Genomic DNA, 72,089 nt, shown 5'->3' with positions numbered 1-72,089 from the left:
CTGGACAAATAAGTCTCATGAACAAACTCAATGGTCTGTGAGGCAAGGGCATATACTCCATCTCAGGGAAGACATGGCAAGGAAAGAGAGTAGAGGGGTTTGGAATAAATACTACTCCTTACCACAGCGCTCATGTATATACTAATAACACAGTGTACTTGGAGCATCTAGAAAAAGAATGGAGAAATAATTTTATTCTGCAAGTAGCTTTCGATAGCTGCAAGTAGTCTGTCGAGGCTACTGATGGCTTCTTTGTATTTTATTCCTTTTGCCTAAAGTGAACTTACTGTTTAATGTTCGCCTGAAGGGAGAATATTTTGATTCATTTTCTCACTTGAATATGTGATCTTGAATAAGCTTTTATTTTATAATTTTCATGCTTTATGCTGACACTTCAATTGTAATGTAAAAAATGTGTTTTATAAATCTTTTGGTATGATATTGAAGATTTTGAAAATGCAAATATCACTGAAATAAATGCAATAATAATTCATGTAATAGGTATTTAAAATTATGTATTTTATAGATTCTATAGAAAAGTTGATTATATTGTATTTTTCTATGTATTATTGTTCTACATAATTGTCAAAATTGTGAACAATCTCATGACATCCTCATGTAGAAAAGTGTATATAAAAAACATTACTGCCATATTTTTATTAGAGTGAAAAATGGCAGGCATATTTTTCTGTATTAAATTTTGAAAACAGGGAAATCAGAATTAAAGTCTGTTGAGAACGTTTTTTTTAAATTATGTTAGAACTTGAATAGCTTATTTGTTCTACTGGCTAGATGTATACATTCCCTCTTTCAGTGTGCTATGAAGATACTGTGCTGAATCCTCTATTGATATTATTTTAAAGGTTCACCACCAAAGCAAAGTATTAAACAAATTTTGCAGAAAAGAAAGAGACTTAGAGCTTAATTGCAAAATAAAATAGGGATTTATAAAATTCTAAGATCATTCAGTGAGATATTCTCTTTCTCTTTGAATTTAAACATAGTAACTACCACTGAAAGAAGAGTTCCATCGATTTCACCTTGATTCAGTTTTATCTATTTAGACCTACTGAAGATAACATGAAACTTAACATTTTAATTTCCAATTTCCTTGAAAAATGTATAATTCAGATATCAACAAGAGATAAAATAATTTGATATTGCCAACAAAGCACTTATTACCAATTATTACTGATGATCTACAACTAACTTCCAAGACATCACACCACATAAATTAACAAAAAGAACTATCTTAGGTGAACAGATTACCAGAACATTGTAGGAAACTAAAATTTTATGTGCATTTTAGTGGCCAAATTTTTCAATCTTGATTCTGATTTGGCAATTACTCTAAATTGAAATAGGAAATAAATTTAAGTAAACATTTATTCAATAAAGAATCTTAGAGGCTCCTGGGTGGCTCAGTTAAGCATCCAACTCTTGATTCCTCCTCAAGTAGTGATCTTGTAGTTGTGAGATCAACTGCTGCATCAGCCTCTGCACTGGGCCTAGAGCCTGCTTGAGATTTTGTCTCTCCCAATTCTTCTGTCCCTACCCTTCTTGCACTCTTGCTCTTTATCTCCAAAAAAAAATGTTAGCAGGTACAAAGAGTTCATTTTTATACAACGACAGATTTGGAATAACACAAAAATCTATAAATCTATAACTAAACTATTGTTTGAGTTAAAACTTACGTTGAAAAGTAGACTGATAGCCAAAAAAAGATAATAGGGCATAATAAGTTCATGTACATAGATGAGCTAATGGCTTTTTTATAATTATGTCTTGCAATTACATAGCACATTACAGTGAATAAAGGATATTCATATACATTATTTTGAGGGTCATTTGGTAAGACCTCAAAATATCAAGGTAACACAGATTTGGTAGGGTTATTCCCATTTGATAAATCACCCATCTGGGTTAAAAAAGTTAAATAAATTATTCAAATTAGACTATAATTAAGTGTGAGAGCCATGAATCTAAGCCAGACATCATGATGTAGGTAAAGCATTCTGTTTACTATTTTAAAGATACTAGACACATATTGGATATCTATAGTACATTGGTTTTGGTTTTGTTGTTGTTGTTGTTGTTGTTGTTGTTGTTGTTGTTGTTTTTAATCACGTAGCAATCCTACAGGACATTTATCTTTAAAAAAAATCAGAAAATGGAATTTCAGAACTTAAGTAACTTGTCAGTATTTGGTGAAAAGAATTTTAATTTGAAGCCATCTTGCTCTCTTCACTGTATCTTCCTTTGTGCCTAAGAAGATCCAGAGTTTAAAAATTATAAGAACATAAAATCTGCAAACGGCAAGGTATAATGCAAACTTTTTCTTTGTTTTTGTCCTTTTATCTTTTCCTTCTTTTCTCATTTTTCTTCAATTTACTTTTCATTTTTATTTTATATTTCTCTCTTTTCCTTCTTATATGTTCCATTTTTCTCATTTATTGGTAAAGCCATTTTAAAAATTAAATCTCCTGTAAGAACAGAATTGCTATGCTAAATAAGGAATAATCAGCGTTGACAAACCTCCCTTTCCTCCCTGAAGCAATCTCTGAGGTTTCCTTATAAACTACTGAAAATAAAAATGGTAAAAATGTCTGACAAAGAGACATGTTATATTTCAGTTGCTTCTCTATATAGCATAGCTGGGAAATACAGAAAATAAGCAAATGTCACAGACAGTAATTTGGCATACCATGTGTAGTAGATTTAGGGGCAAAGTGGGAACAAATTATTAAGAAAAGAGCATTAAAATACAATTCCTAATAATTCCAAAAAGGACTTTAACATTGTATGGTTTAATTACAATAATTTAACAGATCAGAACAAATGGTCAGAGAAGGTGCCTTGCTAAAATCATATAGTAGAAGGGGCTCACAATAACCACCTTGACCTCAGTTTCAAGCACAGGTTTTAGATAAATGTTATTTATTTTTTTCAATATTTGTTGATTTTTGAGGGGGGGCAGAGTGAAAGGGGACAGAGGATCCAGAGAGGGCTCTGTGCTGATAGCAGCGAGCCCGATGTGGGGCTCCAACTCACAAACCGAGATCATGACCTGAGCCAAAGTCAGACACTCAACCAACTGAGACACCCAGGGACCCCTATATAGATGTTATTTTTAAAAACTTCCTTATGTTGGGGTGCCTGGGTGACTCTGTTACACATCAACTCTTGATTTTGGTTCAGGTCATGAGCTTATGGTGGTTTGTGAATTCAAGCCACACGTCAGCCTCTGTGCTGACAGCAGAGCCTGCTTGATATTCTTTCTCCCTCTCTCTCTGCCCCTCCCTCACATATGCTTACTCTCATTCTAAAAACTAAACAATTAAAGAATAATAAAATAAAAAGCTTTCTTATGTCATATTATGAATATCAAAAAGTATTATATACAGATGCCACTGCAAAATTAAATGTCTATATTTAGATATTACATTGAGATTAAATGGGTATACCATCTCTAGGATCTTTTTAAAAAAATGTTTATTTATTGAGAGAGAGAGAGAGAGAGAGAGAGAGAGAGAGAGAGACAAAGAGAGAATGAGCGGGAGAGGGACACAGAGAGAGAGAGAGAGAGAGAGAGAGAGAATCCCAGGCAGGCTCCACACTCAGCGTGGAGCCCAACACTGGGCTTGATCTCATGACTGTGAGATCATGACATGAGTTGGAATCAAGAGTTGGATGCTTAATTGACTGAGCCACCCAGGTGCCTCAAGACTACATGGCTATACCATTTCTAGGATCCTGAAGTCATCTGTCAGATTCTTTTTTCTAACTATTCAGCAATCTCAGAGAAACTATGTAGGGAGTTAAATGTTTTAAGATCATTTTAAAAACTGGCCTAGAAGTTGCACCCATTATTTTTATCCATGTTTCCATGTTTTAGAACAAGTCACATGGATCCATCTGTTTGCGAGGAGCCTGGGGAGTTTATGCTTCCTGACTCCTCATAGGAAAATAAATTGATTAGTGAACACATAGAACTAAGAAGTCAAGAAAAATGAGCACCTAGCTTTGATTGAGTGCCTCGATTAGGCACTCAACAAATAACTTTTGATAAAAAGGTTGAAAATAAAGGGATAAAAAAAACTATGTACCATGCAAACACTAACAAAAGAAAAATGGAATAACTATATTAATCTAAGACAAGACACATTTCAGAACAATGAAAATTATCAGGGATGAAGAAGGGCAAAACATAATGATAAAGTGGCCAATTCTCTAAGAAGACAAAACAATCATAAATAGTTATGCATCTAACAACACAGCACCAAAATACATAAAGAAAAAAACTGATAAAACTGATGAGAGAAATAGACAAGCTCACTTTATAGTTGGAGACTTCAAAATGATTATGCCAGCAACATATACATCAAGTAAGCAGACAATTAGTAAGGTTATAGATGCCCTGAACAGCACTATCAATCCATTTGTTTTAATTGACATTTTACAAAAGACTCCTGGAAAAAAGGAGCAGAGTGCACATTGTTCTCAAGCTTCACCCAGATATACCACATTTAGAATGATGAAACACACACTAAAAATTTTTAAAGTTATAGAAATTTTACAAAGTATGCTCTCAGACTATAATAGAATTAAACATAAATTAATGATAAAGAGAAGAAATTATCAAATACTTGAAGATTAAACTTCAGATGTTTAACACATGAGCCAAAGATGTCTCAAGATATATTAAAAAATAAATTTAAACCAAAAAAATATTAAAATGCAACTTATCCAAATTTGTTGAATGCAGCTAAAGCAACACTTAGAGAAAAACTTTTTGCATTAAATGCATATATTATAAATGAATAAAGACCTAAAATCAATAACATAAGCTTCTACTTTAGGAAACTAGAAAAATAACAAATTAACTTGAAACAAACAGAAGAAAATTAAAATGAAGTAAGCAGAAAGAAAATAAATAAGAATTAGGGCACGTGGGTGGCTCAGTTGTTGAGCATCATACTTTGGTTCAGGTCATGATCTCTTGTTCATGGGTTCAAGCCCCGCATGGGGCTGACAGTTCAGAACCCAGAGCCTGCTTTGAAGTCTGTGTCTCCCTCTCTCTCTGCCCCTCCCCTACTCACATTCTGTCTGTCAAAAAATAAAATAAAATGTTCAATTTTTTTAATAAAATTAAAATTGGTTCTTTGAAAAAAATAGGTAATATTGATGAACTTCCAGATGGGCTAATTTAAACAAAAAAGGAGCAAAGACTCAAACTACCAATTTAAGAAATGAAGCAGGGTTCATCACTACTGACACCCATGAACATTGAAAGGATAATAAAGGAACAGTTCCTGTGAACTTCATAGCTTAGATGAAACATACCAATTCCTTGAAAGACAGGAACTACAAAAAATGACTCAGAGAAATCGATTACCTGAATAACTTTATGCCTACTAAAATAAAGGAATCCATAATTTCAAAATTACTAAAAAGCAAATAAAGCAAGGTTGAGGGATACAAGGTCCATATACAAAATTTAACTGCATTCCTATATATCTGCAGTGAGTGCTGATGAGGTATGAATGTCATTTTATCTGTGTAGTATTCCTCCTGAAAACATGTAATCATTAGAAAAAATATCAGACAAAACCCAATTGAGAAAAATTCTACCAAGTCCCTGACTAGTAGTCCTCAAAACTGTAAAGATCGTCAAAAGTAAAAATGTCTGAGAAATTGTCCCAAACCAAAAGAGTCTAACAGTCTAAAATTCTAAGAGCCTAGAAGTTTAGGAGTCTAAAAAGTTTGCCGAAATAAAAAGTGTGTTACTTAATGAATCTATATGTTCCTGTACTTCTTACCTAAAGGTAAAATTGCATTTTGATTTTCTGCCAGTAGCCATTCCAAGAATTGCATCCTGTTTAGTTGACTGCTCTCTTTGCAAGGAACTGTTCTGTGTCCTTAGCTCATAGCCATTGGTTGTGCTCTTATTTGATACTGACAGACTACACTAGAATTGTGATTTTACTTGTTAAATTACTAATGTATTGTTACTGCTCCTGAGGAGTCCTGCTGTGCTTGTCTAGGACATTGAAACTTCTGTTTAATGACACGGGTATGAATGGAATCTGAAGTCATTACCTTCCCTTGGGTATTCTGGCCATTACTCCTGTCCATACCCGCCTAGTGCATTTCTGGGGTACTTTCTATTCTTACCCTCTGCCTTCTCCTATTGTTGTTCTTCAGTAAAATCACCCAGATTATACCTCTGTCTCTATACATATGCATATATGTACACATATACTTACACATGTGTGTATATTTCTGTTTATAATCTTATGTCTTTAATTTTAAAGGTATTTTTGAGATTGTGATTCTAAATGTATCACAATTATTAATGTAATCTTATTTCAACACTTTCCACATTATATTCATTGAGAGGTATTCTTTGATATAAATTTTTATTTTTATTAACTTGCCCAAATCATCTATATTTCTTTACCTAAACAGTTTATGAAAGTTTTGACAGGTAAAATTTATCTTTATTGGCTGCCAACTGTCTATACTGTCACCCAGCATATTTTGAGATCTAAAGATCCAAAAAACAAACTTCTGATTGTCATGAACCTCTGCCAAAGAGAACTTTGTGAAATAAAAGAGAAAATGATGCTGGGATGTCATTCTCATGTTGAAGACTGTCTTTTCCTTGCAGTCTTTGAAAAGAGTTCTACAGTTGAAACATAGTATCTGTCACTTTTACAGGATAAGGAGAAAGCAGGGAAGAGTACATGGGTTGTATAACCATCACTTCTGCTATACAATAGATTAGAAAACCTAGACAACTTTGTTAGTCTTCTGGTTAAGAAACACTTGAGAATCTCATATATAGTACATTGACCAGAATAATAAATGTACATGAATTAAACTCTGATGTAGTTCTTTCAGAGATATATGGTTAGCTATTAACTAACAATAATATAAAAGAAATACTTTTCTTCCAGAGAGATGACACTGTATTTTACCTGATTAGCTGAAAGAATAATATTTGAGAACTGTTCTATAAGGGTTGATATGTCTCTTATACCACCAGAATTTATGAATGAGGATATGGTCTATGTAATGATTTTGAATGTATTTGGATTTGAACAAGAATATTCACAGTATATTAATTCATTCATCGAATGTTATTGATGGCTTATTATGTGTCCAGTACTTTGTTAGGCTTTAATGGGCTGCCATGTGAACAAGACAGATATGGCCTCTGCCCTCAAGTATACCACATCATATGCATTTATATGCAGTAAATATATTAAGACTAAGAAAGGAAACAAAATGTATAAATGAGATAGAATGCTGAGATAGAGAAAATCAAGATGGATGGGCTTTTCTCATTGAGGAAACTAGAGAAAGTCCATGCTATATGAAAAGTATTAAGGATGAGAATAAGATAACCATGAATAATAATAATAATAATAATAATAATAATAATAATAATAGATCATTATAGACTTACTGGCATGATTGAAAGTTGTTCATCCTTGTTTACATAGCTTCTAAGATGACCAAGTTTGAAGCAGTACTGTCCTTGAAATTCTAGTGGCTACTGACATTTATTTATTCTGCTTCCTGAAGTATATTGGTCAAAATTATGGCTAACGTTGAAGTTGTTGTGAAGATATTTTTTATTAATATTTCCTACAGAAATTATTTGCCCCATCAGAAGCACACACCGTAGAAGGAATTATTTTCTAACAAATCCTTAAATACTAGGATACTTATCACAGGCATCGGAATTCAAACTTGTAATTTTGCTGCCATTGCTTAGCGGAAAATGGCTCAGGTAAAATAACCTACCATTAGACATCAACTAAGGTTTTGTTGCTTGATCATTGTATTTTAGTTTTACTTAGTTATTAGCTTTACATCCATTTTCTTTTTGATGGGGTAAGTTTAATTCTTTGAATCCAAAAATATAGTCATAGAGAAACATCTCGTCTTCCTGTGTTTTGATTGTTGCCTGCTAATTCCACAGATAATCTAGAGCTGTATAAAGTCTGACTCTCAATAAGAATAATCAGGATACTTGTCTCCAAAGAAAAAAACAACAATGATTTCCTGTGCTGTGTCATGTCTCTCTTCTGATGATGATTAAAGTATAGGAAAAGAGTTTTCAGTATCTATCAGTAAAATCACAACTGACTGAGGAACTCACCAAAGATTTTATCAGAATGAATTACAGGAAGCTATACCAGTCTAAGTTGATGTGTACAGTCAGTAGTAACAAAGTAACAACTGAATAGTGGGTCACATCACACATGGCCTAAGTATTATTTCAATATTCTTTATTTAGTATTCTCCACCAGTGTGATGTTCCTTTTTGCTTATTTGAAATATCAGAAAAGTGTAAAGTTTTGAAGAATGTTAGAATTAGTCATTCTGAGTTTTTTTCTAAAAAATCTTTAATTTTAATGGGAATTATTTAATACATTGTACACAGTCTTTTTTTTTAAACGTTTATTTATTTTTGAGACAGAGAGAGACAGAGCATGAACAGGGGAGGGGCAGAGAGAGAGGGAGACACAGAATCTGAAACAGGCTTCAGGCTCTGAGCTGTCAGCACAGAGCCCGACACAGGGCTCGAACTCACGGACCGTGAAATCATGACCTGAGCCAAAGTCGGAGGCTTAACCGACTGAGCCACCCAGGATCCCCGATTGTACACAGATAGTCTTAACTTTAGGGCGGTCTTGTGTATAATTCTTTGTTAGACTTTTGACTAAACTTCAAGGGCAGACAATTTATTGAGATATGACAAAAGTGCAATATAAAACATCATTAATATCGGGCACCTAGGTGGCTCAGTTGATTAAGCATCTGACTCTTGATTTCCGCTCAGGGCATGATCTCACAGTGAGTTCGAGCGTTGCAATGGGCTCTGCAATCGTGGTGTGGAGCCTGCTTGGGATTGTCTCTTTCTTTCTCTCTCCCTGCCCCTCCCCATCTGCTCTCTCTAATAAGTAAATAAATTAAATTAATGAATAAAGAAAAAATGTTAAATATCATATGCACTGAATTCTGACATTTCAACTAAATCTTACAAATTTTAAAGAGTCTGGACTATTATTATTTTATTTCTATTCACATGATAGAAACCAAATGTGTTCAAATCTTTGTTTTCTGTTGAAGTACATTTTCTGATGGTTAAAGGCTGCTGTCAGTATAAATTTTAACAACTTAGGCAACTCTGTTCCAAAATGTAGTTTCTTATGTTGTATACTTTTTGAATAGCAAAAGATTTGAATAGTTTCTTATGTTGTATACTTTTTGGATAGCAAAAATTTCCAAAATCTCCCTCTCTAACACACATGCATGGACGCACACACACACACACACGTGTGTGTGTGTGTGTGTGTGTGTGTGTGTGTGTGTGTGTTAGGGAGAGAGAGTGAGAAAAGGAAGGGAGTGAGGGAGGGAGGAAGGGATAAAGAATATGAGAGAATGAGAGATTTTGAGAGAGAACCCTGTTCCCATTCTTTTCCTGGTTTGTAAAATTCTCTGCAGTGGGTTGTAGTTTCATAAGTTCTTCACTTAATGAACCTGCTGGATTTGGGGATTCATTAGACAATAGTTCTATTGTAAGTGCTCCAGAGAATTGGGACTTTCAGATACCACATCGTTTCATCAAGACTACAATATTTATTTTTCCATCTAGGTTCTCTGAAATGGATATAGTTCTAGTTGAAAATATTTTGGGAAGTTGCTAATTACAGTTTCTTGTATTTGACCATAGAGACTTCAAAGACCTCAACTGTTTCCTCCTGGACTCTGCATCATTAGATATGTCACTGCTTTGATTGGCAAACCACCATTATTTGAAGGTTGGATTATCCCAAGTCTTAAACAACTACATCATTATGAGTCTGATACTGGTTAGTAGAAGATGCTGTGTTCAAAAAAGTCATTCAGGGAACCCATGGTTCTTCAGTTAGGAGCTCTGCTAACTTCTATGACATGATCCTCTCCTACATTTAACCTAAAATGGTGGAAAGTAAGAGTCCATGTGTCTCTTGTAGGTTTCCATTAGCTAAGCCTGGAAGTGGTAGATATCATTTCCGCTGACATTTCATTTGCACAATTTGGTCATACGAGGTCACCAAACTGCAAGAATGATTGGGAAATGCACTTTGTGCATGTGTGTGTGTGTGTCCAAATACAGAAAGAAACTGAGAACGTTAAATATGTAGTAATCTCTGACTCAGAGTTGACTAACACCTCATAAACTTTACCATCTCTGAGTAACTTTAACCTTAACAAATACTGCATATAGTTAGATTCAGAGAGATTAATAGGAGACATACATCTCTTCCATGCTATATCTACAAGAGATTAATTGTAACTGCTTTTAAAGAAAGATCACGTCGAAAAAGAATAACCGTATTTATATTAAATTTCATTTTTGGAATTTTCTAGCATTTTCATGTTTCATCAGCATTCGTCTCATAAAGTTCATCGTGTTCATTTGCTTCTTCCACTTTCTGTAAAGCCTCTTCTTCCAGGTTTCACTTCATCCCTGTCCTGTGATTCAGAGTCTATCCCTTTCTTAGCCCTTTGTTTATGTTCAGGTGCCTCTTTTTATCAGTAAATGGGAGAAATTTTGCATTTTTCTACTCACATTGACGTATTATGCACAGTGATTTTGTCTTTCTAAAAGCTGTTTCTGTCTCTTCCATTTTCTTTCATTTCTTCTGCCAACAATTAATTCTTTACATTTGCATATCCATTTCAGTCATTGGTTTTGAAGCTACCAGTCTTGTCATAAAAATAAAACTGACTACTTCATGTTCATCACGAAGAGTGCATACACATACGCATGCACATACATAATTAACACACATATGTGCACAATTGAATGACATAAACATTCTGGGGTCCAATATTAGATATATTGTCTCTGAAGTTTTTATAATACTTCATAACACTAACTCAATATTTATATTTTTCTCAGCCTTGAAACTTTTGGTATATTTGGCTTTATTTTGACCATTTTTGGCATATAAAATATCAGTGAAAACATTCTTTAAGAACGCAGTAGTTATTTCTTTAAGAAAACAATATACTCAGGCTTTATCTTTCTTATGGGATATAAACCTAATAACTTCTAAGAAATATTTTCAAATGACTGTCTTTTCTAAGATACATCTGGAATTACTGCCAAATATTCCATGAAGACATTTGGGTCAGTGTTGGCAAACATATTTATTTATAGATAATTTTAAAGAAAGAAATGACTTCTCTCAAAAAATCTTTGATGTCCACAGAATTCACTTTCATAGTAATTATCCTGGAGGAGTGAAAAAGCCAACTGATATTTAGGCCTTGCAGGCTTTAAAACACAAGTTTCCCCTAGATATATATGAACCACATCTCCATACTTAATCTCCAGATTTTGAAAAAAACATCTTTTCAGAAACAGCAACATGTGTGAGTGAACCTCCTGACATCATCCACCAACTGCTTGAAGTATTCTAATAAATAATGTGACTGTTGTCTCAATTAGGGTATGAAATTGTTACTGTTCAGATAGTTGCTATTGGAAATAGTGTTGTGCTTCAGTTTCCAGCAGTTAAAACATTGGAGGGAAAGAGTTGTTCATTTCTCTTCTTGAAAAATTGTTCCAGCTGATGTAGTATATAGAAAATCTTTGTAGTTGGAGAGTCTGGGTGGCTCAGTCAGTTGAACAACTGACTATTGATTTTGGCTCAGGTCATGATCTCAGGGTCATGGGATTGAGCCCCCATCAGTCTCCTCACTGAGCATGGAGCCTGCTTAAGAATCTCTCTCTCTCTCTCTCTCTCTCTCTCTCTCTCTCTCTCTCTTTCTCTCTCTCTCTCTCTCTGCCTCTGCCCCGGGCCCTTACTTGAGCAACCTCTCTCTCTCGCTCTAAAATAAAATTTAAATTTTTTTTTAAAAAACATTCTCTCTAAAAAAACAAAAAAAGAAAATCCATGTAGTTGATGGTCTGTATCACTTTCCACTTAATGGTCAATTGATAATAAGATATTGAAATCACATGGGTGTGAAATCAAGTGTGCACACACACATAACCCTCGACTTTTAATGTGAAATATATCCTTACAAAATATGACATTGACAACATCTCAGTAACAAAAGCCCTTTCAGGGAAAATCCAAGATGTATTCATGACTGGAGGCCCCTTGTGGGGAGAAGGAAAGGAGATCCGTAGGAAAAGGAACGGAGTGGTGAAGGGAAGATAAACCACGCTCAAACTAGGACCTTGACTGTTTCAGCAGTGTATCACTGACTTGTGTGAATACAGGGAAATCATGTGGGTGAAGTTTACTGATACTGAGAGCTAGAAAATTAGGCAGCACTGATAATAAATGTGGTTACTGAAATTCAGAGAGTTTAACTGTTTTGCCCAAAGTCTTACTCATAATCAGTTGGAGAGAAGGAGTTAGAATTCAGCTCTCCTCATGTGTATTTCATTATCCTTTCCATGATATCATATTATAGGTGCTATGAAGTTTAGTTGTGTATGGGATAACACATTTCAATACATAACATTTAAAATCCATTTCAACTCTTAAGATTTTTATAATAGTATTTGACATAATTATGTTTTAATACTGCCATTGACAAGTGATTGCATGTGGTACAAAATATAGAAAAAAGGTAAGTAAATTTCACTTTTTATCATTCTGCATGGGCTATACATGAGCTATGCAATCATACTGTATGATTGTTATAGTAATTAAAAATCTAGGGGCGCCTGGGTGGCGCAGTCAGTTAAGCGTCCGACTTCAGCCAGGTCACGATCTCGCGGTCTGTGAGTTCGAGCCCTGCGTCGGGCTCTGGGCTGATGGCTCAGAGCCTGGAGCCTGTTTCCTATTCTGTGTCTCCCTCTCTCTCTGCCCCTCCCCGTTCATGCTCTGTCTCTCTCTGTCCCAAAAATAAATAAACGTTGAAAAATCTAATAAAATTATGTATTTATTCCATTAAAAAAGTACACCAGGAAAACTATTCATAAATCCAGCTTCCAGGAACCCTGTGCATATTGACTTGAATGACAAGCATCATACTGTCAGCAGAACAGAGTTACAAGAGATAGACACTGTGAAATCCTGTAAACAACTCCTGTCACGCAACTTTGAATTTTGAAACATTTTAACATTTATTCACTATGGTGGGAAATTATCAGAATGCAATCTGGCACAATTACCAGCAGGAGATAATCCAAGAATCAAAACTTTAACATTTGACCTCATATGAAAGTGCAGTGTTATGAGTTGTATTGATTATTTTAATCCCATGTCACACTAGAAATATTGTTAAAGCTCTATGATCAGTCTTTGGTTGCCATTTGCCTTGTAGCAGAGGAAAACTGCAGTTGATCTATCAATAAAACTAGACCTAGAAATATATTATACATTCAAATTTAATAAATGGAGTAATGATTTAAAAAACATCCATGATCATATTTCATGATATCATTTCCATAGCAATTGGTTTAGGTACATGCCAAGTTAGATTGTGTTTATATTTTCACATTGAAAAATTACTAGTCATGAGATCAGCAAACAGATATTAACTTATATTTTGCAATTTGGAAAAAAAAAACACAACCTAAACTTTTAATACTTGTTCAAACTGCTTTATGAAGAAACACATTGTACATAATATTGATATAGGTCAGTGATGACCCCTAGGTGGCTGAAACTTATATACTTAAAGGATAACAACACAACAAACAAAACAAAAGCAGTAAAATCCACATTTGAAATTACAAATGTGTTGTAATTGGGAAGATAAAGGAAACTCTATATTGTTTTGGATAAAACTGTGTTCCCCCAAAACTCATAGATTGCAGCTCTAACCTCCAATGTGATGGTATTTGGTGATAGGGCCTTTATGGAGATAATTAAGATTCAATTAGATGGTAAGATTGAGGCCCTAATCTGATAGGACTGGTGTCCTTATAAAAAAAAAAAAAAAAAAAAAAAGAATAGACATCACAGCTCACTGGCTTTCCACGAATGCACAAAGGAAAGACTATGTGAGGACATAGCAAGAGATAGTCATTTGCAAGTCAGGAAGAGAAATCTTACCAGAAACTTTCTAGCATCTGGATCAGAGACCTCTAGCTTCCAGAACTGTGAGAAAATAAATTTCTGTTATTTAAGCCACTCAGTGTGTGGTACTTTGTTATGGCTGCCCCAGCAGACTAATACATATGTGTATGACAAAAACTATGTTTTCAATGCTCATATTACTTATGGAACAAATAAAAATTCATTATACAAGAATTACATTAATTAGCCAAAAGCTTTGGTATACTGCATACTGTCATGTTGCATCGCTCGAGTATAACCTCAGACATATTATAATCTCATATAAGAATATTAGAAAACACTGCAGAAATTGTTGAAGAAATTACCAAACATGCAAGTAGAAAAGTAGAAAATGTATACTATTATCTCTATAAATTAGGTCAAAATGAACACATAAAAACATGTGGCTATGTAAATTATATCCATATAGGTTTCCAAAAACACATACTTAAAAGTTATATAAATATGCAGATGTTGGATCCAATGAGAAGACAAAATGACTCTTTGATTACTAAAGAACAGTTACAGTTCAAAGGCCATTCATGACAAATATGATTATAGGATGATTTCATTAAATTTTTGGTTTTGATGTCCATCTAGATTGTAAATTTTTTCCAAATACCATGTTTTAAACTTTATCAAACGTGTGGAGAAATAAATGACTTGCCATAAAATTATTTTTTTGTCTTTGTTATCAAAGTGTATTTTGAAGTTTTATAAGATAGCCAATTATAAAGCAAAACAATCTCATTGAGATAAAAACAATACTGTTATAGATTACTAGTAGTTAATATTACAGAAAGTATCATAAAGCCACAAAATTATTATTTCAAATTACATTTGAAATTAGAAAAAAATAGAACTGAATTTGGAAATTAAAATGGGATTGGGAAATTTAGGGCCAGAAGTGTCCAGATCTATCTATTTATCTATCGTCTATCTATCTATCTATCTATCTATCTAGTGTCTGTCATCTATCATGTTTCTATATTTATATATTTCTTCAAATTGTGTGCATTAAGCATAATATTGAACATAAAATTATGCATAATGTTTTTTTATTAAACTCATATGGTCATTTGGTATATTTTGTATTTGTTTTATTGGTCCAGTGTCTGGTCACATACAAACCATTTAATGAGAGTTAGATAGTTTTTTAGGTAATATTGTCCATTTATTTTTTTTAGACATTTAAAAAAATTTTTTAATGTTTTTATTTATTTTTGACAGAGAGAGAGAGAGAGAGAGAGAGAGAGAGAGAGAGAATGAGTGGGGGAGGGGCAGAGAGAGAGGGAGACACAGAGTTCGAAGCAGGCTCCAGGCTGGAGCTGTCAGCACAGAGCCCGATGCGGGGCTCGAACTCACGGAGTGCGAGATCATGACCTGAACCGAAGTCGGACGCTCAACCGACTGAGCCACCCAGGTGCCCCTGTCCATTTATTTTTAATGTATTCAGAAAGTATATTAAACTAATTCCATGTGCCAGGCAAAGTGTAACTTGGGAGATAGAGAACAAAGCACCCATGCTTTCTTCTCTCATGTAGCTTTCTCTCTAATGAGACAGACTGGCATTAATCAAGTGATCTCACACAGGCAAGTATATATTGAAAATTTAAATTAATGTTAGGAAGGAAGACTACAACTACTGAAATCTAGTCATGCAAAGTGAAATATATAGGCTATTTATTTTTCTGAAAATTTACAAAATGTTATATTTTGATTTATTTCAAGTGCAATTTCTCTTGATGATTAATAGAATTTTATTCTTTACTAACTTTACTATTCAAAAAATACTTAAGATTTTTTTTTTTGCTTTTTGTAAATAACTCCTTAAGAGCATTATCAGCCTGAAAGTATTCATCTAATTTCCAATTATGCCTAAGTTACCATTAAGGTGACTTACCTTAGTAAGTTAAAACCACTGTGTGATTTCTAATAAGTATCTTAAAATAATTGTGTTGCAAGCATATATCTGAAGCCATACAATATTGGTCTTTGATGCTAATATAAAAAATACATTAAAATTCTACTGAGGACTTTTTATTCCATTTTAATCTCTTTCAGTTGTTCATGTGGCTTCATTTTCTGTGTGTCTAGAAAGAAAAATTCTTAAGATTAATGCACCAGAAAATATGATTTGCTGTTGACACAACAGTTACTGATAAACCAATTACACAGTAAAGAAAGCATAAATTGTACTACATAATCACTTTATAGGCAGAAATTGAAGATGATATTTGTATTAAAAACCTCACACATAAGCTCAACTATATATTACTATCATTTAGATAAGTGAATCTAAGTGATATTTTTGTTGATTAATCAATATAATTTAAATAAAAGTAAATTTACTGTTATTCTCAGTTTTTCATATTAAGAAAAGTACAGGTCTACTTAAAATAGAACTGTAATAGTCCTTTTAATCTTAATGAAAATTTCATGTCATTTTCCAAAAGCTTTGATAAATTTATTCACTATTGGCTAAATTTTTCTGGTTAATAGGAATGCGAGTTAACTACAACTGCTCATTTCAACCCAGATTTCACAGTAGAAATAAGGAAAGACATTTGCCTCCTAGGTACTTACCAATTTCATTAGAAGTGATGGATTTTTTTGTAGTATAGAGATTCTTAGGCAATGAAAAATACTGATTGCTTCTTGTTTCTAATATAGCAATAGTTCATGTCTTGGAACTAGTTCCATTGTCAAAGTGAATAATATTTTAATATGTTTAGGTATGGCCTTATTCTTCCTGAAAGAAAAATGGAATGGCTCTTGACATTAAGCGAGTTTGTTATCAGTCACTTGAGTGGTATTGATGACAAACATTTCTGATGATGCGTTTGAGTTTCATGTAAGATTCTGGAAAAGAAAATTAGAGGCTAATATGTGTGCACTATATCTCTTTCTTTAGGTGGTTTGTGTAAGCAAGGAAGCCTTTATTCTAGCAAGCAGGAAGCCTTTATTCTATTCTATTCTAGCAAGCCTTTATTCCAACAAGCAGGAAGGCTTGTTGGAAAATGAGCCTTATCAGAAACTACATTTGAAATTACATTGTTTTTGCAGAGCTGCTTTGTAAATATTTGTATTAGAGCTCTAGAAATTCTTCTGATGTGATAACCAAGCTCTTGGTTCCTTAAGCCTTCATAAACTGTAACTCCTAGATAGCATCAGAATCACCAAATAGATTTTTGGCAAGTAAGTATAGCTGTACCCTTTAACAAGTTAAAACACATTGGGGTGCCTGGGTGGCGCAGTCGGTTAAGCGTCCGACTTCAGCTCAGGTCACAATCTCCCGGTCCATGAGTTCGAGCCCCGCGTCGGGCTCTGGGCTGATGGCTCAGAGCCTGGAGCCTGCTTCCGATTCTGTGTCTCCCTCTCTCTCTGCCCCTCCCCTTTCATGCTCTGTCTCTCTCTGTCTCAAAAGTAAATAAACGTGAAAAAAAAATTTAAAAAAAAAAGTTAAAACACATTGAAATCATGTTGCCATATTTATGGAGGTTATACTGTCTGCCCATACAATCATTTGTTAAATATTTAAAGAAACCACTGTGTGCTCTATACATTGGTAGATTTGGGGGATTATTGAAATACAAGGCCTTCTTGTCAGGTTGGTGACACTATAATAGGGAAGGTGAAATTAAACACAGAGTTAACATGTATAAAATTCCTAAACATTGTATGATCCAATCATATTTCCTATTTTTGGAAAAATAAACATCAAGGCAAGAACAATAGACTATTAAGAGACAAAAAGCAAGAGACAAAAGACTATTAAGTTGCAGCGTAGCCTGATGAAAGAAAGGAAAGGCTATGGATACTTAAGCAACTTGATAGCACCAAGAGACTTGTTTCTTCCTCCATACAAAATACCTCATACAAAAATTGGGGCACTTGGATGGCTCAGTAGGTTAAGTGACCAACTCTTGGTTTTGGCTCAGGTCATGATCTCATGATTCATGAGTTTGAGCCTTGCATTGGGCTCTGCATTGGCACAGCAGAGCCTGCTTGGGATTCTCTCCCTTCCTCTCTCTGCCCTTCCTCCCCCCACCTCTCAAAATAAATAATAAATAAACATTTTTAAAAAATAAACAAATTAACTCTGTGAGAACAGCATAGTTGTGCTATTGGTTCAGATGATGGAAATTATAGTAACTAGTTAATAAATGTGCTCCTATTTTTTGTTATTAAACAAGAGAAATGAACATAGAGAAATAAACACACGTCATTAATTACATGATAAACAAATGAGATGTGTCTGAGTGTACAGAAAACATTAAAGGAACGGTGATAAAAATATGCAAAACATTTGAATCAGTAAAATCAGTAATTTTAAAATAGGCAATGGAAAGTGAACTGTTCTGGGATATTAATAGAATGAATATCTAAGTCATTCTCACAGTTTACAGTTTTCAAAATATTAAAAAAATGCACATGGCAATAAAACAAAACTTGGAAGTGCATGTATGAATACTGAGTGTAACAATGCATTTAACATTCTTATCATAAAGGCTATTGGTTCAAAACTGTTAACAGTATAAAATTAAGAAAACAAATATAATTGGGTATATAAAACTTACATTTGAATAATTATCTGGGCATTCGAAATTAATATGAAGCAGTGTTCTTACCATTAAGAAAATGAATGCTCTAATCCAGGATTACAGGACTGGGGTGAAATTCAACAGTGTCAAAATAGTAGTAACGAATGTAGTCTAAAGAATAACTGCATATGTAGGATTTCTTCAGAGTTCTCCCAAATGAAAAGAAAGCTTGGGTATAAGTAACCTCCCATTGGTCAACCATTAGGTGAGGAAGCAGCTATCTTCAGATGAAAGTATTTTCAGAGACACTGCTGAGAGCAGTCAGCAGTCAGTATTCCAGAAGATGGGAGAATGAGTGAGTATTGGAAGAGGGAGATTCTGCATGGTATACTACAATATCCACTACCGTCAACCACTTGTGCCACACGGATCCACTGACTTATTAGCTTAAGTTCATCCCATGTGGGATATGCTTCTCCAGGACTTGTCAAAGAAAAAAAAATGCACGAAATGCATGCTAAAAATGGAAAGGAAGACTTTATTCAAGACTACTGCAAGAAACTTGCAATTGGTGAGATTCAGCTCAAGTCCACTGAAAGAAAAGAGGAGGAATTTTAAATGTTGGAGAGAGCCAAAGGAAAAGTACCAGAATACATCAGGGGAAGGTTGGTCACTGTAATTAGACCATCTGTGTTTGCTAATTGTCTTCAGCAAATGGTGTTGGAAAAACTGGCTGTAGACATGCAAAAGAATGAAACTGGACCACTTTCTTACACCGTACACAAAAATGAATTCAAAATGGATGAAAGACCTAAATGTGAGACAGGAGGAAGCCATCAAAATCCTAGATGAGAAAACAGACAACAACCTCTTTGACCTTGGCTGCAGCAACTTTTTACTTGACATGTCTCCAGAGGAGGTAAAACGCTTCTGCATGGTGAAGGAAACAATCAACAGAACTAAAAGGCAACGTTCAGAATGGGAGAAAATATTTGCAAATGACATATCCAATAAAGGGTTAGTGTCCAAAATCTAGAAAGAACTTATCAAAATCAACACCCCCCAAAAAACATCCAGTGAAGAAATGGGTGGAAGACATTAGTAGACACTTTTCCAAAGAAGACATCCAGATGGCTAACAGACACATGAAAAGATGCTAATTGTCCCTTTTCAAAGTTAGGTTCCTATCCACCCACAGAGACTGACTGATAACTGGAGCCCTATCTTTTCTTGATGATTACATTTCAAAGGGATGCCTCTCAGGTCTTTGAGAAAGACATTCCTGGATTGTAAAACTGACAGGAAGCTGGGAGATTTGCATCTCAAAGGGCAGAGAAATAATTTGCAATTTCAGATTTTCTAAAGTAAATACTCTAAGAAAAAGTAGGTCAGGGGCCTCTAGTCTGAAAGAAGCCTATCTAAAATTTAGTCAAGCTGGTGGGAGCGATAAGTCTGAACAGGTCAGGCTCTAGTTGTAGTTTGCTGTAGGAGGAAAACTCCAAATAGGAAATTAATGTCCCAAAACTTAAGCCCTGTTCATAATTACACTTGCTGGTCACTTAATATCAAGATTAGACAGGAGAGTTCTAAAAGATAGCCAAGTAAACCACCTGGATGCCAGACATTTTCTTCTCTCCCCGTTTTGTGTAACCCCAACCCTGTCTCCCACTGATGATAAATGCCAGTTACCTCTGCCAGGATGTGACTGTTTTCTTTGCCTAGTTGTCTGTTTACATAATAAGCTCCAAATGACTGGATGGCAGCTGTAGGTTAAAGTTGACATTGCATCCCTTTTGGGAAAAGTGTCCTCCTGCCTGGGAACCTGAATCTCTACATGTATTGTGCCTAAATTTCTGGGGCAAGAAAACATACATTTCTTAAGTTGATTCCTGAAAGTAATGGTAAAACAAATTAATTCTACACTCGGTGCTTGGTTTCTAGGCCAGTGTATTCTATTTATAGAGGGAAATAGCACTATTCTATTATTGTTAGTTTAAAGTATATAGCACGTTTGGGGAGATGATGCCATATTCTTGCAGAGTGGGCTCTGTAAAATGGCATCCTGTTAGACCTTTAAAAAGGCCTTTCCATCACTCTATTAGGCTGGTAACAGAATGAACACTAAATGATAAGCTCAGTGAATGGATCCCATGGGTATATTGTCACTACCATGTTTGCTATAGGGTGAGTACTTTGTATCAAGGCAGTTTTTTGAGGGATTCCATACTGGTGGATCATATTCTGTATACATCTTCAGATAGTGGTTTTGGCCGAAGCCTTAAGGACAGGAAAGGAACACCCATTTCGAAGATATATGCAGATCTTAAACAATGTTAATCTCTGTCCCTTCCAGCATGGGAAGGCTTCAGTGTACTCAGTTTGTCAGCAAGGTAGCAGTTTGTCACATTGGGGGATAAATCTGTACTGGAGTTCAACAATGGTCTCTGTTGCTGACAGGCTGGAATTTCAGCGATAGAAGAAAGCTAGATTGGCTTTCTGAACAAGCCTCATGGTATTGTGCCCATCTCTCACCTTCATCCATGCCATTATTGCTGCTTTTTCTTGTACCCATTGTGCCAGCAATAGAGTGGCTAACGACAGAGTCTGGGTGATATTATTTGTCCAAGTCTCTCTAGAACAATATATTGCAGTAGTTGCTCTTTTGCTTGCACTGACATACTGAGTCAATCCAACCATGAACTGAAATTGACCTTCTTTTTTCTTCGTCAGCTTGTCCCAGAGAAACCCTCATGTGACCATGGGTCTGACCTAAGTGAAATGTTGAATAATATGGAGATATGTCTTACCTGTTCATGCAGCTTTCTTGTGCCCTCTGAACCTGCTCCTGTGGAATTCCAAATATATGTATTCATTTTGCTATAGAATGCTGATAGATCTACTTGACATTGGTTTGGTGGGTCTGAAAGAGTTCAGCTTACAATGCTCTTGGTTCTGGCTATCTAGTTACCTGATATTTAATGGCCACATGCTGAATTTCCACCTGGGCTCAGAAATAGCGCTGGAGCTACTTTTTTTTAATGTTTGTTTATTTTTGAGAGAGAGAGAGACAGAGACATAGCATGAGCGAGGGAGGGGCAGAGAGAGAGAGAGAGAGAGGGAAACACAGAATCTGAAGCAGGCTCCAGCCTCTGAGCTGTTAAGCTGTCAGCACTGAGCCCGACGTGGGACTCGAACTCACCAATGGTGAGATCATGACCTGAGCTGGAGTCAGATGCTTAATGGACTGAGCCACCCAGGCACCCCTGGAGCTACCTTTTTTGAATGGCATCTCTTATAGATGGCTTGATCTTGTTTCATAACCTAGGGGGTCTATGTTGTGTTTCATCTATTTAGGATTACGTAAACTCAACTTTATACCAATATTCCCAAATATTGGTGTCATGTTCTCCCTTCAGAACCTTAAGAAAACCAGAAGTTGTAATGTGTGGCAGGAGATGAAGGGTTCTATATGTAATCATTTAATTAATCAGAATCCATCTGATTTTTATAAAGGCTAAACTAGTGAAATACATAGAAATATGAGAGGATTCTCACTCCTGCACATTTCAAATTTGTAAGGTGAATCATTGCCATTACCCTCACGCTGTGACACTGTTTATGACCAACTAGCTTGGTCAGGGAAATTTTTGCATACTTAGGTGATTTTTGAGGAGATGTTTGTGTTTCAAACACAGCAGTTAAGTTAGGAAATACATGAGAAACTGAGGATAAGTAAGCAAATACCTGATAAATAAGATACCATGTTTTTATATTTGAAGTTATAAAATATATGATTTGTTTTAGAGAAGAAAAAAATATATTTCAAATGGAAGCTCCATCCTTTGACTCATTGTGAATGCCATAGTAATTTCTTATAAATATTCAAACTTATAGAAAAAAAAATATTAAATTCCTAATGAGGAAAATTGGAAGTACCATGTTAAAAACACTTCTGTTAAAAATATAAGCATTAACATTTTAAAGCATAGAAATACAATTATTTAATCAAGTCACAAAGGCAATAATAATTGATTAGAACGGAAAACTTTCTTTGAAAACACACTATATTTGCTTTATATGGCCTATTTCTGGTTTCACATCTTTTACCTTTATCTTTTTAACCTTCTTTGCTGTTTGTCTTTGTCCAACCAATTCTAAATGGCAAAACACTTGCTTATTCCTCTGAAGTTCAAGTTATACTTGGTTTATCTTAAATGAAAATGATAGATAATTCTTCAGTTTACGAGGATCTGGAACTCCTTGCTGTTGAAAACATGATATCTCATACTGAAAACTATGTCATGAATATAAATCAGAAAAAAATACACACTCGAAGATTTAATGTGATAGATTTTGGAGATCTAATATAATTTTGAAGATCCAACACAAATTAATTTTCCAGATAGTAAGTTTTCACTAAATTTGTTGCATTGTGTTGTGTCTGTTTCCTAGGTTTTGAAATTTTTTTTAGGTTTTATTTCAATATTTAAAATAGAGAGCTTAGTAAAATGTTATGTCTTGCATTAGTGAAGAAGGGCAAATTGATTTTTGAAATTTGTATTTGATAAATTATAATGTCACCCACCCTACTTCCTCTAGATATAATGTCCAAATGTTCTTTAACTACTTAATATTAAATAAGCTGTCTTAATAGCATTACTTTAATGGTGATATTTCCTTTATATATATTGTTATTTTTACTTTACTGACTTTGCAAAGTCGTAATATATATCCCAAATGACGTTCAATGCTTTATTTTACACGAGTGAAAATAATTCTGACAGTTTATTTTCCTATGCTTTATTAAGTGGATAGATTGAAATCATAAATGATATAATTTTAGTATTCATTTTTTTAAAACCTACATTTAAAGACATTTATCTCTAGTAATTTTCTTCTAAATAATAAGGAGGTTTGATAATTATGAGGTTGCTTACACATCATCTTGTCCAGTGTACAAACATCAAAGCTATCATTCCTTTACCCACTTAGGAGAAGGCAATGTTATTATAAGTAATTCTGATTCTAAATATTGAAATAAGTGACAAAAGGAATTAAATTTTGTTATTTCTAGATATTAAGAAATCCGAATATACACTGCTTAAAAATATAGAACAGAATATGATGAATGCAAATAATTTGGAACAGGTTATTGTAAACCCAATGCATACAACATTAAAAAAATAAATAAAAAAAGATGTTTAAGTTGTTCCCATTCCTGAGTTTATTTAGAAATTCTATTTCTGAAATTGAATAATGTTCTATATGTCCTTATTTTTATTTTTAAAGTTTTGATTACAAAGAAATGAAAAAGATTGAAGTAAAGCTTAAAGGTCTAATAAACCCATAGAAAAAATAATCTTACAGTCAAAATACCACCCCCGCCCCCCCAAAAAAAGTATGTGCTCTGAGTGTCATACATTGCGGATATAAAGGTTTAAATGATTTAATTTGGGGGGGATTCTTACACTGTTGATCTTCTCACTATTTTCTATTGTCACTAGCATCACTAGCATCATTATGACTATGATCATAAGTCATAGAAGTGGTTTTCAATATACAAAATAGGCAGAAGAAATTTTCTCTATTTATTAGAATTGTGTTGGTGTATTTAATGTTTTAGGAGGAAGATGTTTGATTTTCCCAAAATTGAACATATATTCATTTTGGACATAATACAATGTTTAGCCTCATAGGTAGGTAGGTACGTAGGTAGATAGGTAGATAGATAGATAGATTGCATGAAGAAGACAGGATGAGGAGCTGAATGTAGATGTTCAGTTTCTCTACCAGATTGGATTACTTCCATATGAGGTTGGATCCCAAGGTTGAATGTCCATCTCCATATTCTAATTTGAAAATATGGTGTTCTTATAATCGTGTATATATGGATCATATATGGATGTATACATATGGATGTATACATATATACATCATACAGAACTTTCCTCATGCTTTCATTTGTTTGTTTACCTATGTAGCTTTATTCTAAATAATCTTCACTGTTTAAACAAACAAAAAGAATATACAATGAAATTGATATTTACATCTTTTTCTTCTTTCGTATTAGTCATTTTGTTTAAAATTTTTTTTCTCCACTTCTGCTAATTGTTTTCTCAGTTCATTGAAATAAGGTGGGGAATTAAATACATAAGAATAAAAGCGCTGTAGCTGATGCAGTGAGATCACTGTACAAGTACAAAAGTAAAACACTTGTGATAGCTATTGTTCCCCATGAACAGGGAAGTGCAAAGTATTTAAGCTCCAGTGTTATTAGATTTTATATCCAAATGCTAAATATTTTAAGTTTTTATAAATTTATTTTATGGGATACTGTTTTTTTTTCAATGATTTCCAGTTAATGCAACTGAATGCGATATAATGAAGGGAAACATCTGTATACTTCAAGCTTAATTTAGACAACAGTAATGTTTGGCTTGAAAGTTATATCTCTCTGTGCAAAGAATTTAACTGCTAGGACTTTTTTTAAGGCGACAGAGATCCAATAAAATATATCACGTGTAAGAACATTGGTTGTAAATCTATGTGTAATGGCACGTATTGAAAGCATTATAAATTCCAAAACTTTGGTTAAATAAATTATGATAAATTCTTTCATTGCAGTCATCAGTATTGAAGTATATGGTTTTTTACACAAATAGGTACAAAATATTATTATGCAGAATGTTCAGTCAGAATACACATTATCAGATTTTCTTCAAAAGAAAACACTCTTTCCTTTGAGTGTGACTTTATTAAATAATATGTATGTGCTCTAAAATGTTAACATATATTTTTTACATGGTACTTCAAAAATTCTTACTGAATAAAAATTTCTATAGTTTTTGACCATTTATAAGAAATTACTGTGGCATTCACAAGGAGACAAAATTATGGTGCTTCTGCTGACATATAATTTTTTTTCTTCTTTAAAGCAAACCATATATTTAACTTCACTTATAGAAATATGGTGTTATTTATTAGCCTCATCTGAATACCTAAATTTGAGAATATTCTCTATAGCATCTATTGCTATATAAATGTACAACATATTTAATAAGAATATTTTAATTTGGTATACATATTTTGAGTACTGTGGTATTAAATTCCAAGAAATAATCAATTTTTGAAGTAATTTTCTAGTAGTTTTGAGTATGCTGTAGTAGTTACAGAAAACTGTAACAGATTAACCATTAATATAGTGACTTAAAACAACACAAATTTATTATCTTATAGTTAAATAAGTTACAAATCTAACATAGGTATCACTGAGCTAAAATTAAAGTATTGGGATGCTTGGCTGGCTCAGTCGGTTAAGTGTCAGACTCTGATTTCAGCTCAGGTTGTATCATACCATAGGTTGTGAGTTCAAGCCCTGCATCGGGCTTGATGCTGACAGCACGGAGCATACTTGGGATTCTCTCTCTCCCTCCCTCTCTACCCTTATCCACCACTCTCTCTTTCTCAAAATTAAAAAAAAAAATAAACTTAAAAAAAAAAGTATCAATAGGCGGTGATCTTTCATGGAGTCCGTAGGGGAGGATCCATTTCCTTGCCTTTTCCAGTTTTTAGAAGCCCCTCACATTGTTACTTATAGGTTCTTCTATCCATTTTCCAAGCCAGCAAAACAGCATCTCTGACCTTTTTTCCATAGTCACATTTCCCTCTGACTACAGCAAGGAAATGTTCTTTACTTTTAAGAATTCACTAATTAATTTAGACCTACCTAGATAATCCATGCTTATATCCACATCTCAGAGTCCTTCTTAATCACATCTGCAGTGTCCCTTTTTCCATGTAAGATAACATATCTAGACGTTCCAGGAATTAGGACATTGAGATCCTTGGGCCTCCTTCTTCTGTAGGTCATAATTCTCATGAAAGAGATTGAAGTAGTCACTTTGCAGTTCCTTTTATTTCAGAATGTCAGAGAGATAAATGACAACAAACATAACTCATAACTGTATTGACAATAAGAATAAATATCCTAGAAGAATATTACATCCAGTATACAAAATATGCCATCTGCAATGCTATTGAATTATTCTGTAATCTTGCATATGTATCTTAACTTCCCAACACTTGTATTCCCTACAGAGAATAATATAGTAAAAGTCCATGACTGGAGTGTACGATTTTTAAAGAACATAAACCTTGATGTTTGTTCTAATGTTGAATTATAGTATTAAGATTTATTTTGCACTATACATTTATCTGTGTATCTATGAACATCAATTTTTAGAAGGTGACAGAGGAAGGAACTTTACATTTAGTTATTTTCTAGTTCCTGTTCTGTTTTGATAACTGCATATGTAATTTAGAAACTGAAGAATTAATCTATACTATTTTCTCCTTAATTGTTTTTAAGGAAAGAATTATACTATCAAAAGATCTGAAAATAGTAAAAAAAATAAAAGAATGCAGTAGCCTGGCCTTTATAAAATATTAGGCTTATATAGTTTAAATAAAAAGGAAGGAAAATGCTTTAAGGAAAATGGGATACAGATGTTACATAGTATAGTTGTATTGTACAGGATGGTGATTAAAATAGTTACAAACATCCAATGTATCAAGGTCATTCTGTGCATTCTAATTATTAAGTTCAAGCAAAGAAATATTTTTTTTAATTCATGACATTATTAACTGTTGTTTTTATAGACTTTATGAATTATGACCTTATTCCATAATTCTCTTACTTATAAAAAAATATTTTGTCAAGTCTTTATTTCAGATTACCAGGTAAGTGCTTTGTGTATGCTCTATCAGTAACTGAACCTAAGCTACCCAACTACTGATTTTGATGAGTACATAAATTCAGCATGTCTTCTAATGGTACTTGAAAATTACAAGTACTTCAGAGATCTCTTATATTCTAGAACATAATATTTAAGAAATAGAAGAAGATGGAGACAAAGTAAAGCCAATGTGGTGACTAAAAAAACCACAAATATAATTTTGATTTTAAAGGTTGGGTAATTATTGAAGGAGTTTCAACCTATAGCATTGGGAAACATCTCCACATACTTTCTGTATATTCAGTATTTATGAATATTAATTGCAACACATGTTTTAAACTTTTTGAATTTAATGGCTAAGTGGCACTGGTAGATTTTTTTCTCCAAGCTAACCTAGACCTGAAATGTTAAGTTAAACTTTGAACACAGGAATCCTCAAGATTGGAAATGACAATTAACAAGGTATTATAATTTAGTATCAGTGTTTAGATAAAATCAAACAAGAAAAATTGTAAGCTCAGCCCCATAAGGAAAAAGAAAAACTGATTATTTTTCACAGCTAAGTTCCTGAGGTAGGTTTGGTATTGATAGAAAATATTAGCATGTATTCTTAATTGAAACTTTAACTGATATTTATTGTTTCAATTTATATTTTGCATTAACTATTACACATTCAGCATGTATTTGCATTTCCTAGGTATTTTTTTTACAGTTATTTAAAATGTTATGCATAGTGTTTGCAAGGTCAAGTATCCACATGTTTGTGGAAATGGCTTTATAGCTGATACACTTTGATTTGAATATCACTACTTACTAGTTGTATGCTATAAGCAAATTATTTTACCTTCATGAGCCTCAGATATTCATCTTGAAAACTGAAGATAAAGTGTGAAAAGCCAGTCACATCTACCTACAATGTATTGAAAATGTTGCTATTTTTATAATTAAGATTTAGCACAGGCTACATAAAATCATTTTTCAAAATCCAAATAAAAATTCACATATACAAAGGGCAAATATTCAAACCATATTGAATTGTTTAACTTTTTAAAATTGAGGTATGGTTGACATATCATGGTATATTAGTTTCAGGTGTAAACATAATGATTCAAATTTTCCATGCACACAAAATGCCCAGCATGATAAGTGTAGTTATCACCTGTCACTATACAAAGTTGTTACATTATTGTTGACTATATTCCTATGCCGTACTTTTATCCCCATAACTTATTTTATAAGTGAAATTATGTACCTCTTAATTCCTTCACCTTTTGCCCACTCCCTAACCCCTCCCCCCTGGGAACCACCGGTTCTCTGTATTTGAGTCTGTTTTTGTTTTTTGTTTGTTTTGTTTTGATTCCATATAAAAGTGATATCATGTAGTATTTGTGTTTCTGTTTGACTTATTTCATTTAGCATAATATCCTTTAGGTCCATCCATGTTGTCTCAAATAACAAGATTTCATTCTTTTTTATAGCTGAAATATTCCTCTGCGTGTGTGTGTGTGCACATATGACATCTTCTTTTATATTTATCTATTGATTGACACTTAGGTTGCCTCCGTATCTTGAATATTGTAATGTTGCAGTAGACATAGAGGGGCTTATATCTTTTTGAATTAGTGTTTTCACTCTCTTTTAAGTAAATACCTCGAAATGGAATTATTGGATGGTATGGTATTTTATCATTATTATTTTTTTAATGTTTATTTATTTTTGAGAGAGACAGAGTGCCAGCCAGGGAGGGACAGAGATAGAGGTATACACAGAATCTGAAGCAGGTTCCAGGCTCTCAGCTGTCAGCACAGAGCCCGATGTGGGGTTCGAACACATGAACCTTGAGATCATGACCTGAGCCAAAGTTGGACGCTTAAGCGACTGAGCCACCCAGGTGCCCTGGATGGTATGGTATTTCTATATTTAATTGTTTTGAGAAACCTTCATACCATTCATAGTGGCTTCACCCATTTACGTTGGTTCCCTTTGCACAAGGGTTCCCTGTTTTCTACATTCTCACCAACACTTGTTATTTCTTGTCTTTTGATAATAGCCATTCTGATGTGTATAAAGTAGTATTTCCTTGTGGTTTTGATTTGCATTTTGCTAATGATTAGTGATGTTGAGCATCTTCCTATGTCTGTTTGCCATGTGTGTCTCTTCTTTCGAAAAAAAATTCCGTTCAATTCCTCTGCTCATTTTCTTAATTGGATTTTTGGTGCTGTATGAGTTTTTAAAATATATTTTGAATTAGAATAGTTTAAATTTAATTTTTAAGAAAGTATCTTCTTCAGTAGTCCTGGTAAGTCTCTCTAAATAGAACCATACTCTGAATGTAACCCAAAATTATTATGCATCTTTAAATATTTTTAACTGAGTCACCCAGGTTCCCCATATGTATCTTTAATAAAAATAAATGGGTTTTCAAATTTTCATGAGTTAAGTCAACTTACGCAATAAGTTTTGCCTCCCCCCCCCCCTTTTTTTTTCTTGGCAATATAGCTTGGAGAATGTTTCATACAGGACAGACATAAATTTAGAATTTCAAAACTTGTCTCTTCTCAAACTTCTAAGACATGCCCTCCAATTATGATTTTCAGGTGATGACTATGTTTCCTGTTTCTCTGATAAAATAGAAGCACTGAGAGGAGACTTTCCACAAAATGTTATCCCTCAACATATTATCAATGTCAGTATCACTATATTTTGTCATCTGTCCAATTACTAGTCTTTATTTAACATATTTGTTGTGCATATTCTAAGCACCAGGCATCATTCTAGACAAATGAGATTATATACAATGTCAACAACAACAAATCCTACTCAAGTAGGATTTTATATCAATGAGCATTGCATGCCCCTTTCTGAGGCCAGTACCTCTGCTTGTGCTCCATGTTATATCACTTTTCCTACTGAAAAAGTCTCCCATGTTTTTATTTTTCTCATAAAAAAATATATTTTAACCAAACTAACCATTCCTGTTACATACTGTCGTGCATATCTTTCACTTTCCTTCTACAACAGTAATCTTTGAAAAGGTAGTTTGGGGGCACCTGGGTGGCTCAGTTGGTTGGGTGTCCGACTTCGGCTCAGGTCATAATCTCAGGGCTTGAGAGTTCGAGCCCCGCCTTGCTCTGTGCTGACAGCTCAGAGCCTGGAACTTGCTTCACATTCTGTGTCTCCCTCTCTCTCTGCCCCTCACCCGCTCATTCTCTCTCTCCCTCTCTCTCTCCATCTCTTTAAACAATATATAAATGTTAAATTTTTTTAAAGGAAAAGGTAGTTTGTATTTATTGTCTTCAATCTTTTTCCTTCCATACTGTAATTGATTCCAGTTCTATCAGGTTTTCACCCAATCGCCCACCGCAACTGGTCTTCACAAATCAGCAGACATCTTTGCAATGGTAAATCTGATTGCCATACCTCCATCATATATGGCTTGACATGTCACAGTATTTGCTAAGTTGGTCATTCCTTCTTTTTTGGAAAACAACCTTTATTTGTCTTCTAGGATATTTCATGGTCCTGACTTTGTTTTTTCTCACTTCATTGGAAGCTTTAAAATGCCACTTCTTGCTTGTTTCTCCTTATGTATCTACCTCTTATATTTCATTACTTAGTCCTATTCTTTTCTCGATCTGTAGTCACTCTGGGCAAGCTCACCAATTCTCACTGCTTGAATGATCATCTGGGTCTGATTATTCCATCCCAGAACACTGTACTGAACTCCAGATTCTGATATTCAACCACATACTTTACATGGCAACATGGGTATCCAATACTCATCCCAACTTCAGAATACCCAAAATGGAATTTCTGTTTCTTCTAGCTCAACATATTTTTTAATAGTCTTCCCCGTTATGGCCACTTTATACATTCTTTTGTTTGGGTTAAAATTTTTGCAGTTATTCTTGATTCTTCTTATTCTTTACACCTTTTTCTGTGTTTTCAGCAATTCTGTTGATTGTCTTTCAGAACACATCTATGATAATCAGACATTTTTACCATTTCAACCATTACTTTCCTATCAAAGACACTGCCTATTCCTACCTAAATTGTAGTATCCAGCTAACTGTTTTTACTGCATCTGCACTACACATAATTTAACATATTCTTACTCCAGAACCCAGAGTAACTTGCTAAAAAAAGAAAATGTTTATTTATTTATTTATTTTGAGAGAGGGGTAGAGAGAGACAATCCCAAGCAGGTGCCGTGCTGTCAATGCAGAGCCGCATGAGGGGCTCAATCTCACAAACTTCAAGATCATGACCTGAACTGAAATCAACCCACTGAGGCACCCAGGTGCCCTCTGAGTAACTTCTTTTTAAATGTAGCTTAGATTGCATTGTTATTATAACTAACTGAAATACCTTTTATTCTGTCTATATAATAAATATAAAATATATCTATATATCTATATATCTATATATCTATATCTATATCTATCTATCTATCTATCTATCTATCTATCTAGATATATCTGCATCTATCTATAAAATAAATATATTTAATTTGTTCTGTATAATTGAGTAAAAGCCAAGCCTCCCAGCCACTCCTGGCAGAATACCAGATATATAAATAAGCCATCTTGGATGTGTTAGCCCTGCTAAGCCTCCCTCAGATAACTGCAGCCACAGCTTTTAGTGCATGGAACAGAAAAATCACTCAACTTAGCTAAAACACTTTACATATGTTGAGAGACAATGCAGTGGTCATTGTTTTTGGCCACTGAATTTTGGTGTGGTTTGTAATACAGCAACATAGGACCAGCATAGATTGTGGCACAGGAATTAGGTACTATGAAAGCAAAAGCCTGAAACATGTCGCACCCCCTTTGAACTGAGCAGTGAGTAGAAGGTGAAAGATACTTGAGAAGACTGTTAGTGAAAGCTTGAATGAGGAAATTGTTACTGAAATCTAGAAAAACATGCATACTGTTTTAAATAGTAGCAGAAAGTTTGGCAATAATTCCACTGTGATAACATCAAAAATAGAAAATATACCTAACTTATGAATTTGACTAAAGATTTTTTAGGCAGAACATTGAATGTGCCAACTGATTTCTTTTAGCTTCATATGATAATGCTACCAAGAAAGAGAAATTAACTAAAATAAAAGTATGTTCTTAAGAAAAATATGGAGAAAATATTTCAGATTCAGAACTTGCTAGGTGCCATAATAATACTATTTCGGGGTGCCTCCATGGCTCAGTCAGTTAAGCACCCGACTCTTGGTTTCACCTCAGGTCATGATCTCACAGTTTCATGAGTTTAAGCTCCATGTTGGGCTCTGGGCTGGCAGTGAGGAGCTTGTGTGGGATTCTCTGTCTCCTCTCTCTCTGACCTTCCCCCATTCACACTGTTTGTGTCTCTCTCAAAATAAATAAACTTAAAAAAAAAATTTTTAAATGCTATTTCTAAATTCCAGTTTATCCTATCAAAAGAATCTCAAGGTAAGGAATGTCCCCAAGGTTAAATCCAGAACACTTTCAGGGAAAGTGTTTCCGTATCACTGTCATAAGGGTAAATGGAGGTAAGCCACTTTTTATTTTATTTTAATTAATTAATTTATTAATTTACTTATTTTAATTTCAAGTTTTTATTCAAATTCCCAGTAGTTAACATACAATGTAATATTAGTTTCAGGTGTAGAGTTTAATGATTCATCACTTACATACAACATCCAGTGCTCATCACAACCGCTGCCTTCCTTAAAGTCCATCACCCATTTAGCCCTCTCTATGTAGCCCAACCCCCACCTACCTCTGCCTCCAAAAACCCTCAGTTTGTTTTCTATAGTTAAGAGCCTGTTTTATGATTTGCCTTTCTGTCCCCCCACCCTGTTCATTTGTTTTGTTTCTTAAATTACACATAGGAATGAAATCATATGGTGTTTGACTCTGATTGACTTATTTTGCTTAGCACAATACTCTTTAGCTCCCGCCATGTCATTGCAAATGGCAAGATTTCATTCTTTTTTATGGATATGCCACCTCTTCTTTATCCATTCATCAGTCCATTAATGGACAGCGTTCTTTCCATAATTTGGCTATTGATATTGCTGCTATAAACATCAGGGTGTATGTATCTCTTTGAGTCATTATTTTTCTGTCTTTTGGGTAAATACCTAGAAATGCAGTTGCTGGGTCATAGGATAGTTACATTTTTAACTTTTTGAGGACCTTCCATACCGTTCTCCAGAGTGGCTGCACCAGTTTGCATTTCCACCAACAATGCAAAAGGGTTCACAGCCTTGCCAACATCGGTAGTTTCCTGAGTTGTTAATTTTAGCCATCCTGACAGACGTGAGGTGATATTTCATTGTAGTTTTGATTTGTATTTCCCTGATGATGAGTGATATTGAGCATCTTTTCATATGTCTTTTGGCCATCTGGATGTCTTCTTCGGAAAATTATCTATTCATGTCCTCTGCCCATTTATTTCTTCACTGGATTATTTGTTTTTGGGTATTGAATTTGATACGTTCTTTCTAGATTTTGGAAACTAACCCTTTATCAGATATTTACAAATATCTTCTCCCATTCTGAAGGTTGCCTTTTAGTTTTGTTGATGGTTTCCTTTACTGAGCAGAAACTTTTTGTCCTGATGAAGTCCTAATAGTTTATTTTTGCTTTGTTTCCCTTGCCTCTGGAGATGTATATCCCTTGCCTCAAGAGATTGGTATAGCCAATGTCAAAAGCAGATACTGCCTGTGTTCTCCTCTAGGATATGGATGGTTTCTTGCCTCACATTTGGGTCTTTCATCTATTTTGAATTTATTTTCGTGTATGATGTAAGAAAGTGGTCCAGTTTCATTCTTTTGCATGTTACTGTCCAGTTTTCCCAACACTTTTTTTTGAAGACCCTGTCTTTTATCCATTGGATATTCTTTCTTGCTTTGTTGAAAGTTAGTTTACCATATAGTTGTGGGTCCATTTCTGGGTTTTCTGTTCTGTTCCATTGATCTATGTGTCTGTTTTTCTGCCAGTACCATACTGTCATGATGACTACAGCTATGTAATATAACTTGAGATCTGGAATTGTGATGCCTCCCACTTTGCTTTGCTTTTTCAAGAATTGCTTTAGCTATTCGGGGTCTTTTGTGGTTCCATACAAATTTTAGGATTATTTTTTCTAGCTCTGTAAAAAATGCTGGTGGTATTTTGATAGGGATTGCATTAAATGTGTAGATTGCTTTAGGGGCGCCTGGGTGGCGCAGTCGGTTAAGCGTCCGACTTCAGCCAGGTCATGATCTCGCGGTCCGTGAGTTTGAGCCCCGCGTCGGGCTCTGGGCTGATGGCTCAGAGCCTGGAGCCTGTTTCCGATTCTGTGTCTCCCTCTCTCTCTGCCCCTCCCCCGTTCATGCTCTGTCTCTCTCTGTCCCAAAAATAAAAATAAACGTTGAAAAAAAAATTTTAAATGTGTAGATTGCTTTGGGTAGCCTAGATATTTTAAGTCACTTAAAAAAAAGACTCTTAGAAACTTAAGAATTAACCTTTTGGACTCTCCCTAGCAGAAAAAAAAAATGTTAGATGAAATGTTTGCCTAATAGAGTGGATTATACTCATATTCACAGAAAACACAAACAAGTTTTTAGAGTAATTATATAGGCTTATACTGTACAAAATGTAGACAGTTCAAAAACAGGAACAAAAACAGAGATGCCTTGGCCTCCTGCAGGGAGGGAACAATCTTTAAAGCAACTTATCAGAAAATGAATTTTCTTCTGAAGAAGGAAGGGTGTATCAAAGAGTAAAGTCATAGCCAAGAGAGTGAGACAAGAAGTGAATACAGTAACCATGAGCAGAACAGGTCCTTAATAAAGGAATTGTTATTGTTCTCCAAGTCATTAGAAATCTTGAAATATGCTCATTTTCACAAATCTATACTGTTTTCATTTAGAGGACTTAGTTTCTAAGAGAGGAAAGCTGTCACCAAGACATTTTTAAAAATGGATGCTTAACTTGTTACCTGTACACTCGAATTTCTCATTATAGTGATCCTATTGGCAGAGATATTTATTACTGTACTGGATACAGGAAGTTATCAAGATTAAATTGGTTTATTAATATACAGTTAGGATGAAGAGAAGCATGTCTATACATAGAGATTTTGTATTACACTTCTTACCACTTCCACATCCGGTGATAAAAATTAGTGTAAAGAAAACTGCTAATGGCATAGACTTTCTAGGAATGGAAGTGTAACTTAACTAGTAATTAAAAAAAAAAAAAGGGGATTTTAGACAGGTGCCAAGAGCAAAGATAATATAGAATAGGTAGAGAAAGAAGAAAGTTATAAATGCCAGGTACGACAATGTGACCATTTACAGAAATGAAAACTTTGTAGTGATATTGTTCCATTTCAGGATATGTATTCTTCTAATACCTTTTCCCCTCTCACTCATTCCTTTATTAGCTATTATAAAATGCAAGAATACTGGTAATCTTATATCTCTGTATTTAAGTCACAAATAATTGAATGGAAGTGTGGCTCAGCTAAAGGAAGAACGAAACTCACTGATATATGGGATTTATTGCCTTTTTTTGTGCAGAAGGTTAGTGTGATTTTTGGCTACAAGAGATATTGACATCATATTAGATAGTGAGCATGCTTTTGCTATTTTATTTGGAAATTAAATATAGTTAAAGGAGGTGTGTATCAGCTAAATAGACAAAGGGTAGACAGTCATGATTTTGTAGGGGATAAATGTGATGAAACTGAAAGCATGATACTTCGAAAGTCACCCCATCACTGTGTCAAGTTAGAAATGGCCAAAAGGTAAATTTGCATCAGATGGAAGTCAGAAGTGAAGCAAAATCCATCACTCTCTGAAAGAGGTCTTGTTTACTTATGTGGCTATTGACATGCAAAGGTCCTGCCTCTTTCCCTCAGTCTCCTCTAGTAAGAGACAGAAACAAAAATGCTGGTAGGAGTCTGGGTTGTTCTTCTTGTTCACACTCTAGGTCCAGCTCTTTTTCTTGACTGCTGGTTCTAATGAGCAATAATGACCCTATTCCCACTATCAGATATAGAGTCAATAGACATCTGTTAACCTCTCCATCACTTATTTCTTGTAGTCTTACATTTGTGATTGTACATGCCTGGCTTCCTACAACATTCTCAAACTACAACTTGTTTATGTATTTATGATATTGAGTTATCCAAGAACAAGGCAAATGTTTATGTTATTCTGCATTTTCATGACGGTACTTTTTAAAAACTGTATCTCCTGAAAAATAATTTTTAACTTTATGCTCCAGCGTCTTGCCTCATTTAATACCTTTTTTAATGCAAATTATCTTACATTATATTTTCACTACTTATTTTTATATATGGATGCTAGAGATTTGTATATTAAGTTTTAATCAGTTTCTTACCATTTAGTAAATTTTCCATTGATTTGCTTGTGGTTAATAAGTTGGCATTATTTTCAGAAAAGCATCTGTTTTTTTTAAATTTCTGTAATATCCAGGGGTGCCTGGTAGCTTAGTTGGTTGGGCGGCAGACTTCGGCTCAGGTCATGATCTCAGTTTGTGAGTTCAAGTCCTGTTTCTGGCTCTGTGCTGACAGCTCAGTGCCTGGAGCCTGCTTCAGATTCTGTGTCTCCCTCGCTCTCTGCCCCACCCCCACTCATGCTCTGTCTTTGTCTCTCTCAAAAGTAAGTAAACATGAAAAAAATTAATTTAAAATTTCTGAAATATCCTTTAAAATGTTAATTAGATTGATATAAATCTAGCTAAATTGATATAAATTAGCTAAATTTTATCAATATTACTTATAAGTATGTCTAGTATCTAGTACTCTATGTGTCCTCAGCTATAAAACAGTGATAATAGTAACCCTTTCAAACCATTTTTTGAAGCTACTACTTATACAATTTTTTGAGGTTAGTCCTTATAAAATGCTTATTAACGAGTACTTAGAACATGTCTATACAAATAGATACCACTTGATACATGTTAAAACTATTATTATACCTCTTATGATCTATATCAGTGTTCTCCATTAATAAAGTTTGTTTCATTGTTAGAGTGCAGGGAAATTGTTAAAAGTCAACAAAAATTTGTCTTGGATTCCTTAATACCCAAGAAAATACCCAAGAAAAAAAAGAAAACAGGTCATACTATTTCAAAATAAGACATTCATGGGGCACCTGGGTGGCTCAGTAGGTTAAGCATCCGACTCTTGATTTTGGTTCAGGTCATGATCTCGTGGTTTGTGAATTCAAGCCCCACATCAGGCTCCACGCTGACAGTGCGGATCCTGCTTGGAATTCTCTCTCTCTGCCCTTCCTGTGCTCTTGTTCGCTCACTCTCTCTCAAAATAAATAAACTTTAAAAAAATAAAACAAGATATTCACAAACACTCACAACATGTCAGAAATCTTATTTTTTTTTACTGGTTTTTAAATCTTTAACTGGACCTGAGATAAATGTATCAGAAAACCCCAACTTAGATGATTCTTTAAAAATCTCCCTATTGTGATGCATGTCTTGACAATGTTAAGTGAGAAAATTGATAAATTAGAATTCCAAGGATTCTATAGAGGAATTATTGTTTAGTTGATTAAGGTGTAGTCCATGAATTACAACGTGGATAGTTTTTAAAAGAAGACTCAGAAATTTATAAAGATATTGTAATAAATATCAATAATTGTGTTGAGTATATATGATAAATATATCCAGCATTTACTGTAAGCTATATCTGATGAGTGTGTGTATATATGTATATGTAAATACACACACAGACATAGATCTGCAGATATATGTATATATGTGTACATATACACACACTCACATTTTTTTTTTTATTTGCAAGGTTGTTCCTAGACCTTCTTCCAACCCATATATCAGGGATCAGAAAGACACATCTAATTTTAATACCTAACTCTTATATATTTTCAAGCTTATGAATCAAAGTCCTATAATGACACAACTAAAAGTCCTGGTAAGTTTATGATGTCAGTGCTTTTCCTCATTTTATTATTAATTTTGTGAATCTAAAGATTATTTTACTGTCATTAACCTGTTTTCTATTCTAAATCCTCTTAGTTGTTCCTCAGGAAGTATACATTAGATTTGTGAAATGGAATTCATGTAGAAATTAAAAACAAAAATTCTAGGGCCTTTGAACAACTTAATAAGGTTGAAATGGTGAATTTTCAAAACAACAGTTTTTAACCCACATTTTATCTTAGTGATAAAGAAACTTTGGGGCACCTGGGTGGGTCAGTCGGGTTGAGCACACAACTTTGGTTCAGTTTGTGATTTCACAGTTTGTAAGCTCAAGCCCCACACTGGGTCTGTGCTGACAGATCAGATCCTGGAGCCTGCTTCAGATTCTGTCTCCCTCTATCTCTGCTCTTCCCCACTTGCACGCGTGAGCGTGCGCATGCGCTCTCTCGCTCGCTGTCTCTCAAAAATAAACATTAAAAAAATTAAAAAGAAACCTTAATTTCAGTAAAATTGTTTCATTCATATCAACACAATGCCATGCAAAAAAATAATTACACCATTATCTTGAAAAGAAGCAATGATATCTTAGCAATTATTTCAATAATGACTCTTAACTGTGATCTGTGATAAATCTTGAATGAACATGAGTCTGTCTAGGAAGCTTATGGATGTTAAGACTCACTTTAATTGACTAATAATGTTTTTTTGTTTTTCTCATGAGAATTATGTTTGTAGTATGGTCGCAACTGGCTTAGGTGAAGTATAAGACATTATAGAGTATAGACTTAATACTTTGGAGGAGAAGAAATATTTAATAATCTTTCTTAAAAGAAGCTACATTAATTCTCTCATTTTTTTAATCTACCTAAACTCTCTCAGCAATCAAATAATGATGCTAATATAATATTTATGGATCACTAACTGTGCTAGTGCTCTTTATTTATTATGTAATTTAATATTTATAACTTGATGATATAGGTTATTTTTATGATTACTACCTATTTTAATAATTAGAAACCTAGAAACAGAGTGGTAAATAATTTTCTCTAGATCACATAATAGCTAAGACAGGAATTTAATCCAAGTAAGGCTGAATATATAACCTGGGCCTTTCTTCACAAAGTTGTATCACCTATACTGCCAGATCATTGTCCTGGACTGTATCTTATTCTGAAGTGAACATATTCCTCTAGGAAGATTGTAATTCAAATTGCTATACATTTAACACAATTAATACTTATAGTTTTATGTTGGTAGGCACCTCTCATGCATCTCATATAATGCAGTTGTAAACTTCTTGGAATTCTAAATTTCTCTTCTTTAACACAAAAGGGCTAGGAAAGTGCTTTATTTTTGTTAACGTCTCAAAAGAATTTTGTTGGTAGCATTTAAGAGGCTTATAATAGAATACTCAAAAATTAAATTACTGTACAAGCTACATTTGACATAGAGAAGATCTCAAGTTGGTCTCCACTGACAACCGTTTGAGACAGACAACTTAAAAGACCTTAAAAAATCCTGAGTAGGACACAGTATCAAGTTATAAAAATGTGTCTTTGTGTCATCCTACAATCCATGTATGATTTACTTCGGATAAAATTCTATCCAGTGATGTCACAGTTCAGATTATTATTTGTTAGAGTTATAACATTTTATAAGATAAGTTAAATTCATAGTGGACTGTGATTGTAGATGGTACTAAAGACTTTATCAGGTTTCAGGATGTACTAAAGTCATAAATCTGTAATTAGATGTTTCTAACCCTTGCTGTTATTAGCTGTTGACACAACAGTATTATCTTTATGTTCAGGGTATAAATTTTACTATTATTACTTTTTACAAGTTTTCACCTATGGGAAGTGTCCAGAAATGCCATTTCATAAGGAATCCCTTTAAAATAAACATTTACTCTATTGAGTTAGTTTGTCAAGTCCTAGAGATTCATTAAATAATGTTTACTTGGCTACTTTCTATATGCTCAAGAAACTACTGAGTAAATAATATGCTACCCATGGTTGAAAATTGGAGATATATAAAGAAGAGATAGTGTTTAATTCTAAAGGCAAGGGGATAAAGTTGAGAGGAAAAAATTCCCACCATATCCTTGGATTAAAAAAAGAAAACAAAACAAAATGAACTTATGTATACTTTGCCATTCACCTTACGTTCATAAACATTTGCCAAATAAATGTGTGTCATCGACTTAACGTTGCTGATGAGAAACAATATAAGATATAAACATAATTTCCTTATTGATGTCTAAGAAAAATTCTTTCTTTGAGCTTTTCTAATGACGACATGTTATGATTCTGACTTTCAATTTCGTTTTTGGTCAGTTGTGATGGTTTGTTTATTCAGTCCCATGGAATTTTGGTTATTTTTACCCTCCTGTGAGTGACTACAGAGATGAAATGGAAGTTAATAATCATTGAGTCCTTTTGTGGAGTGTATAGTCCATGACCAAACAAGTGGTTAGGTCAGGTCATGGCAGTAAGTCTTCCTGTCTGCCTTAGGGACACTACAACTTTTATTTCAGGCAGTTTCTTATTCATTTATTCATTACTTCATTCAAAATTTATTCAATGCCTACTGGAGACAGAACAGAGTAACATAAAGTGCTTATACTTTAAAATTCAGACAAAACAACTAAAATTTTTCCTCTGCTACTAACTAGCTATCTGACTTCATAAAAGCCACATAAACACCTTAGTTTGTCATCCTGTAGAAATAAAGGGTAACATGACCTAGACCAATCTCATGCATTTTTTTTCCTAAGGTTAAATGAGAAAGCATACATGAATAAAGAAAATATTTGGACCGATGCACACTGATGCATGCTTCTTTGATGATGTGCATCCTAGAAGTGATATGGTCGTTTCTAAAATGTTGGAGCAGTAAATTGTTGCTTTATGTTTTCTTTTGGCCACCTCTACTTATTGACTATATTTAGTGGGTGAGCCATGATTTTCTTTAGGAAATTATGTCTTCCTCACTCTCAGGCTATGAACTTCAGACTAGGTCCCTCCTAACTCTACTGTAGAACATGTGTCTCTAAGGCTGGCCAATCAGCACTCCAAATTCCATTGTTGTGGTATGGAATACCTCTGGGTATAAATGGAGTAGCAGTGAAGTGGAGAGGTTTGGAGAAATTAAAAAAAAAAATCAGGTCCTCATGTCATTCCCACCCTTTTATGAAACTGTCCCAGTAGAAGATATATTATATTTTTCTCTAAAATATTCTAAATTCAGTTTTCTGACTATTGTGATCAAAGAAGCCCTCACTGATACCGAAGGAACATGCAGTGCCAGAATATTTATATTCATCCCTATTTTTTAAGATCTTATTTTTTTTAATAGGTTTAGGTTTATAGCAAAATTGAAAACTAGGCACAGAGATTTTTCATGTATTTTCTGAAACAAGAAAATGTTATATTCCATATTGTACTTCAAATATATTCATTACTATTATACTTTAAAAATAAACATTTTTGCATTGTTTGATACTCATATGCTGTGTGTACATTCTTATACTAGTTACTATCTAGATGATAGAACTAAATAAAATTGTCTTATATTTATAAGTTTAAATTCATATTTTTGCCTTGTACCATGCATACTTATAACAATATTCTTTTTAGTAACCTTTCAAAAAATTTTTTGAATTATTATTTTGAATTAACTAGTTTCACTCTGATTCCATTCAGTAGAATACCTTGTTGATTGTCTGCTGTGGAAAGCAAAAATAACTCTTTGCTCTATTGATAAATTATCAGTAATTGGGATCAATAAAAAATGGGGTATTTTATCTCCACATATTTAGCTCACTTAAAAAGTAAAAAAGAGAAGAAAAAAGTCGCTTATGTTTATCACTATCAAACAATCCTATTTCTCTTCTCAACAGATCTGTTGTATAGGTTCTATTCTGTCCCTTATTATAGGTAACAGCCTCACAATGGGACATTTCTGTGGAAACTTTATCTATACTTCTGAATAAGGAAACCAAATTACCTTGCTGTTGGACTCCCTGAGCCATAAGCATTTCAGCATATAATGTGTATGCAATAACAATTTTTTTGCCAGACTCATAGGACATAATTCTTGATAGAGCTACATATTATGCTATGCTTTTTGCTTTTTAAAAGTAATATTATTTTCAAATTATTTGGGTGTTAGTGAATGAGATATAAAATATACGAGCATTTTCACTGAACTTTTTACCCAATACTGAAATGCTAACATATTTTTGCATTTTATTCCAAAAATTATTTTTTGTATGTAAGATTAGAGCTTGAGCAGAATTGTTTCAACTATAAGATTCATGACTGGGGTGCCTGGGTGGCTCAGTTGGTTAAGCATCCAACTTCAGCTCAGGTTGATGTCACCCTTGGTGGGTTCAAGCCCCATGTCGGGCTCTGTGCTGACAGCTCAGAGCCTGGAACCTGCTTTGGATTCTGTGTCTCCCTCTTTTTCTGCTCCTCCCTGCTAATGCGCTCTCTCTCTCTCAAAAATGAAAAAACATTAAAAAACATTAAAAAAAAAAGATTCATGACTTGTGGCAGTTTCTTATACTTAATAACAATAGTTCTTATGAGTTATTTAAAACATATATTAGTCATTTGCTTGAAATTTCTAGTTTTAATTTTATTCCCAGTTAAAAATGTAAGTATAGGGCGCCTGGGTGGCTCAGTTGGCTGACTGACCAACTTCGGCTCAGGTCATGATCTCATGGTTTGTGAGTTTGAGCCCTGCGTCGGGCTCTGTGCTGATAGCTCAGAGCCTGGAGCCTGCTTCGGATTCTGTGTCTCCCTCTCTCTCTGCCCCTCCCCCACTCATGGTCTGTCTCTCTCTGTCTCGGAAATAAACACTAAAAAAATTTAAAAATAAAAAAAATATATAATATTTTTAAATGATTTTATGGGTGTTTAACTTGCCTCTGTTTCTTAATGTTGTCAGGCTTTTTTCTTCCTGTCACCAGATCTTGGGGCTTGTCACCACATCTGTTACCATTACCGATATAAATCAGGATCAAAATAATTGTGTTACCTGCCCAAGGTTATATAACTTGTGTAACCAGAATTCTTAACAAGAAATGACTTAGGGGCTGCAATCTTAACACAACTGCCTACTTTGTAGACCATTCTGCTTTTCAAGTGGCTGAGTGGATTAGTCTGCCTTCGCATGAAAACTTGGATCCCTCTTAGTCACTACATTATCGACCTAGTGACTACAAAGTCCAGTCATACACAACATTCAAAATTTAGAAATTGGTTTAAAATTGAGACTTTATTCCTACCCCAGGGAATGAGTCTGCTATAAACTAATTCTGCTTTCATTTCTCACTGTGTGTTTCAATTTCTCCCCCAACTTGTAGACTCATTTCTTACTTTTCAAAATTGGAGCAAGAAGAGAAAAGAGGAATAATGTGTAGCAATGTTCTCTCTTGCTTGGTCATGTTCAGAAATGACATTTCACTCTCTGGATTCGGCAGGAGTTTAAGGTCACTCTTTCATGAATCAGTGTTGTAGGGTTTTGAGGACACTCTTGCTCCCTCTCATTAGCTGGGAGTACCTCGTCTGCTGAACTCTTGAGGTGGATCTCGTAGTGTCTTTGGATTATGTCTTACTCCTTCTGACTCAGCCCTGAGAAACATGACTCCTGCATTTGGCATTTACATGACCTATACCCAATCCACCATTAGATTATATATAATCTAATGGTGATTAGAAACCTTTTGGCTTCTGCACTTGTGCCTACCCATGATGCATTCTGTTATAATTGTATTTATTTATGTACTGTGTATTTAGGGATGTCTAATGAGCTTTTGTTGTGACCTTCAGGTACTTAAGGGCAAGTTGCACATTTTGTGTGAATGCTCAGCTCTTAGAGATCCCCCTGTGGCCTTTGAGCCAGCTCTGTGGCTAGGCCTTTCCTGTTCTTTTAGTCCTTGGGTGGCTCTGAAGTTGTGGCTGTTTGTCGGAGAATAGGTTCTGCTTACATAAATGGTTTACAGAAAAGTTTAGGGCAGAAAGCCACCATGGGGTGAAAGCACCCAATGCGAGTTAGCAAGATATTGTAATGGGATCACTAGAAACATGTTATATCACCTGCAGGAAATTACTTTCCATCTGGCATCAACATCCTATGATCACAAACTCTACTTGCCCCCCAGAACCTTTGGTTCTTACACAGGTTAATGAGTACTATCTGATTGTTTTCTTCATGTTCACCATGTGTGTAAAATCTTGTTTTCTTCACATTCACCACGTGTGTAAGATCTTGAGCGCTCAATAAATATGGAGAGAAAACCTCTGTTAGGGGCTCTTGTCTTCTCCTGGACATATGCCTGTCTCGTATTCAATTCTGTGTCCACTCTCTTGCTGGGCAAGAAAGAACTCCAGATTCATAGTCTGTGACAGCTGTTGACCCTCGGGAGTGGCTCCTAGGGTGTGGCCAGCATCTGCTTTATCTCAAGTGTCTCATGGCTAACTGCCTAACAGCTACATTCTAAATATCAGCTTTCTATTCTGACCTCCTCTTCTGGTTCTTCTAACTTACCTCCTCTTTACATACACAGGCATTACTCAGAGCTTGACCCCTTTAACTCCAGATTTCAAGGGACACATATTAAGCTCTTAGGGTTATTTTTAGATAATCTCTCTAACTTGAAATAAAAACAGCAGTCACACCTTGTTCTTTGGGCTAGGTGATGGAATGTATTACAGTCAAGAATCTCCCTGCTAGAATCATTCTCTAAATAAAAGACTCCTCTACTCTGAAATGCCTGACTCTTTTATTACATCAATGCATGTGAATTTTTAAGAATCCTGAAACTGGATTCACTCATATCTTTTTTCAAGTCTGGTCTGCATTTTCTAAGTCATTTTTGGAAAACATCACCCTTAACATTAAATTTTGATAGCCAGCAAGTAAATGGCAAATGACATGTAAACCAGTTCTCAGTACTGAAGTCTCCCATTATATATTCATAATAGTTATTTAGTTCAAAAATACTATGGATATGTCAAAGTTATATTAAGGTAGTGTTGTAATAAATGTGTTATCTTACATTCTTTTGAATCTGGCTTCCACTCTACCAAACATTCTGAAGGAAGAAGGAATGTTTGGGCAGTATCACTTTGTGCCTGCTTTTCCTTAGTTACGCATCCTGATACACAGAGACAAAATGAAACTCTGTGATTCACATTAGTGGGAAGTACCTTTTAAGGAACTGTATATTTGTAATTATTTCAATAGGTATATAGTGATGACTGGAAACACTGGTGTTAAGTCCTGTTATGATGAAACTATCATTTATTTTTGTAAAAATGGGTTTTTTACAAAAGAAGTTACAATTTAGTTGAACATGTTACTTTTTTTTTTCATGTTGCACAGAATAAAACAGATTTAGGTAAACTATTTATGAGGATAATGGCAGGCAACACAATGATTAATATGTATTAAGTACAGGTGACTCTTCTGCTTATAACTATGATGCTGTGATTTAAAGTCCTTGAACTTTTTGTATGTCTTTAAGAAAAGCTAGGTTTTGATGACTTGATAAAAACAACTTCCCTAATACCATATATATCTAACATCTTAGCAATTAGAACTGTCACCACCTAATCGGACTCCCTTTTGCGTTGTGCCTGTTCTATAACTATATTTAGTTAGAGGGAAGGGATAAAATACTATGATAAATATGTACTATTAGAGGGATAGACACCACAGGACAGAAAGACGTATGGCAATATGAATGAGGAAGGAGACTGTGACAAAAGAAATAAATGACACATGTAGCTTAGACACCTGAGTACGGACAGTTTCGATGAAGATGAAAGACAGGAAAATTAAAGCTAAGAGAGAAAGAAAAAAAAAGAGATTACTGGAAAATGATATAGACCTCCTAGGCATGGTTTGAAAAGCTCACTGAGATAAGAAAAGCCTTTAAAAGGATAGATCATTAATCACTGGTATTTCAATTAGCTAATATTGACTGGGATGACAATTATGGCATTGATAAGAAAGGGCTTCTTTTCCTGGAGGTAACACAGGCTGTTTCCTGACATATTCTTTGAACAACCCATAAGGAGCCTAGGCTATTATACACTTAGCTCTAATGTGGTTGTGAAATGAGACAAGGATGAAAAATAAGATAGCAGTATAGAGTCATCTAAAGTCTAGTGATCACAATGTCATCAGAATGTCAATCCCCTTGAGGTTATACGTGAAGGTAACAGAACAATGTACTATAGCTTCAGTAAATAAACACAATAGGCCATGAGGAAATTTTGGAATAAGCATTTCAGTGTTGATTAGAATAAATTTCAGTAAATTTATGAAAAAATAAGTTTTGAATGGCAAATTGGACACTGTCTTCCTATGGAGAAGTTTTTTGTTATTTTTTGTTTGTTATTTTTTGTTTGTTTAACTTTGAAAGCAAGTGTAGTAATTCTATTTTCTAAATATTGTCCCTTGATGTCAGGAGGAATATAGCAGCCCTAAAACTTCCTTGTAAGGGATCAGCCTATCAGAATAAATCTATTTGCATCTACTGCTGGTCGATATGTATGCATAGCTTTAAAAGTAGTTCTTTACATATTGTCTACAAGTAAAAGTATCATAATCATAATAGCATATGTGATTAGTACAAGTAGGAAAAATATATTTGAGAAAAGAGACAAATGATAATGTTTTGTAGTTTTCAAAAGCAAAATACGTTCAAACTTAGACTAATTTCAAATGAAATATTTTTTTAAATACCAAAAAGAAACCTATATGTTCAGCTGTGAACATTTCTCCAGCCATATTATCTGAGGAACAAAATGGTGATTTTTGGAAATGAACAACAATAGAAGTTTAAAAGTAACATTTTTATGTCTGAAACTGAAAATAATTGAATATGTGCTAAATTAATTTCATTTCAAGTTCGGCAAACAATATATGTTGCAAATATATTACACTAAGACAAAAACAAAAACATTTAACCTGTAGTACATTTGCATACTTCATGTACTATAGTGGAATCATGCTCCATTAAACATACAACATATAATTAACATATTTTTGCATAACTTTAAATAACTAGTTCATTAAATTTATATATTTGTAAGTCAGGACTCCAATAGGAAAGACAGGCTACACTCCAATCGTTATTTTTTGTTGTTGTTGTTGTTTGGTTTTGGTTTTGGTTTGGTTGTTACAAAGAAATGTATTCTAAAGTGTGCTGGGTGAAGGAAACCACAAGGGCCTCAAGGCTAGCAGCACAGTGGAATGATCACCAGCTCTGGATTCTAAAGGACCATGGGAAAGAATGGTTACTGGGATATGGAAGGAGAATCATGTGGAAACCATTGCCTGGAAAAGAGAAGTGACCTTTTATGGAGGGACGAAGCCAGCCTGATGTGAACCTTCAGGAAGGAAACCAGGAACATGAAACCCTGACCTCACTGTTTCCTCATTCACATGGCCCGTTTGGTTCCCATTAGTATAACCCCATAAGGAAGCTGGAGGGCATGCGAATGTATTGTCATCTCTACAAGTCACACAGCTATGCCATCAAGCTGGATGGAACAGAGCGGGTAGGAATCTGAAAGAACAAATGAAAGGCATCTATTCCAATGTACAAAATAATACATGTGAAGACATAAGTAGGCATAAACTCCTAAGCCTTAACTTTATTGAAAAAACCTGTGGGATTTGAATACCACTTGTTTTATAATTTTTGGCTCTAAATTATGCCTGTTATTATACATAGACATACATATAGATAACATATGACTAATCTATTTTCAGAAAAGAGAAGAAAATGAATAAAAATGTATCAAATTCCTATTTTCTGTCAGACACTGTAGCAGGCTGTAGAGCCTAGGAATTAAAGAAACTAGTGTAGTGCATTCCCCCATGCTATTTCCAGTCATATTTCATCTTGTACCAACCTGGTTTACAATTTCAACAAACCTGGAGGAAAGATATTTGGCCCCAGATTTGGTGGTTATCTGAACCTAGAATATACAGTATCTAGAAATCAGTTTCCTCATTTTTGGTTTGAGTTGTAGTTCTTAATAAAAGATGAAACCTTTTACTGGGATTATGTGATTATCCTGCACCTTTACTATCACAACAATCTTATGAGCTGGTTTATATTGTTCCCAGAAACTCATAAATGGTCTAGAAAAGTTCCCAGGGTCACGCAGTGGGGAAGTCACATTTGCCCATTAGAAAACCTGGACGCTGTCTATTTTGTCATGCTATCAGATTAAAAAAATAACAGCATAAGTAAAAAGTAAAAGGGAAATAGCATCTTAAAAAAGTTACTATTTCTAACACAAACATAAATATTTGCTATAATCATTTTACTTAAAAATACTCAGTGTGACAATACAAGATATAAAATATTATGTACGATATTAAAGGAAGTGTAGCAACTAACTGACATCCTTTTTCTGTTTTAATTAAAGAAAACAAGTAATTATCCTAATATATTCTACTCTAATGCTTGGAACATACTACTCATAACACCAATTGTCAAGTGTTCAAGAGTGGGTTCTTATTAATTTATTTACCTATTTTACTACTAATGAGAACGTTTCATAAAGGTTGGTTATTTATTTGGGTCTGGGCCTATGCCAAGTGATTTATGGTCAATCTTTCGCTTAATACACACACCAACAGTGAAGGTGAGATATTATCATTCTCATTATGCAGACCTGAAAACTGAATCATAAAGAGATTAAGTACATGCTCCAGCAGGTAACCCAGCAGGAAAAAAAAAAAAGTGTCAATATCTATATACAAGTTTTCAGACTCTCATCTCTTGCATATCCTCCACACCATCATGATGCCTCACTATTGGCTTCTTTTGGGTCCATCATTGTGCTTTGCTGTTCTGTTTTTATTGCTGCTGCTTTTTGTGAGGGTTTTTGTCAGTCTTCTCATACTGACTGCCTCCCTCACCTTAGGCAGTTCTGCCAAAGAGTTCCTCCATTATGCCTCAGTATTTCCCTGAAGTTAACCTTTTAAAGGCCACTGAACCTTCTGGATTTTTTTGCAGAATAGGCCTATGTGGTAACCAGAGGCATTTTTTGTAACCACTTTCCTCTCTTGACTTTCCCCAGCCTCCCCCGCCTTATTATTTAATATAACTAAGTACTGTTAATTTTCTGAATCATTTTATTTTGAGGTATATTACTTTTGTTATACTTCAATGTCTTTATCTCTCTTTTTTCAATTTACTCCCTCTCTTAATGGATTTGGGAATTGCATTTCTGTTCAAATCCCACTTTTATTATTTACCAGGTGTGTGAACTTTTAGATTTCTATCAAGTACATACCAGGATTGGTCTGCGTCTGATCACAAGATAACTACACAGCAGCTGAAATGGGACTTTCAATATAAAGAGTTATAAAACTATCATAAAAGATTAAGTACGAAATGTAAGAGTATAGAAGTAATAGAGTGCCCTATAAGGAAACTTTGTATCGTACCGTAGGATTAAGAAAGAATACTCAAAGCAGGACAAACTTGGAAGAGGTTAAGATCTCATAGGAAAAGGCGTAGTTCAGCCCAGAAGATGGTAAGAAGTTCTCTGTTTGGTCAGACCAGGAGCTGTTCTACAATCTTTGGGCAAATAGACGGCAGACCTCCAAAATGCAGGCAACCAGTGGTGTGGGTGTGCAGATGAAATAGATGCTCAAGGACAAAGCCTTGGAGCCCAGATGAGGCACAGGATATCTGTGGACACCTTTTGGGACAGATGGAATGTCTGAGGCCTATAGAGGGAATCTCTCCACTGGCACCAGGATGTATCCTTCACATTTTGTAATACTTATTGAAAGTTAATTGAGAACTTTTTATACATCCATTATTTATGCTGACTTATATCCCCTTAATGTGGAGCTAGCATATTTTCTTATTCATTCCATTATCCCTAATACCTAGCAGGATGCCTGACCAATAAATAAATAAATAAATAAATAAATAAATAAATAAATAAAAATTGGTTGACTGAACAATTGAATGATTGAATTAGGTTTTTATCTTTATGGCATTACACACTTCTCAGGAAATGGTTGCTGTTATTTTGTCTTTTTGAATAAATAAACTCACTATTCATCTCTCCTCTCCCACACATTCTTTCTACCTTCTGCTGAAGATTTATTAATGTTATCAATTTCAAAGACATGTCAGAGAAGATTTTCATTTCATGTCCTAATTTAGTAAAAAAAAAAACAACGTAAGTACCCTCATACTTTCTTATTCTTTCTCTTTAAATCTTTGCAATAAATGTTCTATCCAGCTATTGTGTTAGAATAACATGAAGGTTTTTTTTATGTATATATTTTATCAGTTGTATGAATAATAGCAATAAACAATACCTAGGACTGATTAATTCAGAAAATCCAAAACCCCATTTCTCATCTTTTGGGGATGGATAGAGAGAAATGTAATTGTGAATGACAGAAAAGAAAAGGTTCTAGCTTGTATCTTTTTTTTCTTTAATATTAGCATCTTTTTATTTTCATGAGTTCAAAGTGATTTTGTGGTTCTTTTGATTGTTTAGTTTTTCAGGTAGACAATGACTAAATAACAAATGGGGAAATGAGTAATGAGTTTGCCACAGAGTTCTTGGACAGAATCTCTTATTATTTTATTTAGTTAAATAGCAAGGAAGTTTATCCCCCCCCCCTTTTTTTAAATGACAATCTTGAAATTGACTTTCAGATTCAGAGATATCTGTACTATGAGACACAAACAAAATCTTTTTCACCTTTGATCATAAAACATCAACTTGTGGCTTACTCATTTTCTCAAAGCATTTTATCAATCAAATACTTATTATTAATCTCAAGTCTGTCTTTTTCCTGCAGTTATTAGTTAGTTGCTTTTTGAGTAAAAATTTTCTTAAAAAAATCCACTCAGCTCTATTTAAGAACTTTAGGAATTTATTTTGTACCTTGAAATTCCAAATAAATATCAATATAACTATAATTACACATTTTTAAACAAAGGAAAAATTCTAAAATTGAAATATGCTTGAGAAACTGAACAGGAGAAAGGACTAAGAATCATTTGGAAACAAAAACAAAAACAAAAACTGATTCCTTGTGCCTGCCCTAAAAGTATAGAAAGTAAACAAATCATTAGGTTGTTTTGCTAGAGGAGTGAAGTGTAAATCTAGGGAGATAGGATTTTTATCACTATAAAGACACATTGTTTGGATTTCACCTAGAGTTCTTAATGCAGAACTGTCCACCATAGACCAGTAATTACCCTGGAGGGCCTTTAGTGAGAATTGAATTTTCATTCAATAAGGCTGACACTGGGCCTGGAGGGTAAGGGAGTTGAGCTAGCTGTTTGCAAATTAAATTATAAGGATAAGATAAAGATGCTGGGCTTGTCACTCTGTCAGTTGAATAGGATATTATTAAAGCATGTGGATAGTTGGTGACAATAATAGCAGTTTAAATCTTCCTGTTCTGACTTGTCAGATGTACTGAATGGACATGAAGATGTATGAAGATTTTAAATTTGTATTTAGATTTCTTTTGCAAGAAACAAAACAATTTGTGTGTACACACACACATATTAAAATGTGTGTGTTCCATCTCAAAAATGTTCCATTTTCATGCATTATATATTCTGAGAACAAGAAAATAGCTCATTATTTCAAAGGCCATATTAATTATGTAGCTTATTTAATAAAATAAGTAACTCCATTCATGTAAGTAACCATATATACGTGTATCTTATATGCATGTATATAAATTTTATATATTATATACATAGTCTTGAAAAAAGACAGGCTGTAGTTGGGGAGGAACCATTTAATATATCCTTTAAGGTTCTTTTGGCTCATCTTAAGAACTAAATTGACACGAGGCAGCTTAAAAGGAGATAATAAGATTTAATTACACTCTTACAGGGGGTCCATAAGAACATGAGGCCCACAGGCAATCAAGCAATTGAAGCTTATATGCCATCTAGAGCTAAGGGGAAAGGTGTAGGGGTCTGGGACTTCAGGGGGGAAGGAAGACAGTTCACAGCAAGATGAAAGAGAGTACATGTTTGGTAAACAGATGTTTTCTGCACCATACAGAAACAATGGGACATAGGAATTTTAAGAAACAGACTGATAGGGTCCTCCCCAATACCATACATAATTCATATTATGCTGTGGTTCTTATCTATGATGATAGCTTTCTTCCTGAAGCAGGTTCCCTATGTAAATTATTTCAGGCAGGTTGGGGTGGGGGGAATGTCAAAGGTTCTTTCTGAGCCTTCTGTTTCTTAAAAATAATCAGCCCATGGCTCAGAGCCTGGAGCCTGTTTCCGATTCTGTGTCTCCCTCTCTCTCTGCCCCTCCCCTGTTCATGCTCTCTCTCTGTCCCAAAAATAAATAAATGTTGAAAAAAAAAATTAAAAAAAAAATAATCAGCCCAAAATAATCTGCATGTCAAAGAGACAAATTTAGGTTGGCAAATTTTGCTTTCTACACACGAGAACTGAAAAATTGGATTTTCTTTTGCTCTCAATTGGCAGTAAGGTTGATATCAGTTATTTGTCCACAGAATATGTTAGCAAATATAATGTTTTTTTTTTATTTTGGGGAGAAAAAAATTGTTCTGTATCCTTCAAGATTATTCTGGCTAGTCTAAGATTTAAATTAAATTAAATTAAATTAAATTAAATTAAATTAAATTAAGACAGATAACAGGAGAAAATCAGATGTAAGTATGTACATATGGGGAATACACATAAACATGAAATATTGCAAAGCAAAATGGAGTATGTGAACTGAGGAGAAACAGGGTGGGGTCTGGGACTTCAAAGGGAAAGAAGACAATTTACAGGAAGATGAGAAGAAGTAAATGTTTGGTTTTTAACAACCGGAATTTGCTAAATTCCTCCCTGTCCTGCCACCTTTAATTCATATTATTCTGTAGTTACCTGTGGTGATAATTCCCTTCCTGGAGCAGGTCCTCCACCCAAATGCTTTTGATATTTAGGGAGAAAGTTAAAGTTTCTTCCTGAATCTTTTGAACCTTAATTGTTTTCAGCTCAAAATGCTCTGCATGCCAAAATGACATATCTTGGGTTAACTAGTCTGAACCCGTACATTATACAGGCTGTCATCTAATAGACTACATAGATATTCATTGGGATGACCATTTATAGGCTGAGTCAGAAAATTCATTGCTGGTGTTGTTATTTTTGGTGTGAGTTAGGTAGGCAGAGAACTTTTGAACTCTGTATAAAAGTTGTATGAAATGGCTCTTTCAGTTTAATCATTTTATGGATTGTTTAAAGAAGTGACACAACTTGTAGTCCTACTTAAATATATAAACCTAACACAGTGGGTGAAGAATTGAATGTGCTGTATTTTAACATATATGTTCAAGTAATTAGACTGTAAACGTGTTTTTTTTTCCCTCTGAAGATCTTGTGTGAAAGAATGAAATCATACAAGGCATATGTATTCAAACTTTAATGTCTCTTGAAGAAAGAAAGCAATTCACAGAGAACCTCCATCACTATTATCTGTCTACAGGTATACCCAGATGCTCTGTCCTCCTCCCCATTATGGTTGGTAGTTCCAGGGGCTATGTCAACTCCATTGTTAGCACACTAGATTCCGTCTTCTGCCTACAGCCCCATTTTCTCCCTTTCCACTTGTATGTCATCAGTTGTCTCCTCTTGACTGAAGCATTTAATCTGCTTCCTGTGGCTTTTACTTCTAGATGATAAACAAAACAAAACTAACACACCAAACAACAAAACACATCTTTCTTTACCAGCACACATTTTTTGTTTAGCCTCTGCCCGATGTATGTATGTATGTATGTATGTATGTATGTATGTATTTTGCTTCTTTTTTAGACAAAAACTTCTTGAAGACATTATTTTTACTTACTGCCTTTTCTTTCGATCTTTAAAACTCACTCCCATATGACATTCATTCAGTGGTATGCTGGTGAATATTTAACAACCAGCTTTTTGAAGAACAAAACCCTGATTTGAAGTATTTTTCTGAAATTCATGGTATAAATATGTACTCCCACTAGGGCTGATTTCAAACTATCCAACATGGTGTTTGTACTCACTTGACTTCCTCACATTTGTTTTTTTTGTTTGTTTGTTGGGTTTTGGTTTTTGTTTTTTTGAAAGTCACCTCCAGCATACCAATCTTTATACCTGAAATAACTCCATTAAATCTACTTTAGTGGCGTTTTAACCTTCCCTCTTTCTCGAAACAACTGTGTTAAGATTACTAATGGTTTTGGGGTGCCTACGTGGCTTAGATGGTTACGTGTCCGACTCTTGATTTTGGCTCAGGTCATGATTTCATGGTTCGTGAGTTTGAGCCCCACACTGGGTTTCTGCACTGACAGTATGGAGCCTGCTTGGGATTCTCTCTCTACCTCTTTCTTTGTCCCTCCCCACTCACATGCTCTCTCTCTCTCACTCTGTGTCAAAATAAATTTAAAAAAATAATAAAAAAAATAAGGTTACTAATGGTTTCAAGTAGTTATATCTAATATTGCATTTTTTGCATTTTCTTGCTTTAATGGCAGCATTTTACACAATTTAATACACCACAGACCTATAAATACTTTCTTCAGCTGGCCTCTAAGACCCTATACTATTCTGTCTCCCCACTTCATGGTCTGTTCTTTCTGTTTACTTTTCTGGATTCTCTTTTTGGTAGTAGAGTGGCCCATTACTAGGATTTGATATCTTCTCAAGCCTGTTTCTATTCACTCCTTTAGTGATCTCAGCCTATCTCCTGGCTTTACATAGCATTTACAGAATGGCAGTACCCTATTTTATGTATCCAGCCTGGATCACTTCCCTGACTCCAAACTTTTATATACAGTTGCTTACTGGGCAACTATTAGGGAAATATAATTAAAAACAAAATCCCATGGGGCGCTTGGGTGGCGCAGTCGGTTAAGCGTCCGACTTCAGCCAGGTCACGATCTCGCGGTCTGTGAGTTCGAGCCCTGCGTCGGGCTCTGGGCTGATGGCTCAAAGCCTGGAGCCTGTTTCCTATTCTGTGTCTCCCTCTCTCTCTGCCCCTCCCCGTTCATGCTCTGTCTCTCTCTGTCCCAAAAATAAATAAACGTTGAAAAAAAAAAAAAAAAAAACAAAATCCCCTCCCTTCTTCACAAAAAGGATTTCTTTCTTCCCCTAGGAGAAAAGAAAACATTGTTATTATTGAATAATCCCTAAACCAGACTTCAATGCACATCACAGGCAGTCCACTAAAAGATTGCAAGAGCAGAAAGAAACCTTACCCTTTTATGTAACCAAGTGAAGATACAACCCATCACATACATACATGTTCCCAAGATAAACAATAATTAGTCCTCAACCTCACAGCATCATTAGTCACACACAGTTCATCTTAAATTGGGGTAACCATCTGTGTTAGCTAATTGGTTTTAACCACAGGAAAAGAACCTGTCATATCTTTATGAGAAGTAGTTTTGCAACTTGGACGAAGAGCCCTCTGAAGTGAAGCTTGTACCCTCTTACAGAAACTGGTGCCATCTTCCTTGATGATTACATTTCAAAGGGACAGTTCCCAGGTCTTTGAGAAGGACAGTCTTGGCTCCTGAAGCTGATAAGAGGCTTACTCAGTTTTAAAAAAAGGTTATATACATTTCAAAGAGACAGAAAAAGAACTTAATCAGTTTTTTTTTTTTAAAGTAAATCCGCTAAGAAAAAGGAGGAGAGTTTCCTTATATTCAACAGGGGGAATTAGTCTCTTATTTTTAATTTGTATTTGCTCTATAATCTCTTCCCTGTTACTATAAAATAGTAACATTATAATGTTTCTAGTTATCTCCATTTCTGTTTCTACTTTTCTGTGAGCAAATTGCAGGCCTGTAAATATCCATCTGATGAGGGAACATAGGCAAGCTGAGGGAAAAGTACAGGCTAACAGCAACCCCTCCCTCCAGGTGGGATATGTGTGATATTACTCAGACACTGACTACCCAAGAACAAAGGAAGTGCCTGCCATGGTAATGTGGGAAACTAAGGCAAATAAAAATTAAATTCCCTTACCTCCTACAGCCCATTGACAGGTTCTTTAAACCTGCAAAGTGACCTCCCTCTAAGAGCTCAGCTGCCTTTATGATGATGACACTTACTAGGAGCAAAAGGCAATCTTAGCTTAACATTAGCCCAACCCCCAGGATCCTGTAAGTCTATTTTAACATAAAAATTCCTTTGGAAACTTCCTTTATCTCAACTGACCCAAGATATATGCTGGCAATCATACTCCAAGCTTATGGCCCCCTGATATACATCTGACGGGTGTCATAACTGAAATTTTACTAAATGGCGTTTTCCTAACAACACCCAACCTCTCAAGGTCCTGGAAACCTTCCTTCCAAAATTCCTTAGAGACTTACTCTATCCCTAATCTCCTCCCAACCTGAGGATATATAATCAGTTACCCATCACAATCCCAGTACAACTCTTCCTGCCTTCAGGTCCTGTGCCATGCTTTAATAAAATCACCATTTTGAACTAAAGATGTCTTCAAGAATTCTTTCTTGTCCATAGGCTCTAGACACCCCCCCATCACCCCAAAACTTAATCACACCAAGTGTATAGAAAATACAAAGCAAAGCAATTATCAAAATTAAGATAGAATAACAAAATTACTAAAAAAATGATAATGTTTATTTATTTTTGAGAGAGACAGACAGAATGTGAGTGTGTTAGGGGCAGAGAGAGAGGAGACACAGAATCCGAAGCAGGTTCCAGGCTCTGTGCTGTCAGCACAGAGCCCGATGCGGAGCTTGAACTCACAAGCTGTGAGATCATGACCTGAGACAAAGTTGGACGCTCAACTGAGCCACCCAGGCGCCCCAAAAATTACCAAATTTCTAATAAATTCAGTACATATCCAACACCTCTAAAATTTCCCTGGTGTACCTTTGTTTTTGTTTTTGTTGTTGTAGGAATGTTTAACATAAACTGTATCCTCTTAACAAGTCTTGAAGTACCTATACTGTATTGTTAACAGCTTTGTACAACAGATCTCTAGAGCCTTGATGGTGGTGATGGATCATGGGCATTTGTATAAATCCAAACTAATCGATTTCTACATATTAAATATATGAAATTATTTGTATATCAACTATATCTCAATAAAACTGTTTAAAAGTTATTAGATTATTTAATTTGGGAGAATAACCTTTGAATATATCATACCAATGGTAAACAGTTGAATTAGATTCTAGATTAGCAATCCACAAAGATTTTTCTTGGCCATATGTTAATTTTACAAATTGTTGTGTTGCCTTTTTCGCTTGCATTTTTAAAATGTTTAAGTATTATCTGGTAGTTCCTTATGAAGACTTTGGGCCCTGATAATCTAAAATTTTAATTGAGTTTTCCTTGTAAGGGTCAATACTTTTTTTCTGAGTTTCTGTCATCACATAAGCACCATCACATTTATGTAATAATTTAGTCCCTTTAGTAATTGTTTTATCTTCCCAAATATTTTTTGCCATATGTGAAACAAGACACAAGACACCATGGCCATCATCTAGTACCAACGTTTTATTATGGGGTACTTATTGGAAGACTAGAAAAGCAAATATTTGGTAAATAAATGTTTGCCATGCCATGCAGATAAGTCTTTCTGATGTAAAATGTTACCTCTGATAGTAGCTCTCTTCCTGATACAGACCCCCTATCTAATTCTTTTAAAGAGTTAGGAGAACTCTCTAAAAAAAAACAAAAACAAAAACAAATTCATAGTGAGTCTGCTAGGCCTTGATTGCCTTCAACTCCAAATAATCCTGTCCTAAGGGTCACATATTATGCCTCCCCTCAATAACAAATGACATGTTTGTTTTCTAGTAAAATGTGATTCTTATTGTAATTGAAATAACCCTACTGTGATTAGAACAGCGAGGTAGTGTGTAAGAATAGGAATAAATTTGTGAGAGTACCTCTCTTCAGTTGAGTTCAGAACCAGTATCAGTTACATTAGAAAACTTAAGCTTTTAAGTCCTTTTTGGAACCATAGTCCAGTATTTCTGAGGAACTAACTTCTTATGAGTAGTATTAATCCAGCTGCTTTTTTGTTTTGGTTTGTTTTTTACTTTGGACTGAACATCCAAAATTTTTTAAAAGTTAAAAAAAAATAGCTATGTGGGTGATTATCAGCACTTGAAAAGGTCTGTCTTATTGTGGTGACAGCTCATCTTATCTTTACTGCAGAACACTTTTATGCAGTCAGATCTCCTGGTCAGTAGGCATGGCAGAATTCTCTCCATGTGTCCTTTCAGGTTGTTATGACTTTATGTCTCAGGGTTTCTAAGGAAAAACCATTTTAAAATATTGAGCATGATTATGAAAGGATTCAGTTAAATCAGGCACAGGATGTGGTCTCAGACCCGAATTCATGGTCTGCCACATACAAGTTTAAAGGGAGAGATTCTGTGTTTGTTCAAAGGTGTCACTTAATTTTTAGTAAGAATAGTGGGAAAATTTTGCGCCATCTTAACGTAGTAATTTAAGAATAGTAGGTTACATCGTAAGTTAACATAGTAAGTTAGGTTAACATAGTAGGTTATCCAGTGTTTTGTTGTTGTTGTTTTTTGTATATTTTAATTTTTAGCGCATTTTCAGGTTCACAGCACAATTGATTGGAAAATACAGGGAGTTCTCATATACCCCTCTCACTACATATCTACAATTTCCCCTACTATCAACCTCCCACACCAGGTGGTTGTTTCTTTTTTTTTTTTTTTTTTTTTTTTTAATTTTTTTTTTTCAACGTTTATTTATTTTTGGGACAGAGAGAGACAGAGCATGAAAGGGGGAGGGGCAGAGAGAGAGGGAGACACAGAATCGGAAAGAGGCTCCAGGCTCTGAGCCATCAGCCCAGAGCCTGATGCGGGGCTCGAACTCCCAGACCGCGAGATCGTGACCTGGCTGAAGTCGGATGCTTAACCGACTGCGCCACCCAGGCGCCCCCAGGTGGTTGTTTCTTACAATCAGTGAGCCTCCACTGACATATCATAATCATCCAAAATCCATAGTTTACTTTAGGGTTCACTCTTGGTGTCGTGCAATTTATGGGTATGGACAAATGTATAACGACGTATCTCCAACCATGATGGTATCATATAGTATGGTTATTTTATTGTCTCCACAGTTTTGCCTTTTCTAATATCATATAGTTGGAATCACAGAGTATGTAGCCTTTTCAGATTGGCTTCTTTCACTTAATCATATGTACTTAAGTTTCCTCCATGTCTTTTTATGGCTTGATAGCTCATTTCTTTTTAGTGACAATATTCTGTTGTCTAAATATATCACAGTTGGATTATCCATTTTACTAAAGAACATCTTAGTTGCTTCCAAGTTTTTGCAGTTATGAATACAACTGACCTAAACATCCATGTGCAGGTTTTTGTTTTTTTGTGGACATCCAATTTTCAGCTCCTTTAGGTAAATGTCAGCGAGTATGTGATTACTGGGTTATATGGCAAGAGAATGTTTAGTTTAAAACAAACAAACAAAAACTGTCTTCCAAGTGTTCCTCTGCCCTTCAAGATTCTTCTAGCTGGTCTAAGAATCAAATTGACATGAGACAGAATAAGAGAAAAAAAATACAAAATTTAATGATATGTATACTTCTGATATTCATAGAGGGATCAGAAAACCTGAGTAACTCTCTGAAATGGCTGAAGCCATTACCTTATATACCATCTCCAGCTGAAGACAAAAGGCGTTGGGAGTCAGTTATGAGAGTTGCCAGGAAAAGCACAGTAAAAGGGTAAGGTTGTTATATAGATTTAAGTTCATGGCTTCCGTACTGATAACAGTTTCTAGAGATTTAGACATATCTTCCTTTTAGAGTACTGAGGGAGGCACCCTTACAAAGGGAGACTTCCCTCATATGTGTAAATGTCTCTTATGAAAGGGTAATTTCAACTTGGTTTTCAGAGATTCTCTTGTGTGTGCAGCTTTTTAGAATAATCATATACCAAAGAGGCATATTTTGGGATGGCAAAATTTGTTTCCCAACGCAGAGTTAGGAATTATTGGAATTAATGGCTAAGATTTTGTAGGAATCTATTTAGTGGCTTTATCTTCCTTTTTACTGAAGTATGGGGATATTGCAATATGAGTTCTCCTTTACTAAATTTTTTAAACCTTTATTTTTAGTTTGTCTAATTCTTTATAGCCTGGTGTATTTCTTTTAATTGAACTCTCCATGAAGGATATTATTTTACACATAACAATGGCTTATTCTTCTGGCGTATTATTTGCATTGATTCTATATATCTAATTAAACCTGTGTCATTATACACTATGAAGAAAAGTAATGCATCAATTTCTTTCAGTTGGGGTGCTTTTCTTAAACTAAAAAAAAAATCACTAAATTGCACAGCAAGTCTTTTCCGAGTTGATTGCTTTGGAGAATCAAGAGAAAGAAAGAATGCACCTCATCAGAGGACCTATTTGTATAAGAACCACAGAGAAAATGGAAGAACAAACAAGTCTAACCCCAAATATCTACCACCTATATTGATTTATCACCAAATGCAAGGGAGAAATTTTTAAGGAAATTGAAGAATAAGTAGCACAAGTATTTAACAGAAAAAGTCAATGGTAGATTTGCCTGAGGGAAAGTTAATTGACATAGTTTACCGGTTCTCACCCCTGAGATTCCTCATTCTGTCAATTTGACCAATTTGGTTTTATTGCATAGCTGGCCCCTTTATTCATGCTACTCCACCCACACACTGACATCCTTGCGGTTACTTTCATATGCCAGTCACTCCTGAATTTTAAAGCCGTTCACATTCACCACTTTACTTCTGTCGGTAATGTTCATCTCCCAAACATCTGCATTTCTCTCTCCATCAACTCCTTCTATTTTCCCCCAAATATACGTTTTTCCGTGATGTTGTCTCTGATCACTCTCTTTATAGATGTAAACCCCCTCTACTTCCTATACACTCTGATCTTCTAGTATACTTACTATATACTCCTTCTAGTATAACTTATTAATTTAAATTGGTTATTTTGTGTCTCACCCCTATAAATGTAAACACTCCTGGAATATGGAGTGTTGCATATTTTGATCTCTTACTGTGTTGTCCACACCTGCCCTCTCCATAAAGCTTACTGAATTGTCCTTTTCTGGTCCCCATTAATTAAAGTTAATCAACTTGGTCCTTTGTGTTCCTATAGCACTTTAAGCATACATCTATAGTTGCACCAATTAAATTATATATCATTAAGAGCATATTTTGCTGCATGAATATGGAAAATTTTTAAGTACAAGAAGTATGACTTTCCTATTTATGAACTTCTAAGTGTTGGTTGAATTAATGAACACAGGAACCTTCACTGATGTATCTAATATTTAAGGTGAAGATTTGCACTATGCTTCTACAGCATTTTTGGTCAGAGTACATTTACTTTGCAGTAAAAAGGTCACAGAATATTTAGTAAATCTTACAACTTCTTTTTCTTATAAGACGAGCTGATTTGTCTGAATTTTGAGCTGAAGTTGTAGCTGTTATTGGAGAGCAAGAATTCCTATCTCCTTAAAGGTCCTTTTAGCTGGACCAGGAATCAAATTGACATGAAAGAGATTAACAGGAGAAAATCAAATTTAATAGCATTTGTATGAGGAATTCACACAGAAATAGAAATTCCAAAGACAGGCAAAATGAAATATATATGTCTTCCTAAAGTAAAGAGAAGGGAGCCGGGAGTCTGGGACTTCAGAAGAAAGGAATGCAATTCATAGGGCAATAATGTTAGAGTAGACAGTTAGTTAAGCTTTAATAGGATGCCTGGAGGCCAGCAAAGGGGGATTCATAGCCCCTTATTGGGGAAAGTTAAAGACCTGTCAAGGCAGCACTCCAAAAACAAAGTCACAAGAAGCCCTATCAAACCAGACAGGCCAAGACAAAGAAGCCTGGAGACCCTGACCAAGTAAAGGAGTCAAGACACAAAACCCTGATCCCAAAAAACTCCCCTCCCCAAATAATAAATATTCCACCCCCTAGTTAATAAGTGTCAATAAAAGAGAACCAAACACTGATCTCAGATCTCCCCTTGAGCTTGCCCACTCTCACATCTCGAGAGTGTACTCTCCTTTTAATAACTTTCCCATTTGTACCACTCAGCCACTGTGTCTGGTCCATCCTTTAACTCTTTATTGTGATGAGACTAACAGTCTCAGGGACATCCCGGGGATGGGCCAGGGGGAGGCCTTAAGGCTTGGGGTTTCCCCAGTCCACCTGGCAACAATAAGAGCAGGTGTTTTGTGATCGATGTTTGCCCTGCCATACATATAGGTCACTCAGCTAAAATGGCTGAGGGCCATTTAAAAGGGCTCTGTTAATAACCCTTATTCTGGGAGAGACCCCCAATTCAGATTATTCTATGTAGTTAAGGGAGGATCAAATGTTTTTCTTGTGCCCATTGGCTCTCAATTGCCTTCAACTCAGAATAATCTTCATGCCCACATGGCACATCTTGGGGTGGCCTGACTCAACTCTTACACAATAAAAGACTTTCAAAAGAGAATGAAAATTAAAAACAACTTAAAAAGCACATTAGAAGTTTATTACACATGAATTTTTCAAATGTTCATAAAATTCAATTAATGCCTTATATTCAGTTAAATTCTATTTGTTTTGCATGTTGTCTACTCAAATTTCTTATGTACATTTGGATTCAGAATAAATCTCACTGAAATTTAATGCTGAATATAAATTCTATGAAAATTACATAATCATCGATAATTTTGATTTTTTATATCAAGTAAATTCTCATTCTCTAAAAGTGATTCCATTGCCTCAAAAAATACTGAGTTTTCATGGGATGTAAGGAGACAAACTAGGATACAAGATCTATGAAAGTTTTAGTATGGAACTTTTCAAAATGTAAGTGAATTAATCCATTTAAAATATATACATTTTATCAGAAAATATAGTTTTTACACATGGTACAGATGTAGAAAACATTACTTTAGTGGCTTGGTGGTGATATCTCTAGAAATATCTGACATTCTTTATATATATTTTATAATAATAAATATAATAATGTAATAATATCAACAGTAATATTTTCTCATAGAATGCCTTGAAACTCATTTTTAAACCTGTATCCTTAATTCAATGCATATTTTTGTATGCTGACAGTATGACAGGTATTCATTTGATCATGCATAAATAATGTTTATGATTAAAATCAAATAATCTTAAATTAGCTATTTTATTTAAATTAAAACATTGTATTAATGCTATATTGACATAATTTACATTTAAAAACTCCAAATTCATAAAGCAAATAATTACATAAATATAATCTATTATAAAAATCATTAAAGTGTGCCTAGATGGCTCAGTTGGTTAAGCAACCAACTCTTGACCTCAGCTCAGGTCATGATCTCACAGTTCATGGGGTCACGCTCCACATTGGGCTATGTGCTGACAGCAGGGAGCCTGGTTGGGATTCTCTCCCCCTCTCTCTATCCTTCCCCCACTTGTGCACCCTCTCTCTATCTCAAAATAAATAAATAAACTGAAAAAAAAATAATCAGACCTAGAACCAAAAAACAAAATATATAGTATGGAAAAAAAATGGGATGAATCCAACCACATAGAAAAGCATGTTATAATAAGAACTTGGTCTTTTATTACATTTTCAACATCATTTCATTTTGCAGTCTGAATATCAGAAAAGACAAAAAAAATCTAAAGAAAAGCAAATGTGAAGTAGAATCACTAAACTGAACACTGCCTCAGCAAATTAAACTTTGTCTGGTAGCACAGTAACTTTCTATTCATTTATCATTTCATACTAATTTTATAAATTAACCTAGGGTACTACAGAATATGGATTATTTCAATTATAGAAATGTGGCTTCCATTATCATTCCATTATTATTCCATTCTACTTATATTTATGTTAATAAGCCTCAAGAATAGCTTTGACTCATAATTCACTACTAGAAATCTGTCCACCAAGGACCCACTTACTAAGCAGAATTATCTAAGATTCATATTTGTCATTGTATTTAAATATAATTTCCAATATTGAAATTCATATTGCTCTTAGATGAGAGGCTAGACACACACAAAATAATAATAATAATAATAATAATAATAATAATAATAATAAAATGAGTAACTGTAAGATGTGTAGACATAAACTTTTAATATCCCCAAATCCTCCAGGGAGACAATTGGGAGAAGTGTTTTAAGTATGGGGATGTTAGACTCAAAACACTTGGCTAATCATTACTTTGTCAATTATTAGCCTTGTAAGCTCTCCAATCTTCATGTACCTTGTGTATAATTTGAGAATAATAGTTGGAATTTACTTTACAGGACTATTATTCTAAGGAGTAAATAATAAAGTTTTTATAAAATACTTAGCTGGGTTCTATTTTCACACTGTATGTTTAACAAAGACTTTGGGGAAAAAAATCTGAAACAATAAATTATATACTTCCAAAACCTGATTATTATTGTTTTTAATGGCAGTGCACATTTCCCAGCCTCAAAAGCCCAAAATCACAGTTGTTTTAATATCTTCCTATAGTCTCTACCACCAGATAAAATTAGCTTTTATTCTTATACAGATTATTCTTATTATCTCATATACCATCAGATAATACCAGTTGTGAACAACATTGGGGATCAGTTTCTTTGTCTAGTACTCAAGTAACCAACTAATATATTTTTTAAAAAAAGTAATGTTTATTTAGTTTTGAGACAGAGAGAGGGAGAGAGTGCAAGTGAGCGCGGGGGGAGGAGCAGAGAGAAAGAGACACAATCCAAAGCAGGCTCCAGGCTCTGATCTATCAGCACAGAGCCTGACACTGGGCTTGAACCCACCAACTGCAAGATCATGATCTGATGTGAAGTTGGACACAACCGACTGAGCCACCCAGGAGCCCTATAACCAACCTAACATTTAACTTCTTTTGATATTTCTGTAATTCGTATTGGCTTGCAATTCAAATTGGAGTATCCACTGTTGGTTGCTAAAACATTTAGAATGCTTGTCTAAGTTTCTGCTTATATACATAATGTTTCATTTCTCTGATATTCATTACCTTCCTTGTTTATCTGTATGAATTATTATTCCTCCCTGAAAAATCCTTGCTGATATCCCCGCCAACACACACAATCTATTACAATCTGCTTAAAAAAAGAGACAACATCCCCAAATGGGGTCCCTTGTGCTAAGTCCATGTCTTAATATTTAAGCCCAGAGACTTAATATTTAACTTAATTACAATTTCAGCATCTCCCGGGAATGGAAAACTTAAACTAGTCAATCTGAAATTACCTGGTTAGCACCAGTGAGGTAATCTGCCTGATAGACCCTTGCGGTCCCCCGAAGTAAAGTAACCTTGCCACAAACAGTCCACTCTGCTAGTAACTCCTTTCTCCCACTCCGTTCTGCATATAAAAGTCTTCCATTTTGTATAGCTCCTTGAAGCCCCTTTCTATTTGCTAGATGGTATGCTGCCCAATCTATGACTCATTGAACAAAGCCAATAATGTCTTTAAAATTTAGTCAGTTGAATTTTTTTTTTTTAACAGAGTTGGTGGTGGTGTCAGCATCCAAAGGAAACTTTTGACAGCTTCATGGGGGAGGAGCAAATCTTGGTTTCCACGACCCCTTTGAGTTTCTCCGTATTTCTTACCATTTCCAAGGGCCATGGGTAAGTTTCTTTCGGCTCTGAGCTCTACTGTCTTTGCATTGAGCTTCTGATATAATCGGCTTTCAAGTCCTGGCCTTAACAGATCAGCTTGAGCTCACAGATGGTTCTATCCATAACCTGAATTCCTAGCCTTTGGTTCAGTCTGTAATTCCTCAGTTGTATGAAATCCCTCTCCATATTTCACCTTGAGAACTGCTGGTGACTGCTAGCCAGAGACTCTGATTTAGAAACCCACTGGGTCCAAAGTCAGACTGGGTACAACTTAAGCTAGAATGGATCTAGTGTGATGACCTACGTGGATAAAGTTTTGTTTTAAGGCTGACAAAGCAGTTTATCCCTGTCTGTAGTGCCCATTTGTTGGAGTCTGCTTGTTCATTTTTTTTTTTCCTAATCACCAGTTCTATACAGGGAATTGCTGGTGGTGCAGACAAGGCCTTCTACTGCCCAGTCCACATCCACAGTAATATCTCTTGGTTACTGCTGGTGTGTTAATGTTCACATGCTTGTTTGTCTATTTTATGTAGGTAAAAGCTGTTGCTAATGGAAATCTTGGAAGCCAAAAGCCATAAAATTGGTGGGCTTGGGTCAAGCACTGAAAAGCTGTTAGAACACTTGCCACCTAACTTTAAGACTCTTATGTTAGGTTATATTGGTCACAGAATGGGCTATCTAAAGAATGCCAATCTAAAGAAAATGTCTGTCCCATGAGGTACACTTATCCCCAATCCTGTGACACATCTGTCTTAGATATTAATTTGGCTCCACAAGACCCAAGGCTTAGTTTAAAAAAAAAAAAGCCCCCTTGGGTTCCAAAAGGTTGAATGTGCCACTTTCCAGTACACTTACTTATTTTATGTCTGAAAACTATAGTCCTGTAAGGCATAGATATATATAAAAATGGTGAGATCTTACTACATAGAACTTGTTTTGAGTCTTAAGAACTTGGCTTGGTAATCATCAGGTTGGGAGGTTCAAAATATGGTTAAACAGAAATGTGGGTGTATTTCATTTGCAGTTAGATATGGCTGGACAGAAATGTACATTGAACTCCATTTGTGGCCAGAATCTTACCAACTGCTGCCCACCCTCAAGAGAATTACAATGAAGATTTAAAGATACATTTTAAGTAGATAAGATCATTTAAGAAATGCACTTGAAAGCAAGGGCTCTCAAATAAGACAAAATGGAATGCCTATTTTAATTAAGATTTTTAAGGGTTAAAAATTCTAATCCATGTAATTTAAACTACTAGTAATAATAAGGAAACAACTCTATATGCAAGAAAATAGGATATATATTTTCAATAAGAGAAGGTAGGAGGAATAAAGATATGTTTTTTTGTTGCTGAGAGAAAAAAAGTAATTTGTTCTAAAGTGAGGCTTTTTTTCAGAATGGGAAAAGGGAAAAATATAGGACAAAATCTGAAGGAATATTTAAAAAGTTGTGGAAGTTTAATGGAATATGAATTTGAGAAGGAATTTTATGTGTGGTCAAGCTGGCTAAAGTTGGATGACTTAACTATAAGGATTTTTAAAATGAACCTTAATATCAAAAGTACATTGATACTGTCAGCCTGAAAGGTGAAAATAGCCTAAAGTTAGTTTACCAGCAAAATGAGTTTATTAGGGAATAGCAGAGGAATTACAGTTTGGAACATATAAACTATGGTAAAACAGGCAAATCTGGAGAACAAGTTCTCTAGCAAAAGATCAAGTTATTTTATGAAAGAAAGAAGAAAGTTGGGAAGGGCTGTTATTGAGAGCATGAGGTATTAAACTCTATTCCATATTCATTAGTGAAACAAAAAAGAAAATGTCTAGTAATGAAGAAATATTAGAATGTATCAAACATTTAAAGGTATAAATAAATAAATAAATAAATAAATAAATAAATAAAAGAATCCTGATAGCAGCACGTTCCAGTATGACATACGGGTTTTTGAAAACATAGGTTTAAAATATTTAGAAAGGTTTCTTGAGCAGACTTCTTAGAGCTATAAGGTTAATAATGTATGCTATGAATTACCACGAGGGTATGTATTTGTGTCTGGGATTTAGTTACCTACTTGAAAGCCTGTTACTGTCTGATGGATGCTGGCAGAAAACATGAGACTCCTAGGTAAGAAAGAAAAGACTTTATTTATTATTTAGTACCATTTATTACTCATTTATTATGTCATGCAAACATCATGAATATAAGACGTGTATTGATTCCCCAAGTACCCACGTTCCCCAGGCATGATGTGGAGAGGCACAGATGGTTACTGCCCATGCAGCAGATCTGTGTCACAGGTGAGAAGCATTAAGCTTAGGCAGTCCACCTCTTTCACAGGAAGCAGGAAGTAAGCCCACTGTTTGTCCCAAAGGATGATATTACCTCATCCCTCGTGGTTGCTTATTATAAACAAAGCCTTGAAATGTTCCAGGTAAAGAGTTGCCAGGGCTTGGGTTCTTGATACAGCCAGCAAGAACATGTAGGGGTTGCTTTGCAACCACATCAATGTTGCCTCTCTCAACAATTTGTTCTACATGTTCTTGGACAAACCTAACTTTCACATAAATGTGCTACTCCATTGTCCACTCTGATTAATCTAAATGACAGAGGTTGGGATCAAATCTGTTCACTTTGTTTCATACTGCCTTTAATTATTTCCTACTATCTGTAACTATTAACAGAGCTCCAAGCAAAATACTGAGATCAACCTGTAGAAGTGACCTCCCCAAGTTGACAGAACCAGCCAACTATGAATATGTCTCAGAGAGAATCAGTTGGTCTTACTTCAGACAGACAAAATGTAGTCTAAGACCAGTGCATTATCCATTATTATGCATACAGGAGAGAGAAAGTTGATATACTGGTATTTGTCGTTATTGCTGTTAATTCCAGGGGGCAATAGATATGCCAAAAAAACAATTCACATCCTCAGTCCTCAATCCTCAGGACATTACAAGACCCACTTCCCCCATATATAAATGTTTAACCTGAAAGTCACAACTCTTAACAGTTAGCCATTTGTTTTTAAACTTGATTTGGATCACCATTCCATTGGTTAATGTGGAGAGTGTTAACAAGTATTTACAGCCTCAGTCCCATACATAACATAATCCACTTGGGTATCAATAAAAGCGTATGAATTTGTAGGAGTCAGAATGAAAAAAAAAAAGTGCTGACTGCTGGCCTGTTTATAAACATACAGAGGTGGACTGCACATTGAAGACCTGCCACTGACGTTGTAAGAATATCTGAATACTTCTGGACCAGACATGTCCACATGAATTTTTCTTTATAGTACATAGACAAGGATTATAAACCACTTAAAAGGTCAGATTGTCAGCTGCACCTGCTGCTTTCCTTAAGGAGGCCCTGATTGTTTCCCTAGGCTGTGGTGCTATATCTAGGAGACAAAGATACATTAATTGTACCCCATCCCCAAATCAGTAACTCTAAGGCATTCCCTCCCTATGTGTCATGGTTCTTGCTCTCTCTCAACAAATACAAAGTTAATGCGTACCATTACCATAACTGACATTTTTTTTCAGGGCTCCATTATATGCATCACATTTGCCTAAGAGGTTCACTCTAGGTAGACACAATGAATAGTGTATTCAACCAAGATGTCGGTGTCTTTATAATATAAGGGTATGTCAGTCCAACAAGATAATCTGTATGGCTGAGCCAGAATTGAGTCTGAATGTCCTCACCTTCCTTTGACTGAGTTGGCACTTAAAGGGTATGACAAGTAGGCTGGCCTGGAGTTGCAGTAGGAAAATAAAGATTCATTATGCCCAGGAATGGACTAGATTAAATTATAAATTTTTGATGTATGTCTACGTAAATCCCTATCCTTCTTATCCTGATAATTACCCAGGGAGTGGGCAAGAGAAAATGTACCCGTACTAGGGAAAACCATATTCACTGACCAAACTACCTTTCTGAATTTTCTGGACCAGAATTGAGGGATGTAGAGTGGGCTTTTTTAAAGTCCATTCTACCATTCAATAATGCTGGTATCCTAGGTTTATAAGAGGAATAAAATGACCATAAAACACCTGAATATGCCCCATTTTCAGGTATTCTTTGTGGCAAATAAACACTATTGTCAGAGTTGGATAAAAGAAAAAATATACAGATATGATTTTAAGGGTTATAATGCTGTGATCAGTTAGCTGATCACACAGTAAAAGAGATACTCTAAACCAGAGTCTTGGTAGCTCTGAGGTAACTCAGATAATCTTGAGAAAGGGTCAAAGGGCAATATAGTCTCCTTCATCCATGAGACAGGCTAAGTTTTGGCAGGAATGGCAAGTTGTGTAGTTGTGGCCTTGACATCAGAGACATATTATTGTTTACTTTGTTCCCAGTCTGTAGAGGTGGATGTGTTGCCATTTTTGGTGTGATGATGAATCTCAGTGCCAGTGACAGAGATTTGGATGTTACAGGTTTCAGCAGCAACTTGATTCCAGTAGATTTCAACAGAGAATGAGCCCTTAACCATGACCATCTCCATAAGTAATCTAGTATTCAATTGGCAGCTGTGATTTGTTTCCACAGTTTGCAGCCAAAGCAAAATGAGAAGCCAAACCTTCCTATTGATTTTCCAGTGTTGCCACTCAGTTTGGATGACAGCTACCTTCTAATAAACACCGTTAGACTTTCACTTAGCCAAACCATGAATGAACCAAGCCACGAATTTATGGAGATATTTGTAAATCAAGGGCTTCATGGAGCAATTGGCTTTGCTTAAGTGGTGGAGTGGAAAGTAAGGGTTTCCTTTCTGGTCTAGCTGCCACTTTTTCATGTGACAACAGGCCAGCTGCGCTCTCAAGCATGCACCATTTTCATATGAAAAGTGAGCCCTCTTAGGTCCTTCCCTTGTTAGTCATTGAATCTGAGTTGAAGATCTCCAAAATGTGGATGTCAAGCTAGAGAATTATAAAGCTACCATGGGTCAAACATTCAGTCTCCATAAGAGCTTAGCAGCGGGGTTAATAGTTGTCTTTGATTTGGAAAGGCTTAGAGACTGCATGAGACAGATGATGCTGCAGCACGGGGGAATGGTATCTCTGAGTCCTCTACCGGCCATCAAATATTTAACTTATACTGTGATTTCCCCTTCTCCTGATTTTCTACTTTGCCCCTGCAGACCCCATATGAGGAGATAGGGACTTTCTCCTATGTAGTTGTCCCTGAATGGGTGAATTCCTTCTGATACTGTTGGGCATTCACAGTCCATGAACATTAAACATCACTATTCATTATACATTTAGAAGTAGGAGGCAGAAAGAGAATACCTTGAATTGGCCCAGAGGGGCTCATGTCCAAGGTCAGGGTAGTTTTCCTCTACTTGCAAGGGTAGTTGCAAGAACCCTTTTAGCTGAATTCAGTTTTGTTTTGTTTTGTTTTGTTTTGTTTTGTTTTGTTTTGTTTTCCTCCATAGGATCTGGTGTAAAGATGCATGGGCCTAGAATGCATGGAATGCAGGGAGAAGGGGAAAACTAGATGTGGGGATAGGAAGTATCAGGAGGGAGGATTTTTTTTTCCTTCCTGACCTTTAACTCCAAAGTCAGGGAAGCCAAGAGAGTGCCAGTTCTTCCTCTGTGTACCATATCCATCAAGCACCTGGACACAATGGCCCTATTCCTTCTGCCCTGTGCATGCCTCTGTGGCTCTGCCTCATTGCAGATTACCCAGTGGTGGAGACCAGTTTGTTAGCAAAACTTTGATTCATTTTTGCATTTGAGTGTCCACATGTTTGCTGCTCTACCAAACAAACTTCTAATGTTTTTGGGTCACGTCAAGCTCTATATTGAATAAGAAGGTCCTTATTGCTGATGCCCTTCATTTTAAGTCTGGTAACTCCACAGCCACAGCAACATTATCTTCCAGCTGTGGCTTGTGGGACTTGCTCCACCTTGCCATCATAGCATCCCTCCTTTCTACTATCCAGAGGAGAAGAAGCAACAACCAAATTATTATTCATGGGTGTGTTTCAATTTTATCTCTCATTGTTCAGCCTCATTAACAGATAGGA

Source organism: Prionailurus bengalensis, chromosome B1 (genome assembly GCF_016509475.1).
Source record: "Prionailurus bengalensis isolate Pbe53 chromosome B1, Fcat_Pben_1.1_paternal_pri, whole genome shotgun sequence".
In the NCBI taxonomy this organism is placed as follows: domain Eukaryota; kingdom Metazoa; phylum Chordata; class Mammalia; order Carnivora; family Felidae; genus Prionailurus; species Prionailurus bengalensis.
This window is presented reverse-complemented; position numbering follows the sequence as displayed.